This window comes from Euphorbia lathyris, chromosome 3, assembly GCF_963576675.1.
Source record: "Euphorbia lathyris chromosome 3, ddEupLath1.1, whole genome shotgun sequence".
Lineage (NCBI taxonomy): Eukaryota > Viridiplantae > Streptophyta > Magnoliopsida > Malpighiales > Euphorbiaceae > Euphorbia > Euphorbia lathyris.
In genome coordinates this window covers 80829361-80901449 of record NC_088912.1, presented here as the reverse complement: position 1 = coordinate 80901449, position 72089 = coordinate 80829361, and the positions used below count along the sequence as shown (strand labels likewise).

General features: G+C 37.1%; 2 protein-coding genes across 6 annotated transcripts; one reads left to right on the top strand and one right to left on the bottom strand.

Annotated features, from left to right (window-relative positions):
* Positions 1-43364: 43364 nt before the first annotated feature.
* On the top strand, positions 43365-63228 carry LOC136222691 (uncharacterized). 5 transcript variants are annotated; one of them, XR_010685690.1, is made up of 16 exons: positions 43365-43693; positions 44587-45180; positions 45372-45501; positions 45605-45806; positions 46137-46223; positions 46308-46367; positions 46461-46547; positions 46960-47031; positions 47539-47594; positions 51070-51155; positions 60152-60242; positions 60325-60482; positions 60617-60708; positions 61980-62070; positions 62581-62654; positions 62795-62831. XR_010685690.1 is itself a non-coding variant. In XM_066010423.1 (16 exons), the coding sequence occupies exons 2-16, from the start codon at positions 44619-44621 to the stop codon at positions 62868-62870; spliced, it is 1914 nt and encodes a 637-aa protein (XP_065866495.1). In that variant the 5' UTR covers positions 43367-43693; positions 44587-44618; the 3' UTR covers positions 62871-63228. The 5 variants fall into 5 exon arrangements, 1 of the variants encoding a protein (XP_065866495.1); XR_010685691.1 differs by lacking the exon at positions 62795-62831 and adding an exon at positions 61138-61168 and having other exon boundaries at positions 61980-62060; positions 62581-62659; XR_010685693.1 differs by lacking the exon at positions 62795-62831 and adding an exon at positions 61138-61168.
* Positions 63229-63741: 513 nt separating this feature from the next.
* On the bottom strand, positions 63742-70608 carry LOC136222692 (uncharacterized). Its single transcript, XM_066010425.1, has 11 exons — positions 70495-70608; positions 70042-70107; positions 69885-69952; positions 69534-69564; positions 69274-69343; positions 68374-68431; positions 67713-67841; positions 67459-67550; positions 64841-64919; positions 64221-64296; positions 63742-64103 (listed from the first exon to the last, which is right to left on the bottom strand). The coding sequence occupies exons 1-11, from the start codon at positions 70499-70501 to the stop codon at positions 64039-64041; spliced, it is 741 nt and encodes a 246-aa protein (XP_065866497.1). The 5' UTR covers positions 70502-70608; the 3' UTR covers positions 63742-64038.
* Positions 70609-72089: the final 1481 nt, after the last annotated feature.

The window sequence follows — 72089 nt, the reverse complement described above, 5'->3', positions numbered from 1 at the left end:
CTAGCACCACATTGGCTAACCACTCCGGATAGGTTACTTCTCGAATTGCATCTGACTTTAGCAAATCCGCCACTGCTTTTTCAATCGCCTTTTGCCGCTCAGGAGCATGTCCTCTCTTTTTCTGTCGCACTGGGGTTGCACCTTTGTCTACATTCAAACGATGGGTTGCTACGTCTGGACTTATTCCTTTCAGTATTTCATTTGGGGCGGCAAATGCCGACTCACATTGGAGCAGCACCTCGGCAATGGCTTTCTTCGTTTCTTCGGGGAGGCTCGTCGCTATTCGCACATTTTTGTCGCTTGAGATGGCGAATAGTTCCGTTTCTCCCAATGCTTCCGCTGGCAACTTCTCTTCGACTTTATCCTCTTCGCCTGGCTTTGGTTCGAGTGACAATGTATAGGCCTGTTGAGATACAAGTTGATCACCCTCAACTATGACTCGCCCTTGGTGTGTTGGCAAATGTAATGTTAAATGCTTCATTGAGATGAGCGACTCCGTTTCTGACAGGAATGGGCGTCCCAGAATTATGTTGTAGGCCAATGGGAGATCAACAATTGCGAATTCTAAATCACCTCGCCATTTTAGCTTTTTATCGCCCATTTCTGCCTCCAACGCCACCTGTCCACTTGTTTGAGAGGATTGACCCCCAAAACCTGTTACATCCATGAATGTATGTTCCACTCGCTCGTCATTAATTCCCAACTTGTTGAATGCAGTCCGAGTAATAACATTACAAGAACTGCCAGTATCAATAAGGACCCGCTTGACGTCCCATCCTTCTACAGCCATTGTAATCACCAAAGCATCCGCATGCGGCTCCGTGATTCGTGCGAATGAGTAATTGAGGGCATCCCCCCTATGAGTGTTGCTTTTTCGCTGTTCACGGCGAGCTCTTTTTGTTGGAGGCTCATAGATCCCGCCGGCAATCACGTTTATCACTCCTTTTTTCTGCTTCTTTTCGGGCCTTGTCTCTTCTTCACGTGGTAACGTTGCTTTCTCGTCACTAGTCTCCTTTCGTACAAACTGATTCAGCTTGCCCCTTTCGATCAACCTTTCAATCTCCTTCTTCAATTCATAGCAATCGTTCGTGTCGTGGCCGTTCAATCTGTGAAACCTGCAATATTTGTTAGGATGTCGCCCCAAACTGGTTCGACCTTTTACCTCGGGGAACCGCACATCCTTCTTCAGGAGGCTCTTTTCGATCCAAAGTAACACCTCCTGGCGAGTCGTGTTTAATGGTGTCTGATATCCGCCACTTTGAAAGGGGCGATCGCCTCTTCGAGCAAAATTACTTTTGGACTGGGTCTGGCGCCGATTGTCCGAAGTGGATCTAGCGGCATCTCTTTCTCGCCGGGTTTGAGCCCTATGTTCCCTGTTGACATCATCCACTTCTATGAATTCCTTTGCTATCTTCATGAGCTCGGCTACAGTGCGTGGTTTGTTACGGATGATTTCTTCCCGCATGCTCCAATCTGTGGTTCCATCCGCCATGATGTTGCGAATACTCACGATATCTGGGTTCTGCAATCGCACCAGGATATCGTTAAAGGCGACAACAAATTCCCTTAGGGAATTATAGTTTCTCTGTTTGATCTCCTTCAGCTGCCTATCTGTCACATCTGCCGCTTTACAGCCCACGAACTTCGCACAGAAATCCCGACTATATTGTTGCCAATTGTGAATAGATTCTGCCGGTAAAGATCGAAACCAATCAGATGCCGCACCGCCCAAAGTTGTCGAGAATAACCTGCAAATTATGCTTTCACTCGCTCCTGCAACATCCATTAGTTCTCTGTAGTTCTTGACATGAGCCTCAGGACCAGAATTTGGATCCCCATAGTATTTAGGTATCGCGGGCGCTTTGATTCTGTGATCTGGAATGAATTCCCGCAACGAAGGGGCAAAAGGTGAATCGCTCTGGACCTCTGCTCTCGGCCTAGGCGAGTACCCCATTCGCTCCATTATGCTTCGTAATTGATCTTCTAAGTCAATATCGGGTATTCGCCGGATTTCTTCCATCCGCTGCTGGTGAATTCTGGGTGGCATCCACCCGCCCATCGGTGTTGAGACGTGTGCCTGTTAGGGGACTAACCGCTGTCCCGTTATAGGATCAAAGTTCCATGTGTGCTCTCGCCCAGGAGTCATCGACTCCGAATGTCTGTGAGGAAAAGGTTCCACTTGCTGTAGTGGAAGAGTGCCTTGCACTCCTGACAACGGTTGGGATGGCTGCCAGGTCGGATGTATTGTCGTAATGAGATCTGGGTGCGAGTAGTTGCTCGGGTGGCTGTGTGGGTTTGTGCGACTACTCTGGCCCACTTGATTTGGCACCTGAGATGGCTGGGGGAGGGCCGATATGACAGGGATAGTCGGTGATTGTGTTGAGATAACCACAGGTTCTTGAGGAGCAGCCGCCACGGCAGTATTGTGTTCGGCTAGGGCAGTTAGTAAATTAATCATTCGATCTCCAGCCGCCTGGCTCATGTTCGAAGCCAAGACTTGTCCTGCCATCCGCACGAAATCACTATTGGACATTTCCATCTCAGTTTGCACTTGGACTTCCAATAAGGGACTCAATTGTCCCGAAGGACCCGATGAGCTAGGCACCACTGGCTGTGTACTTGCAGGTTGCGAATTCGCAATCCGTGGTCCCCTGGAGTTCATACTGGTTGATCTAGTGGTAACGCCGGTCGTTCATGATGGTTCTGACATGTTCTTCGTGTACCTTTAACCAAGTGTTGTGTAAAAAAGTCCACCTTCACCGCACCAATGATAACTTGCTGGATCTGATTTGATGATCTCCGCCGTAGTTACCTGCAAAACGGAGCCGGAGACAGGATCTCCGGGAAAACTCTCCGACGATCAAGTCAGTTTTTGTAGGAGGGTTGGTAAATTGACAATAGTATTGTGGGAAAAAATGTGAACGTACCTCCCCCCTTATTCTTAAGGCCTTTTATAAGTGTTTTTTGGGTAACCGCCGAGGGCGGTTACTCCTTAGTGGGCCACGTTCTGAGGGCGGTTACCCCTTTTTAGGCCATGTCCCTTTCGTGGCTTTCATGGCAACGAACGTGGTTCTGAGCGGGAGTCATGACGCTCCATTTAGGAATTCGGGGCGGTTTACTCGCTGCGCCCGCTTCCTTCATTCGGGTCCCGTCCAATCTCAGCCCATGGGGCTTTAATATGGGCTGGGCTTGCGAAATGAATATAACTCGGTTTAGCCTCGCGGGTTATCAAAAGTTGATGAGGCTATCTTTTTGGGCTACTCAACAAACAGCAAAGCATATAGAGTTTTTAATAAGCGAACTCAAGTGTTAGAAGAGTCAATACATGTAGAGTTCGATGAAACTGACCCTGCAGGTAGATACCAGCCGCTGACCGAAGATGATCCAAACTCAGTAACCATCGCTGACCCAGAACCAGCTACTGAGTCATTCACGAAAAGGCTGACCAAGAGTAAGAGTGAACCTAAGATTACTTTTACTGGCCCATCTACTTCTGCAGAGATTGTTGAAACATGAACAGCACAAGACATAAATCTACCCAAAGAAATAAGGATTCCAAGAGGGCACTCCGAAAGTGCAATCCTTGATTCTGCTGGGAATACCCTGATGACGAGGAATCAACTCAGGAAGTACCTCAGCAATGTTGCTTTCGTCTCAGTACAAGAACCGAAGAATTTCGCTGAAGCTGAGTACGATCAATTATGGATGAACGCAATACAAGAGGAGCTCGATCAATTTCGAAGAAATGATGTATGGGAGTTGGTGCCTCATCCAAAGAGTCAAAAGACCATCGGAACAAGATGGGTCTTTAGGAACAAGATGGACGAACAAGGAAACATAGTCAGGAACAAAGCAAGGCTTGTAGCTCAGGGCTACAGTCAGCAAGAAGGTATAGACTACGGTGAGACCTTTGCCCCAGTGGCAAGGCTAGAGGCAATTAGAATATTATGTGCATATGCATCTTACATGAATTTTAAATTATTCCAAATGGATGTCAAAAGTGCATTTCTTAATGGAGTTATAAACGAGGAGGTTTATGTAAATCAACCTCCAGGTTTTGAGGACCCTAAGTTCCCAAACCATGTTTATAAACTCAAAAAGGCTCTGTACGGCCTCAAGCAAGCACCACGTGCTTGGTATGAGAGGCTGACCAGTTTCCTGCTGACTAGAAATTACGTCAGGGGTAAAGCTGATACAACCTTATTCATTAAGAAAAAGGGTAAAGATACCCTGCTGGCCCAAATTTATGTTGATGATATAATATTTGGTGCAACTAACGAATCAATGTGCAAGGAGTTTAGCAAACAAATGCAGACTGAGTTTGAAATGTCTATGATGGGAGAACTCAACTTCTTCCTTGGTCTTCAAATTAAACAAGGAAAGAATGGCATCTTCATCAGTCAAGCCAAATATGCCAAGGAGATCTTAAAGAAATATGACTTGGAAAATTGCAAGCCAATATCCACTCCTATGGGCACTGACACTGTCCTCTGCGCTGATGAGAATGGTAAGTCAGTAGACAGCAAGTTATATCGAGGTATGATAGGCTCTCTACTTTACTTAACAGCCAGCAAACCGGACATTCAGTTTTCAGTATGCTACTGTGCTAGATATCAATCTAACCCTAAGGAATCTCATTACATTGCTGTAAAAAGAATCCTTAGATATTTGCAAAGCTCAGTGAACGCAGGTTTGTGGTATCCAAATACTCATGATTTTACACTCATCGGATACACTGACGCTGACTATGGACGAGATAAGCTGGAACGAAAAAGCACCTCTGGAGGATGCCACTTCTTAGGAAGCTGTCTTGTATCCTGGTTCAGCAAAAAGTAGGCGTCAGTAGCCTTGTCCACCACTGAAGCTGAGTACATCGCTGCTGGTCATTGTGTTGCTCAAGTCCTATGGATCAAGCAACAACTTGAAGATTATGGTGTTCAAACGAAGACAATTGAAGTCAAATGTGACAACAAAAGTGCAATTGATCTTTCCAAGAACCCAATTCAACACAGCAGAATGAAGCATGTCAGCATCAGACATCACTTCATTAGAGACCATGTACTCAAGGGTGAGATCAAGCTGACCTTTGTCCCAACGGACAAACAGCTTGCGGATATCTTCACGAAGCCACTGGCCCGTGAGCAGTTCAGCATACTGAGAGAAGCAATTGGTATGTTTAATCATCTTCAGTAAATTCCTGTGCTAAATGAATATGAATGCTGAGTGAATTACATGCTGAATGATTTATTGTTTGCTGAGTAACTCATCGCAACTGACTGAATATACAATACTGAGTAAACTTGCACGCTGAGAAACTTAGTTTAGAACTTGAACTTAAAATCATCCTTAAATACTGCACTGACCACTCAGAATATGAAACGCTTGACATTCTAAATACTGAGTGATTAATCCGTTAGCATAAATGCAAAGCACGCGTATGGCCTAGGATGACGTATTCGCCGTAATGTGTCATAAATGCCAGGATCGTTGTCGGTACATGATCCCAAGGCAAAACTGACACATGGATTCGATTAAGATCCACACCGTTCATTTCGTCTATAAATTATGGGTATTTCCCCATCTTTTACTCTTTACGCTTAATCAATTCTTAAGGCAAAGAAATCACTTAGAACTTCTTTTCTCTCAAATTCCTCTAATTCCTCCATCTTCGAAGAATGACTAAGTTATCTTTCAACGTCTCCGGTGCCGGCCACCAAAAGTCCAGCTCCGATGAACCTTCACAAAACCCCTCTACACCGAGCAAGGGTAAAACTGGCCAAACTTCTGGAAAAGGGAAAGCTGTTAAGATCAGGACCTACTCCAAGGTCTTTGAAAATGTCCGCGAATGGAAGGTTGAGCCCTCCAGATGGGTCTCTGAGCATTTCGTACAACATGAACAACCATTTGCCGAATGGATCTCCAAGAACGAATGGACTGGGCTGTTCTCGGTCAGAGATGAGACATATCCTGACCTAGTAAGGGAGTTTTACCACAACCTCAAGGTTGCCAGTGACTCCGCCGACTACCTAAGCACTGAAGTAAGAGGAAAAACCATCTTCATCAACCCTCTGTACATAGGAAATCTCCTCCAGCTCAAAACTGAGGGAGTAAGGCCGAGGAAGTGAGGAGATCAGGACAAAACCAACTACGTCCATACCTTCTGCAAACCTGGGGGTCACTCAGGAGAGATCTCAGCATCTTCAATGGGACAACACCAGAAGATGGCTCACTACCTGCTGAGCTATTTTATTTACCCAAAGATCAACTGCACTACATCAGCAACAAACTTTGAACAGTGCTTCATATGGCACATGCTGACGTACACCCCCATCAACATGCCGGTCTTCTTAGTTGCTGGGTTCCTACGCAGCACGGGTACACTGAGGCTTGGGTCACTCATAACTCGAATTCTTCTTGACCACAAGATTGATCTCGAAGGCGAGGAATCCTTCAAAGGTACTGAGATCACAGCTGCCTCGCTGAGGGCACTGAAATATGGGCAACCCTTGAAGAAAGGAAAAGCTGCTGCTGCTGCTGCTGGCCAAGCTGGCCAAACTGAGGAAACTGTTGCTGAGCCTAAGAAAGGGAGAAGAACTAAGGCTCCAGCTTCTCGCAAGAGAAAATCTACTGAGTCACCAAATGTTGAGTCTCCTGCAAAGAGGCAGAGGTCAGTTGGAAAGTCAGCTGAAAAGAGAACCAGGCAAGATGAGCCTGGAACTGAGGAAGCTGCTGAACTACCTCAGAAGAAGCAAAAGACTTCAACACTGGCACCTCTGGACGTTATACCGACCGACTTCATTGTACCGGGTGATTCTCATTTCACTCAATGCCAAGGTACTGATGCTACGGAAACTGAGGTCCAGTTAGATGACCACTTCATCTCCGAAGTTGAGGAAGAACTTGACGGAGATAGTTCTGAGGAGGAAGAGGAAGAACAAGAAACCAGCAGTCAGGATGACGCTGAGGATTCAGAAGAAACTGCCAGCGAAATTGAAGCTGAGGATGCTAACACTGGGTTAGCTGGTGGAAATGTGCAAACTAACACTGAGTTAGCTGCTGGAGTTGAGCAAGTTGAGCAAGTTGATCAAGCTGACCAGACCCATACTGAGGAAAAGGAACCTACTCCTACTCACTCAGAAGAACCTGCTCATCATACCACTCCACCACGTAGAAGGCGAAAGCTGGTTAAGGCCAGTGAAGTGATGGTTAGTGAACTTCCTGTGCAATCACCATCTATTCCTGAACTTGTCCTCTCTAAGATGACAAAGGACCCTTCTAATGTTCAACTAAAGTTTTTCAAACGGCCATCAACTTCCTCTACTACAACGCCATTGGAAAAACAAGCCTCTGTTTCTTCTCAACAGGAACATGTTGAAACACCTTTCCACAGGATTTTGATTTGGCAAAATTAATTAAGTGAAATTAAATATTCTACAACACACTAAGTTTAAATGCTTTGATTTATTGTTACTAATGTGTTTGTTCAATGTTGAGTTTATAATTTATTATAAGACATAAAGATCATAAGGCTCAAGCCCTATATGGAAGTCAAGGCCCAAGTCAAACAAGCCCAAGATCACTCAGCCCGCGTATTTCAAAACGCTGCCATTGAAGTGATGAAACGCATGCTGAGCAAAGAAGGATCCAGAAGATCCACGTAGACAACTTCGGCTAGAAGCTGCTGAGCTGTCTCGACAAAACGTACAAGACAGCCGTTGACCACAAGACAGCTTCCAGACAAAGTATTTCCTCTTTTAGTAAAGATCAGAAGACGCAGCAAGCTATCTGGTTGACGTTACCTAAAATGGAGGAACATACTGTCACACTGACCGAAGAATAGAAGATGCTGGAATCTGATTGGCCAAGAGAACTGCTGACAGACTGAGTGAAAACGACCTGTAGCCGTTTCCCTCCAACGGTTATTTCGAAATTTGAAATAACCAGAAGCTCTCACAGCTCTCTATAAATAGAGCATTCAGAATCCACATTCAATAGAGAACTTTGAGCTAAAGCCGTTACGCTGACCAAACGTGTATAAAAGTTCTCCATCAAAAGCAAAGCTTATTCATTTGTGTAAAAGTCTAGAGTGATTGATCCTCAATCATCTAAGGTGTTCTAGCAATTGTTGTTTAGGACAAATCTTAATCATTTCTAGGAATAGAAAGGAGAAGCTAAGTACTCGGTTTTAGTACTTAGTGAATTAGAATAGAAGTGAGTAGAGGTATAGAGGAAGGTACTCTTGTTATACTCAGCTTCTGACTTGTAAAGGGTTTTCGAGTCTCTACCTTTAAAGAGCTCAGTAGTGAATTGGAAATCTCGGAACGTGTTCCGGGGACAGGACGTAGGCTTAGAAGAAGCCGAACCTGGATAACTCCGCTGAGTGAAGTATTTCTAACCCTTAACTCCTTAATATATTGCTTGCTTAAAACAAACTAAAACTGACCAAGTAAAAGAGGTCAAGCTGAGTTGTGCGCTACCAACGAGTTAGTTCAGGAATAGACTCTAAGTGCTATTTCCTGACCTAAGCAACGAAGCTGACCTAGTCACTAGTTGACTAAGCCAGTGTCTTGCTGACTGCTAAGTGCCGCTGTTACATAATATTTTCTCAAAGGAAAGAAATCTGCCCTAATCATTTTAAAAAGGTAAAATAGTTCCTAACCCCCCCCCCCTTGGAACTATATTTGCAACCTTACAAGGGACCAACAAGTGGTATTAGAGCTTAAAAGCTCATTACTAAAGGTCTAACAACCTTGAGTTGATCCATACCATGGGTGAAAACAGCACTCGGTTTCTCCCTGGAAACCAGACAACTCAGATATTACCTGAGGGGCTGTCCATTACTAGGCCTCCCCTATTCTTCGGGTCAAACTATACCTTTTGGAAGAATAGGATGAAGAACTTCATTCAAGCTACAAATATGAGTGTCTGGCTATCTATAGTCCAAGGCCCGTTTGTACCTGTGAAAGTTGTTGCTGGCCAGTCAGTTGTCAAAGCTGAGATTGAATGGACAGAGGATGATCTCAAGAAGCTACAAAATCATGCTTCGGCTATAAATATGCTTCACTATGCACTGGATGCTGCAGAGTACAACAAAATATCAGGTTGTGAGTCAGCACAGGAGATCTGGAAGAAGCTGGAGGTGACCTACGAAGGAACCAACAAGGTGAAGGAGTCCAAGGTCAACCAGCAAATGAGATTGTATGAGCTGTTCGAAATGAACAATGATGAGGGGATTTCTGAGATGAATGCAAGATTCACCAACATCATAAATGAGCTCAAAAGACTTGGAAAAATCTTCGCTGAGGAAGAACAAGTCAAGAAGATACTCAGAAGTCTTCCTAAGGACTGGCAAGCCAAGAAGACAGCCGTTGAAGAAGCTCAGGATTTAACCACCTATAAATATGATGAACTCATAGGCTCATTGCTGACCCATGAGATATCCATGAAGAATTTCGAGGTGAAGGAAAAATCCGAAGACAAGAAGCAAAAATCACTTGTCATGAAAGCTGACTCAACTGATGATGGCTCAACTGACGATGAGGAGATGGCTATGTTCACGAGGAAAATGAAGAGGCTGTTCAAAAGAAATGACAAATACTCCAAAAAGCCTTATAGAAAATTTGACAAGTATAAGGCTGACTCAAGTGACAGCAAATTCAAGAAGGATAGCTCAAAGCCCATTACATGCTTTGAGTGCCATCAAACCGGACACATCAAGTCAAGCTGCCCAACTCTGAGGAATGACAAAAAGAATGGGAAGAAGGCAATGGTGGCAACATGGAGTGACAGTGATGATTCTTCATCAACTGAAGCTGAGGCCACAGAGTCAGCAAAGATATGTTTCATGGCTGACGAACTTACTGAACCATGTATTTCTGAGCATGCTGACCAATCTGATGAGTCAGACAATGAAAAGCAATCTAATGAGGTAAGCCTGAGATGTGCCGAGAAGTAAAAAATGTGGTATATTGACAGCGCATGCTCAAGGCATATGACGGGTGATGAAACTCAATTCATCACATTTGAACGTAAACGAGGAGGAAGCGTAAGTTTTGGAGACAATAGAAAGGGTAAGATAGTAGGATCAGGCACCGTTGGCGGTAATCCCACTATTAAATCTGTCTCCCTAGTCAGCGGACTCAAATATAACTTACTCAGCGTAGCTCAGCTATGTGATAATGGGAGAAAAGTTATATTTGATGATACTGGATGTAAAATATATGAGGGAAAAACAAATGAGTTAATCTTAACTGCCCCTCGGATAGACAATGTCTTCATGCTGAACCTAGAAAAGAAGTTTTCAAAAACTGTATGCTTAGTCACAAAGGAAGAAAATTCCTGGCTATGGCACAGGAGACTTGGTCATGTAAGCATGGACCTCCTGGCCAAATTAGCAAGAAAGAAATTGGTTGAGGGACTGCCTGAACTTAAATTTCAAAAAGATCAACTATGCCATGCTTGCCAAGCTGGAAAACAAACCAAACAATCTTTTCATAGTAAAAACATTGTCTCAACTAAACGTCCGTTAGAGTTACTACACTTGGATCTCTTTGGTCCAGTCCAGCCGCTGAGTCTGGGTGGAAGAAGATTTTCCTTGGTCATTGTAGATGACTTCTCTCGGTATACGTGGGTTATCTTGCTGACCAGCAAGGATGAGACCTTTGAGACATTTTCAAACTTGGTTAGAAAAATTGAAAATGAGAAAGACCTAAAATTAGCTCATATCCGTAGTGATAACGGTGGAGAATTCAAAAACCAAAAGTTTGTTGAATTCTGTGAAGCCAGCGGCATTGACCACAACTTCTCTGCTCCTAGAACGCCTCAGCAAAATGGGGTTGTTGAAAGGAAGAACAGAACTCTGGTTGAGATTGCCAGGACAATGCTGGATGAGCATAGGCTTCCAAAGTATTTTTGGGGAGAAGCTGTTAACACAGCATGCTATATTCTGAATAGGGCTCTAGTTAGACCTATACTTAAGAAAACCCCCTATGAACTTTGGAAAGGACGAAAGCCCAACATTGGATACTTTCGTGCCTTTGGCTGTAGATGTTTTATTTTAAATACCAAAGATAGCTTAGCCAAATTTGATTCAAAAGCTGATGAGGCTATCTTTCTAGGCTACTCAACAAACAGCAAAGCATACAGAGTTTTTAATAAGAGAACTCAAGTATTAGAAGAATCTATACATGTGCAATTCGATGAAACTGACCCTGCAGGAAGATACCAGCCGCTGATAGAAGATGAACCAAACTCAGCACCTGCTGATCAAGTACCAGCTACTGAGTCCTTCACAAAACGGCTGACCAAGAGTAAGAGTGAACCTAAAATTACTTTCACTAACCCATCTACTTCTGCAGAGAATGTTGAAACACAAATAGAACAAGACACGAATCTACCCAAGGAGATAAGAGTCCCAAGAGGGCATTCAGAAAATGCAATTCTTGACTCAGCTGGAAATACGCTGATGACAAGGAATCAACTAAGGAAGTATCTCGGCAATGTAGCTTTCGTCTCAGTTCAGGAGCCAAAGAACTTTGCCGAAGCTGAGCATGACGAATTCTGGATGAATGCCATGCAAGAGGAACTCAACCAATTCAGGAGGAATAATGTATGGGAGCTAGTGCCACATCCAAGGAGCCAAAAGACCATTAGAACGAGATGGGTCTTCAGGAACAAGCTGGATGAACAAGGAAACGTAGTCAGAAACAAGGCAAGACTTGTAGCTCAGGGCTACAGTCAGTAAGAAGGTATTGACTACGGTGAGACCTTTGCCCCAGTGGCAAGGCTAGAAGCAATTAGGATTTTATGTGCATATGCATCTTATATGAATTTTAAACTGTTTCAAATGGATGTTAAAAGTGCATTTCTTAATGGAGTAATAAACGAGGAGGTCTATGTCAATCAGCCTCCAGGGTTTGAGGATTTTAAGTTCCCAAACCACGTTTACAAACTCAAAAAGGCTCTGTATGGTCTCAAGCAAGCACCACGTGCTTGGTATAAGAGGCTGACCAACTTCTTACTGACTAGAAATTATGTCAGAGGTCAAGCTGATACAACCTTATTCATTAAGAGAAAGGGTAAAGATACCCTGCTGGCACAAATATATGTAGATGACATCATATTTGGTGCTACTAATGAATCTATGTGCAAGGAATTTAGCAAGCAAATGCAGACTGAATTCGAAATGTCAATGATGGGAGAACTCAACTTCTTCCTTAGACTTCAAATTAAACAAGGAAAGAATGGCATATTCATCAGTCAAGCTAAATATGCCAATGAGATATTGAAGAAATATGAACTAGAACATTGTAAGCCAATATCCACTCCTATGGGCACTGACACTGTCCTCTGTGCCGATGAGAATGGTAAGTCAGTAGACAGCAAGTTGTACCGAGGTATGATTGGCTCTTTACTTTACTTAACAGCAAGTAGGCCGGACATTCAGTTCTCAGTATGTTATTGTGCTAGATATCAGGCTAACCCTAAGGAATCTCATTACATAGCTGTAAAAAGGATCCTTAGATATTTCCAAAGCTCAGTAAATGCAGGTTTGTGGTATCCAAATACTCATGACTTTACACTCATTGGATACACTGACGCTGACTATGGACGGGACAAGCTCGAAAGAAAAAGCACCTCTGGAGGATGCCATTTCCTAGGAAGCTGTCTTGTATCTTGGTTCAGCAAGAAGCAGGCGTCAGTAGCCCTGTCCACAACTGAAGCTGAGTACATTGCTGCTGGAAGCTGTGTTGCTCAAGTCCTATGGATTAAACAACAGCTTGAAGATTATGGTGTTCAAACAAAGACAATTGAAGTCAAATGCGACAACAAAAGTGCAATTGACCTCTCAAAGAACCCAATTCAGCACAGCAGGATGAAGCATGTCAGCATAAGACATCACTTCATCAGAGATCATGTACTCAAGAAAGAAATTAAGCTGACTTATGTGCCAACAGATGAGCAGCTTGCTGATATCTTTACAAAGCCTCTAGCACGAGAGCAATTCAGCATACTGAGAGAAGCCATTGGTATGTTTAATCCACTGTCTTAAAATTCCTAAGTAAAAATGTGATATGATGCATGCTGAATGAGTGATGCCATGCTGAGTGCCTAAAGATTTTCATTCAAAATCACATGCCCAGAAATAAATGCACACTGAGTGAGTTATCTCATGCCGAGTAACTAATCTCTATAACTATCCGTTGAACAAAACTGACTACTCAGAAAATGAAACGTTTATAACAACACACGCTGAGTAAAAGTAATTATTAGCATTTAATGCCACCACACGCGTAATGACACCTGTACTGCGTATGCGCCGAATACGTCTTAAAGTGTCATAAATTTCAGGGTTTCTGCCGATTGGACAACCCAAGGGCAAAATCGACCTAAATTCAAACGGAAACCTAAATTTTAAAAAAAAATCTATAAATAGTGGGTATTTCCCCACTACTTTCTCTCTACGCGTACTGAACTATAGAAAGCTTCAAAATTTCCTTAAGCACTTACGAACTTCAGAACCTCCTAAGATGACAAAACCCTCTTTCAACGTCTCCGGTGCCGGTCGTTCCAAGAACACCACCGATGAACCATCTAACAGTAATCCATCAACTCAGCCTTCACCATCCAAAGCTGTTGGTAAAGAACAAGCCACTCAACCTCAGGGAAAACCAGCTAAACCTAGGCAGTACATTCGCGTATTCGAGAATGTACGAGAATGGAAAGTAGAACCTTCACGATGGGTTTCTCAGACTTTCATCGACGTAGAACAACCGTTCTGTGATTGGATAAAGAACAACGGATGGACCGAGCTGTTCTCCCTGCGTTTTCCCACCTACCCTGACTTGGTTATGGAATTCTACCATAACCTCAAAGCTGGCGTAAAAGACCATGACTACTTAGTCACCGAAGTCAGAGGAAAAACCATCTTCATCAACCCAACGTACTTGGGATCCCTACTCAGTCTCAAAACTGAAGGTGCTGAGTTAAGCAAAACTGGTGACCAGGAGGACATCTACTATGATGAAACCTTCTGTAAGCTTGCTGGGTACATTGGAGAAGTATCCAATTCATCCATGGGTCAGCATCAGAAGATGGCCCACTTCCTGCTGGTTCAACTGATCTACCAGAAGATCCACTGCACCAGCTCAGCGTCTCACTTCGAGATGTGCTTTATATGGCACATGCTGACCTACAAACCGATCAACATGCCAGTGTTTCTAATAGGTGGATTCCTGCGCAGCACAAACAATCTAAGGCTAGGCTCCCTAATTACCAAAATCCTAGTTGACCACCAGGTTGACCTACAAGGAGAAACCTGGATGAACGGATCTGAGATCACAGCAGCAGCACTGCGTGCCCTAAAATTCAACCAACCATTGAAAAAAGGGAAATTTATTGAGCAGCCAGAAGGGCAAGCTGAGGAAGTGCTACCTGCTGAGGTAATCATCCCAACAAAAAGAAAACGGACAAAAGCTCCAGCGACTCGAAAAAGGAAGCCTACTGGTACTCCATCTAAAGAAGCTGAGCCAAAGTCCAAAAAGACCAAATCAGCTGCTGAGTCACACCAAGACAAAACTCAGTCAGCTGAACAACACTGCCGGCAAGATGAGCCTGCACCTGAGGATACAACTGATCTTCCTCAGAAGAAGCAGAAAACTTCTACTCTTTCACCCATCAACGCCCTTCCACTTGACTTTGTAGTCACTTCGGATTCACACTATGCTCAGCATCATGCTGAAGAAATTGAGCAGCAAGAGGATGAGGTAGACCTGGACGAACACTTCGTCGCTCAGCTCGAGGAAGAGCTTGAAAACGATGATACTGAGGATGAAGGGAATGCATAAGAGCAAGCGGAGGAAGCTGACTCTGAAAGGACAGCCAGTGAAAATGCTCAAGCTGATCAAGCTACTACTGAGTCAGTCGATGGAGTTGAACAACATCAAGAACAAACTGACCAGCAACCTGCCGATCAGAACATACAAGGCTCTCCATCTCAAGCTGATGAGAATCAAGCTGATCTTCCCCATGTACAAAAGCCCAGAAGAAGAAGACTGGTAAAGGCCAGCATCTTAGACCAACCAGTCAGCGCACCGGTACATGATCCTTCCAAGGTAAAGATGACCTTCTTTAGGAAGCCAGTTCCTTCTGCACCAACTCCTCAGCCTTCCCAGGCCTTAGAAAAACAAGCCTCTGTTTCTACACAGGAACATGCCGAACAACCTAACCATGTAAATCCAACAATCCACACTGAGCAAACTCAAGAAGAAAACATAGCACCCGTCAGCTCTGAACCTATCCAACCTGACCATTCCACTGAAGCTGACCCTGCTCACCAAATATCTGGACAACAAACACTTGAGCAGAACCCAACACTAACTCCAGTCCCTGACCCATCAACCTCTTCTTTACCTGGTCAAACTGATATCTCTCTGGCCACAACAAATGTCACTGAGTCCAGTCAAAGAATCATTGACTCAGTGCAGGCCCTGATTCGAGACATTCAACACTCAACTCCTCCTGCTGCTGCCATTTCTCCAATTGAGTCTACTCAGCCTTCTCAAGTAACTCAACTTCTCAATGAAGTTAAGGAACTTAAAGATCTGCTAAGTCTTCTCCTATCTTCGCAAGCACAGCATGCTAGGCAGGATTCGATAGCTAAACTGGCTGAGATCCAGCTGACCACTGTTCAATGCCTCACTACTCTATCTACCCAGATCCAGAACCTGTCAGCTGTGAATCCCAATCTCGCCACGTCTTCTGAGTTAAAGATGTTGTTTGCTCAGCTTCACACTGAACAGAACAAGACAAATGCTCAGCTTGCAAACACATCTCAATGCTCAATGGAGCAACTAAGTGAAGCAGTTCGTCTACTCAACCTTCACAAAGAGGAAATGGACACCACTCAGCTCAAACAGGATGCACTACTGACCACTTCCCAGAAAATTTTTGACCATGTCAGACATACGAATCTTCAGCGCGAGCACTACGACACTTCACTTCTCAAAACTTTCCATAACTCTTTTGCTGCACTGACAGACACAATTACATGGCTGGGAAAAGGACAAGCCTATGTACTCAGTATGCTCAGTGCTGCTGACATCCGTATTAGTCCTGAGGTCCTAAGCAACGGTGCTCTTATTTTTGATGGGTTAGACGAAAGTGCTGATCGCTTGAAGACCTTCTCTGCTGAGCTATCTAGAGCTGTTCTTTTGGACTCCTTCAAGTTGCCTCCATCTGGTGCTGGCAAAACGGGGGAGAAGAAAGATCAGCGAAGAACTCAAGCTGAAGGCAGTCAGCAAAAGAAGAAGAAATAGATAGCTCATTTAAACACAGTCTATACTTAGTTATTTCCTTCTTCTTATGTATGCTGACTATTCTATGTTATCTAATATAATACTTGCATTATCAATCCAACTTGTGTTACTTATCCTACCATGCTAAGTATTATGAATGCATCTTCTAAGTACAAATTAAACTCAGTAAATGAGTAGAATACCTATTAAATGCATGCTGCGTAAAAATTAATGATTGAACCTGTCTAAACTAAACCATTGAACAAATAAATTACTCAGCGCTCTGTCACTATACATTATTTCCGCTGAATACTGAGTAAAATAGAATATGTCCCATAAGCTGACCTATATCTGAAAACTGATCTTAGACTTATTCAATTAAACCTTAGAATGTTTAGAATAAAACTAAGTCAGTAGCTCAGCCCTGACAGGGGAGTTCACTTAATCAAAAAGGTCAACTATCATGGGGGAGCTCAACGCTGAGTTCCTTGCTGATTAGTTTTGCCAACATCAAAATGGGGGAGTTTGTTGAAACACCTTTCCACAGGATTTTGATTTGACAAAATTAATTAAGTGAAATTAAATATTCTACAACACACTAAGTTTAAATGCTTTGATTTATTGTTACTAATGTGTTTGTTCAATGTTGAGTTTATAATTTATTATAAGACATAAAGATCATAAGGCTCAAGCCCTATATGGAAGTCAAGGCCCAAGTCAAACAAGCCCAAGATCACTCAGCCCGCGTATTTCAAAACGCTGCCGTTGAAGTGATGAAACGCATGCTGAGCAAAGAAGGATCCAGAAGATCCACGTAGACAACTTCGGCTAGAAGCTGCTGAGCTGTCTCGACAAAACGTACAAGACAGCCGCTGACCACAAGACAGCTTCCAGACAAAGTATTTCCTCTTTTAGTAAAGATCAGAAGACGCAGCAAGCTGTCTGGTTGACGTTACCTAAAATGGAGGAACATACTGTCACACTGACCGAAGAACAGAAGATGTTGGAATCTGATTGGCCAAGAGAACTGTTGACAGACTGAGTGAAAACGACCTGTAGCCGTTTCCCTCCAACGGTTATTTCGAAATTCGAAATAACCAGAAGCTCTCACAGCTCTCTATAAATAGAGCATTCAGAATCCACATTCAATAGAGAACTTTGAGCTAAAGCCGTTACGCTGACCAAACGTGTATAAAAGTTCTCCATCAAAAGCAAAGCAAATTCTTACACTACAAGCTTATTCATTTGTGTAAAAGTCTAGAGTGATTGATCCTCAATCATCTAAGGTGTTCTAGCAATTGTTGTTTAGGACAAATCTTAATCATTTCTAGGAATAGAAAGGAGAAGCTAAGTACTCGGTTTTAGTACTTAGTGAATTAGAATAGAAGTGAGTAGAGGTATAGAGGAAGGTACTCTTGTTATACTCAGCTTCTGACTTGTAAAGGGTTTTCGAGTCTCTACCTTTAAAGAGCTCAGTAGTGAATTGGAAATCTCGGAACGTGTTCCGGGGACAGGACGTAGGCTTAGAAGAAGCCGAACCTGGATAACTCCGCTGAGTGAAGTATTTCTAACCCTTAACTCCTTAATATATTGCTTGCTTAAAACAAACTAAAACTGACCAAGTAAAAGAGGTCAAGCTGAGTTGTGCGCTACCAACGAGTTAGTTCAGGAATAGACTCTAAGTGCTATTTCATGACCTAAGCAACGAAGCTGACCTAGTCACTAGTTGACTAAGCCAGTGTCTTGCTGACTGCTAAGTGCCGCTGTTACATAATCTTTTCTCAAAGGAAAGAAATCTGCCCTAATCATTTTAAAAAGGTAAAATAGTTCCTAACCCCCCCTTGGAACTATATTTGCAACCTTACAAGGGACCAACAGAACATGCCGACCATACCACTTCAACCACTTCAACAAGTCACGTTGAACCAACCACTGTCCATGCTGTCTCCTCAAGCATGGTGCTGACTCCCCATCTTTCTACTGTCAGCACAGACAGTGTTCGGGTTATGTCTTCCATCAACAACCTCTCTGCTGATCAATCAACAATTCCTTCAACTCAAGTGCAGATTGAGCCAACTCATCCAGTCACTGACCAGGGTACTCCTTTCACTCCACTTTCTTCTGGTCATACTGATGTACATCGGGATGCCACTGAGTCTGGCAAAAAGCTCATTGACTCAGTGCAAGCACTCATCCACGATCTTCAACATTCCGCTTCACCTGCTGCTGGATCTTCAATTCCTGAGACAACTCAGCTCTCCCAGGTCACTCTACTTCTCAACAAAGTCAAAGGACTCAAGGATCTGTTGAATGTCGTCTTGTCATTCCAAGCCCAGCAAGCTAAGCAGGATTCACTTGCCAAGTTGGCAAAGATACAGCTGTCAACAATTCAACATCTGAACTCTCTCCATCAGCAAGTTCAGAAGTTGTCTGCTGTGAACACTGACTATGCCACTTCCTCAGAACTCAAGATGCTTTTTGCTCAGCTTCATACTGAGCAACTTAAGACAAATGAGCAAATGGTGTCCGATAGTCAGTGCTCAGTCGAGCAAATCGGTGAGGCCATCGGGCTACTTAACCTCAACAAGCAAGAGATGGATACTGACGCTTTGAAGCAGAATGAGTTGCTGTCTCTCGCACAGCAATCCTTCAATCACATCCGTCATAATAATATCCAGCGTCATCATTATGACTCAGCCCTCTTGAAAACTTTCCACCAAGTTTTTGCTGGCCTCTCTGAAGCTCTCATCTAGCAAGCAAAAACTCAAGCTTTCAGTGTAAATATGCTCAGTGCTGCTGATCTTCGCGTACCTGTCGAAGTATCAGCTGATGGAGTTGCCATCTTTGATGGCGTAAATGAAAGTGCTGACAAACTAAAAGATCTTTCACAAGAACTTTCTCGTGCTGTCTTAACCGATGCGTTCAAGCTCCCTGGAGTTGACAAAACGGGGGAGAAAGCGCAAGCTGCCAGAGCTCAGCATGAGCGATGTCAGTACGAACGAAGTCAGTCACAGGGCAAGAAGAAGAAATAGATAGGCTAGCATAACTTAGGCCATATCAGTGTAATCTATTTGTCTAGTTTATTTCTTTTACTATGTACTTGCTGACTTCTTTCAATATATATCATACTTATTTTTCTTATTCCAATACTGAGTTATGATATATGCTATTAAGTACTGAGTTATTATGTATCTTCATTTATATAATATTTATTGACTAAATGATATGCTGATAACATGTTTGACATTAACCTATGTACTTATGAAACATTCTGATAAGAACTCATTGAACAACAAATTACTCAGCGCGCTCTATATGTCTAAAACTTCCGCTTAACACTGAGTAAATAGAATATGTGATATAGCTGACCTATACCTAAAAACTGACCTTAGACTTACTCGTTTAAATCCTTAAATGTTTTAAGTAAAACTAAGTCAGTAGCTCAACCCTTACGGGGGAGTTTGCTAAAGTATATTAGGTCAACTATCATGGGGGAGCTCATACTGAGTTCCTTGCTGAATAGTTTTGCCAACATCAAAATGGGGGAGTTTGTTGAAACACCTTTCCACATAATTTTGATTTGACAAAATTGGTTAAGTATAATATATATACATATTCTAAACACACTAAGTTTAAATGCTTTGATTTAATTCTACTAATATGTTTGTTCAATGTTGAGTTAAAATACTATAAGACATAAGAATCGAAAGGCCCAAGCCCAATATGGAAGCCAAGGCCCAAGTCAAACAACTCAGTACACTCGGCCCGCGTATGTCAAGACGTTGCCGTTTTTGAACAAAAACGCAACTCAGCAAACGGAAGGATCTAGAAGACCTTCGGGAACAACTTCACAATGAAGCTGTTGAGTCATCTCGACAAAGCGTACAAGACAGCAGCTGGCAAAGGAAAACTTCCAGACAAAGTGTTTCCTCTTTTGGCAAAGTTCAGACGACACAGTATACTGTCCAGTTGACTTTACCATAAAAGGAGAGACCATCTGCTGAGCTGACCGAGGACAGAAGATACACGATTGTGATTGGCCGATAGCTCCGAGTAAGTCAGGATGACAACGACACATAGCCGTTTCCCTCCAACGGTTATTTCGAAATTCGAAATGACCGATGCCCAGAAATCTCTATAAATAGTGCCATCACAAGCTTCACAACATACAGAACTTGATCAAGCCATTACGCTGACCAAATCTCTACAAGTTCTGCAAGCAAGAAGCAAAGCAAAAATTCTTACACTACATTTCTCATATCTGTGTAAAAGTCTAGAGTGATTGTAAATCGTCTAAAGTGTCTTAGCACATCTTTGTATTAGGACAAAACACTTATCATTTCTAGAGATAGAAAGGAGAGGCTGAGTACTCGGTTTTAAGTACTCAGCGGAGAGATTAGGATTGAGTAGAAGTATAGAGGAAGGTACTCTTATCATACTCAATTGCTGATATTGTAAAAGATTTGAGGCTCTACCTTTAAAGAGCTCAGTAGAGTATTTGAAATCTCGGAACGTGTTCCGGGAACAGGACGTAGGCTTAGAAGAAGCCAAACCTGGATAAATCTGCTGAGTGAAGTATTTCTTACCTTAACTCCTTATTTATATTGCTTGCTTTAAATAATCAAAACTGACCAAGTAAAGAGGTCAAGTTGAGTTGTGCGCGTTGAACATCTGAGCTCAGGAATAGACTCTAAGTGCTATCTCCTGACTCAAGCTAAGAAACTGACCTAGTCACCTGTTGACTAAGCCAGTACCTTACTGTTTACTCAGCGTCGCTGTTCAAACCTTTTTTTTAGAAAAAGAAGTCTGCCTAAATTGCAAAAAAGTTTAAATAGTTCCTAACCCCCCCTTGGAACTATACTTGCAACTAAACAATGGACCAACATGAAGAACTTTATTCAAGCCACAAACATGAGTGCATGGCTTGCAATAGTTCAAGGGCCATATGTGCCATATAAAACTGTTGACAATGAGAAAGTTGTTAAGAGTGAAACTGAGTGGTTAGAAGATGACCTTAAAAAACTATAAAACAATGCTTCGGTTATCAATATGCTTCACTGTGCATTAGATGCTGCAGAATATAATAAGATTTCAGGTTGCGAGTCAGCACAGGAGATTTGGAAAAAGCTTGAAGTAACCTACGAAGGTACAAGCAAGGTCAAGGAGTCAAAGGTGAACCAACATATGAGATTATACGAGCTGTTCGAGATGAACGCTGATGAGGACATCTCCGGAATGAACACTAGATTCACCAATATCATAAATGAGCTAAAGAGGCTCGGCAAGAACTTCACTGAAGAAGAGCAGGTGAAGAAAATCCTGAGAAGCTTACTAAAGAGTTGGCAAGCTAAGAAAACTGCCGTGGAGGAAGCTCAAGACTTGACCACTTATAAATATGACGAGCTGATCGGATCTCTGTTGACTCATGAGATCTCTATGAAAAATTTTGAAGCAAAAGAAAAGTCAGAAGACAAGAAACAAAAATCACTTGTCATGAAAGCTGACTCAACCGAAGCTGACTCATCGGACGATGAGGAAATGGCCATGTTCACAAGGAAGATGAAGAAGCTGTTCAGAAAGAATGAAAAGAACAGCAAGAGGCCATTCAAAAGAGGCGACAGGTACAAAGCTGAGTCCAGTGACAAATACAAAAAGGACAGCTCCAAGCCTATCACGTGCTTTGAGTGCCATCAAACTGGGCACATTAAGTCAAGCTGCCCTAATCTAAAGAAAGACAAGAAGGGAAGCAAAAAGGCTATGGTGGCCACATGGAGTGACAGCGACGACTCAACATCATCTGAAGTTGATGCCACCGAGTCAGCAAACATATGCTTCATGGCCGATGACGCTGCTGACCACACTCGATCTGAGCAAGCTGACCTCTCTGAAGAATCTAAACAGGAGGAATACTCAAATGAGGTAACATCTATACACTTGCTTAGAAATGAAATGATTAACGCCCTGAGTGACTTATATACACTGACTAAAAAGTGTAATAAGAAAATAAAAGCACTCAGCAGGCGATATGACGAGATTGAAGAGGTCAAACTTAGTGACCTTCGATATCTTCTCCAAGACAACTCAGCTTTGCATAGTAACATGGAAATTATGCATAAGTTCGTCTCGGAGGTCCAATCAGATTCAAAGAAACTGAAAAAGGATGTCACATACCTACAGAGCCAATCTAAAGGCTCAAACAAAAATAAATCCCATGCTGAGTACTCAGGTACTAGTCAGCATAGATAGTTCACTCAATGTGATCGTTGTGGAAAAAGGGGGCACACAAGAGATGTGTGTTGGTATAACAAGCGGATTGTCCAATGTGACTTCTGCGGAAAGAAAGGGCATACCACTAAGGTATGTTGGCATGCTCAGCACAATGGTGCTGACCAAAAACTGAGTCACCCAAAAAGGGTAACTCATTGTGACTTCTGTAGTAAGCAAGGCCACACCATAAATATATGTCGTCACAAGTTGAAACATGACATAGCACCTGCTTATGCTAACAAACAAGGACCCAAAAAGAATTGGGTACCTAAATTTGAATGATTTGAAATACAGGTGAGCCTGAGATGCGTGGAGAAGTCAAAGCTTTGGTATATTGACAGCGAATGCTCGAGGCATATGACTGGTGATGAAACTCAGTTCATCACACTTGAGCTTAAACGAGGTGGAAACGTAAGCTTTGGAGACAATAAGAAGGGTAAGATAATAGGGTCAGGTACTATCGGAGGTAACCCCACTATTGAGTCAGTCTCCTTAGTTAAGGGTCTCAAATATAACCTATTGAGCGTAGCTCAGCTTTGTGATAGCGGTAGACAGGTTATATTTGATGCTACTTAGTGTCGGATACTCGAGGGAAACAAACTGATTTTAACTGCCCCTCGTGTTGACAATGTATATATGTTGAGTTTAGAAAAACAGTTTTCAAAAATTATATGCTTAGTGTCTAAAGAGGATAACTCCTGGCTATGGCATAGGAGACTTGGTCATGTAAGCATGGACCTCTTAGCCAAATTAGCTAGAAAGCAACTAGTTGAGGGATTACCCAAATTGAAATTTGAAAAAGATCAATTATGTAATGCTTGTCAGCAATGTAAACAAACGAAAAAGTCTTTTCAAAGTAAAAACATTGTCTCAACCAAGAGACCATTGGAATTACTACATTTGGACCTTTTCGGACCTGTCCAGCCACTCAGCTTGGGCGGTAAGAAATTCTCCTTAGTCATTGTAGATAATTTGTCTCGGTATACTTGGATCATCTTGCTGAGTAGCAAGGATGAAACGTTTGAATGAGTGAATAAAATGATAACATAAAAGATATCGATCCCACAGAGAACGTTTTTTTTATTAAAAATTATTGTTTTGATTAAGTTCGTTTTCTCGAGGTTTAAAAAAAAATCGTTAATGATTAAATGGTTTTTAATTCTAATTGTGACTACAATTATACTTACAATTTACAGAGATTAAATTTAGATTATGACTTATTCCAAGGTTAATTTATACTAAGAAAAAACACAACTTTAAACTTTGGTTTGTTTAAAATAGATGTAATAAATTACCAATTGATTCCATTTAAAGGAATTGAATTGTTTCCAATCTTTACTTTCGGTCTAACATTGAAAACTTTAATCAAATTCGGAATCTAAACCCGATTATTCGAAATCTCGCAATGACTAAATATAAATCCGAATTTGCTTAAGTTTTCAATAAAATTTGCATGAGAAAATACCAAATTGCTTTCTAAATATTTTTACATGAAAACACCGATTAATATTACTTAAAGAAAATTGTTAAATCAAACTTTAAATAAAACAATATTGAAAATGGAATTGAATTAAAAGATATTTTATTAGTGTGAGTTATAAACATCACAAGTTTAACAGAGAAGAAGAAGTTTGAAGAACAATTTGACCGAAGCATGAATTCTGGGTTGTCAATCCTTTATTCAACTTCGTAGGTTCGTCACACCGCGTTTCGCCTTCAATTTTGGATCTTCTCGTTGAGTCTTCGAAATAGCAATCTCTCGATCAACTTCGAAGCATAAACTCGACTTGGATAAGCCATAATGTAAATAAATAAAATCTATAACTTGTATCTTTTTGTTATTGAACAACAACTAAACAATAATTAAGTAACATATTTCTACATAATTCTTCCTCTATTTATAATCTTTCAAAAGGTACGTTGGAGAGACGTGTCCGTTGGTGAAGAGTTGCCTCGATCTGGATGAAAGGATGCGTCATTTGGAGAAATAAACAAGGAAAAATACATAAACAGCTTCATTGTCCCTGCCGAGATTCAAGAATCTTGATCGAGATAAGAGGGATAAGGGAAGGAGGCGCGCATTCTTGCTGCTCAGCGCGTGTCCCTGTGGAGATTCAAGAATCTCGGTAGTGACAGAAACTCTTCCTTCCTTCTTTGCAATGTGTTTCAATTCGCAGACGTGACTTTCAATTCTCGTACGTGATTTATGTTGAAAGCTTGATTTCTCACTCATTTCTATTCCATTTTTGATCCTATTTAGCTTTTTCCAAATAATTAACACCTTGCACACAAACAACAATTACCCACGTGAAATCTTTCCAAAATAAAGTAATTAACATATATTTTACATGATATTTAACATATTTATGCATGCTAATTTAGGTATTGTCACATCTGTGTCCCTAATTTTAGTTATTATACCCAAATATTAGGTTACATTATAGTTATTTATTGATTAGTGAGTTAATTGAGTATTATGGATATAGTTTGGAGGTCAGTTTCATACTTTTAAGTGTAAAATTAAAAGTTTAGAGGGATTCAAAATGAAATTTTCCCTTATTGGGAACATAAATCACCAATTCCAAACCTGCATATTCGTATTATTTAAAAGAGGTATCTTCCATCTTTGCATTTCTTCCCCATCTTCTTCATCATCTTCTTCATATGTCACAAAATACCTAGCTTCAATGATCTTGTGATATCCGGAGTTTCCGTGGTCCGATTGAGCCGATTTTTTTACAGTATCTTCTAGACATCTTAATACACTTTCTGGTTGGTGTGATTTTGATTTGGAATTTTCTAGCATTGGTTCGACCTAGTCTGATTAGAGGGGCAGATTTGAGGCTTAATGTGTTTATTTTCTCAATTATGGCTAAAGTAAGTAACTATCAACTACCCTTTTAAGTTTATATATATATATATATATATATATATATATATATATATATATATATATAACTCTATATTTTTCAGAAAATTAAATTTTTGTGGTGATTTTTGCCATGGATTTGATTAATTGGAGTTTTTATAATTTAATTTTTAACATGAGCTTAAAGTTAAGTTCAAGTAATTATATATGTATTTACATGCCAATTTCAACCTATAATATATATTTATGTATACATGATTTGAGTTTTGTTTTGATGAACTTAATATATTTGATTAATATTTGTGTAAAATTTGATATTTTGAAGAGTAGAATTTAAAGAAAAGAAGTGTATTGAGAAACTTTATTGATAATTGATTTATGAATAAAGGTATATGTATATATTAAGTGATTTTCTATAAATTTACTTTCCAAATTAAATTTTAGTTTTACTTTAAGATTGTTAAAATAGTAATTTTGATGAAATTATGATTTATTGAAATAAAGTATATATTTGATGATTTATGTCTCTAGTTTTAAGAAATTGAAGTAGTATTAATAAGTATATTTTTTCCTACAAAAAAAAAATAAGTATATTTTTAAATTATTTATTGGCGATTTTAGTACAATAATGATTTATGATTGAATATTTTGAAAATTGATTGAGAAAGGTACTTGAGAAATTTTATGATGTTGATTAAGACCTATCAGGTGTTGAGTAAGACCATGCGGGTTAGGCAAAATTATGAGATATCTCGATTCTACTATATTGTGGGGATTGATATATACAAGGTTGAAGTATCAAGTCATCGTTTTGTCTTTAGTTAGGATATTTGCCTTTTATTTGGAGATTTAATTGTATTGGATAATATTTTGAGACTTTTTTTTAAAAAAAAAAGTTGTGCGCAATGCACTTACATAAACAAAGGAAAATTACATCAAAGATGAAGAAAAACCCTTAATTCACCCCACCCGAATGTGATTCAAACCCATGACCTCTAGAGTCATACGTAAGCTCTCAACCAACAGGCTAATTTGGATAATTTGGAGACTCATAGGTGTTGATTGTGATCTTTCTATTTCACGCTCGATGCCGATTGAGGTCGTTTAGGGTCGGGTGTGACATGTATATTTTGGGCTTATCAGATTCGGGTCAGCTAACATAACCCGTCATACGAAACCGTGAAATCAAGTCGTGTCAGAGACATAAATTCTCTCCCTCCACTCCGTCCTATCCACTACCATATTTTCCCCGATCCCCCAATAAACTCAGATCACTCTCAATCACCATCTTCCAAGTTTGATTATTACTTTTTTTTTTATGACATTTCTAAAATAAAAATGAACTTATCTAATATAATACAAATAAAAATTATCAATTTAATTAAAGCCAAAATATTATTATCATTTGTGATGTGTATATAAAATATTTTTTTTTTTTTCAGAACCTTAAACAAATGCTTAAAGAATATGCACTCTCATATGAACACAGAGTTTCCAGATTTAGACATGAAGAGGCCGATTTATTATAGCAAAAATGTAGTTTAGTGAATAGTATGTTCTTGTGATTATTTGTATATATACATACTTTTCCATTTTTTACTCGCTTATAATTAAGTCTGATGTATATATTAAGAAGTAACATCTTCATAGCAATAAAATACTTGTTGTTGTCAAAATATGTTCACTTTATTCGCAATTTCCAATGTAGATCAAGAATTAACACATTCTTATAAATAACAAAGTAAGAATTAACACATTCTTATTTATCGTAGATACTACAATTTGATAAAATTTCCAATGTAATATAATAACATTGAATGAGAGGATAAAATGATAACATAATTTCAATTGCAAACGGTGAAATTAGAGACTCTATTTTATGTATTTTATTATATTACATTTAATATTTTTACTATAGGAGTGGCCCGAAGAGAAAGAGAAAGAATACGAGTTTTTTTATTTATTACTAAAATTATTGCGAGTTGTATCAATTAACATGTCTCAAAGTGTTGAAGATGACATGTTCTTCTCTCAATCTTTTGAACTCATAAAATAAGGAGAAAATTTTAGAAATTCAAAAAATTAAGAGAAGAATATGTCACTTGCTTTGAGAGAAGCATACTTCATATTTAGTGTTTCAACTTTATAATATACTATTTTTTTTTTTTTTTTTGGAAAGAGCTTTATAATATATTATTAGATACATGCCTCTGCATTTTTCAGGAGTTTGTTAAGTTATTTGTTATCACACCCGACCCAAAACAGCATCGGGTATGAAAGGAAAACCAGATAACAAACTTCTAACAATCTAAAAGCCAAATTTATTTGGACTACCTAAAGATTTATTTATTATTTGGTTTGAACTCGATAATTCTATCAAGCTTCCTACGTATCCCGAATCATATTTTAATCTTTAAATCGGGAATCAAAGCCACGTAGTTCTACCTATTTTAGGTAGTTTTCTTAATTTAGGTGGTTCTCTTTAATTAGGTACGTCTTGTTTGTTTGACTCAATAATGATATATTTCACTTTATTACTGTACATGTTTATTTTTCATAATACAGTTATTGAGCATAAACTAAAAATATTTAGTATCTCTAATATATTCTATATACGAGTATTTTATCGAATCTGACAATATAAATTTTTAAGCTTGAAAATCATATTGTCAAATGAAATCAAATCACAATAAAATCAATTCACAATTCACAAATAAATATCGATATCTTCGAACTAACATTTTTATCAAAATAACCCGTAATCAAATAAATTGTTTATAAAATCTGACTCATAATCAAATAACTATTTATTAAACGAGTTCATAACCAAATAAACGGGTTATCAAACCAATTTGTAACCAAATAAACCTTTTACCAAACCAAATTCATAATCAAACAAAAGGTTTATCAAACCAAATTCGAAATCAACAAACTTCACATTATATCCATCCTAGAGTTTCTCCCCTTACGTATCAATCCCCACAATAGAATCGAGATATCTCATAATTTTGCCTAACCCGCATGGTCTTACTCAACACTTCTTTGCCATACCCGATAGGTCTTTTAACTGTGTACACAGGCCATGTCCCTCACTGAACATGGACTTCAAATATAGAACCACCGATCCGGATAACTCTAGATGGATATAAAATCATAAAATCATAATGTGTTCAAATCTCTTTTCACAATCGATTTCCAAATTAATCCATAACCATAAATCTTAATCTTTCAAGTAATCATTTTACTGGTATAATCAAAATTATTCAAATAATTTAGTTGATATAGTATATCTGTAAAAGTTCATATAAAATCACAAATCCACATTTAGCCGAACTCAAAAAATTATAATGTTCAAACATAATATAAATAAAATTTAAAATAATTAAAATCAAAATATTCTTACTGAACTAAAATCGTAACTTTTAACCGATACAATACGGCGATACTATTAAACTCTTGATCAATTTGATAATCAAATATAATTTCTTTTCTCTAATTGAAGAAAAGTAATAAATAAATAAAAAATCATTTTTTTTTTCAATGTTTCCGTAAAAACAACTTAAACCATTTTACAAAACCATTTTTTTTCCCAAAAGAACCCCCCAAAATGTAAAGAAATTGTCTTATTTATAATAATCAATTATAAGGAAAATACTTTATTTTCAATGTGTCACAAGTTGGAAATAATTTGTGACAAGTGTTTTTACTCTTTTTATAAATTTAACAAGTGTTTTACCCCTTTATAAAATACATGCCACGTTTTCTTTCCTTGCTCCACTTGTAAGACATGTCATTCTTCATGCATTAGCTGACATAATTTAATAATTATTTTTCTTTTTTTTACCTTTTCTTTTAACCCTTATTTTAAAAATAATGTAATTATTAAACTAATGACCTAAACTTGTTTAACTTGAAAATTTTAAATTTGTCAATAATAATAAAATATAAGCACCTATTAAGGTATTGGTATGAACATTTTTCTTTTAATATTAAACTTTAATTATTAAAATGGATTAAAAACTTGATTTCCAATTAATATAATAATACTATTTTTTTTCAGTACAATTGATTAACTCTAATAATATATTTATAAAATTTAAATATTTAACTAATAAATCAATCGATGTATATTTTGATCACGGATGTGACATTTGTATTAACTAGTTTTTGACCCGTGCGATGCACGGATTCATCTTAATATATAAATATTAACAAAAAAATATAATTTAATAATTACAATTAATGATATAAAGGTGTTATATAAATTAAATATTATTATTTTATTTTCACATTTAATTTAAATAATCTTTTTATAGATAAATATAATAATATAATTAAAATTAATATATTATATATTATATTATATTTTTTATCAACAAAAAATAATGAAGTGACACCTCAGCTCCATCGTTAATATTTTATATTATATATTTTTATATATATATATATAGATATGCAAAGAATTAGAGAGATTTTAGGGGTTAATTTAAATTATGTAGAACTTTTAGATATAGATATGCAGAGAATTAGAGAGATTTTAGGGATTAATTTAAATTCTGTAGGACTCTTAGATATAGTACGGATAAAATAATCTTTTTATAAATAAATATAATAATATAACTAAAGTTAATATATTATATTTTATATTATATTTTTTATCAGTAAAAAAGGAGGAAGTGACACCTCAGCTCCATCGTTACTGTTTTATATTATATATAGATATGCAGAGAATTAGAGAGATTTTAGGGATTAATTTAAACTATGTAGAATTTTTAGATATAGATATGCAGAGAATTAGAGAGATTTTAGAGATTAATTTAAATTCTGTAGGACTCTTAGATATAGTACGGATAAAATAATCTTTAAATAAATAAATATAATAATATAACTAAAGTTAATATATTATATTTTATATTATATTTTTTATCAGTAAAAAATGAGGAAGTGACACCTCAGCTCCATCGTTACTGTTTTATATTATATATAGATATGCAGAGAATTAGAGAGATTTTAGGGATTAATTTAAACTATGTAGAATTTTTAGATATAGATATGCAGAGAATTAGAGAGATTTTAGGGATTAATTTAAATTCTGTAGAAATCTTAGATATAGTACGGATAAAATAATCTTTTTATAAATAAATATAATAATATAACTAAAGTTAATATATTATATTATATTTTTTATCCGTAAAAAAGGAGGAAGTGACACTTCAGCTCCATCGTTACTGTTTTATATTATATATAGATATGCAGAGAATTAGAGAGATTTTAGGGATTAATTTAAACTATGTAGAACTTTTAGATATAGATATGCAGAGAATTAGAGAGATTTTAGGGATTAATTTAAATTCTGTAGAACTCTTAGATATAGTACGGATAAAATAATCTTTTTATAAATAAATATAATAATATAACTGAAGTTAATATATTATATTTTTTATTATATTTTTTATCAGTTAAAAATGATGAAGTGACACATCAGCTCCATCGTTACTGTTTTATATTATATTTATATATATATATATATACAGAGAATTATAGAGATTTTAGGGATTAATTTAAATTCTGTAGAAATCTTAGATATAGTACGGATAAAATAATCTTTTTATAAATAAATATAATAATATAACTAAAGTTAATATATTATATTTTTTATTATATTTTTTATCAGTAAAAAAAGGAGGAAGTGACACCTCAGCTCCATTGTTACTGTTTTATATTATATATATATAGATATGCAGAGAATTAGAGAGATTTTAGGGATTAATTTAAACTATGTAAAACTTTTAGATATAGATATGCAGAGAATTAGAGAGATTTTAGGGATTAATTTAAATTCTGTAGAAATCTTAGATATAGTACGGATAAAATAATCTTTTTATAAATAAATATAATAATATAACTAAAGTTAATATATTATATATTATATTATATTTTTTATCAGTAAAAAAGGAGGAAGTGACACCTCAGCTCCATCGTTACTATTTTATATTATATATAGATATGCAGAGAATTAGAGAGATTTTAGGGATTAATTTAAACTATGTAGAACTTTTAGATATAGATATGCAGAGAATTAGAGAGATTTTAGGGATTAATTTAAATTCTGTAGAGCTCTTAGATATAGTACGGATAAAATAATCTTTTTATAAATAAATATAATAATATAACTGAAGTTAATATATTATATTTTTTATTATATTTTTTATCAGTTAAAAAGGATGAAGTGACACCTCAGCTCCATCGTTACTGTTTTATATTATATATATATATATATATATATATATATATATATATATATATATATGCAGAGAATTATAGAGATTTTAGAGATTAATTTAAATTATGTAGAACTTTTAGATATAGATATGCAGAGAATTAGAGAGATTTTAGGAATTAATTTAAATTCTGTAGAAATCTTAGATATAGTACGGATAAAATAATCTTTTTATAAATAAATATAATAATATAACTAAAGTTAATATATTATATTTTTAACAGTAAAAAAGGAGGAAGTGACACCTCAGCTCCATCGTTACTGTTTTATATTATATATAGATATTATATTTTTTATCAATTAAAAAGGATGAAGTGACACATCAGCTCCATCGTTACTGTTTTATATTATATATATATATATATATATATATATATATATATATATATATATATATATATATATACAGAGAATTATAGAGATTTTAGGGATTAATTTAAACTCTGTAGAAATCTTAGATATAGTACGGATAAAATAATCTTTTTATAAATAAATATAATAATATAACTAAAGTTAATATATTATATTTTATATTATATTTTTTATCAGTAAAAAAGGAGGAAGTGACACCTCAGCTCCATCGTTACTGTTTTATATTATATATATATAGATATGCAGAGAATTAGAGAGATTTTAGGGATTAATTTAAACTATGTAAAACTTTTAGATATAGATATGCAGAGAATTAGAGAGATTTTAGGGATTAATTTAAACTATGTAAAACTTTTAGATATAGATATGCAGAGAATTAGAGAGATTTTAGGGATTAATTTAAATTCTGTAGAAATCTTAGATATAGTACGGATAAAATAATCTTTTTATAAATAAATATAATAATATAACTAAAGTTAATATATTATATATTATATTATATTTTTTATCATTTAAGTGACACCTCAGTTCCATCGTTACTATTTTATATTATATATAGATATGCAGAGAATTAGAGAGATTTTAGGGATTAATTTAAACTATGTAGAACTTTTAGATATAGATATGCAGAGAATTAGAGAGATTTTAGGGATTAATTTAAATTCTGTAGAGCTCTTATATATAGTACGGATAAAATAATCTTTTTATAAATAAATATAATAATATAACTGAAGTTAATATATTATATTTTTTATTATATTTTTTATCAGTTAAAAAGGATGAAGTGACACCTCAGCTCCATCGTTACTGTTTTATATTATATTATATATATATATATATATATATATATATATATATGCAGAGAATTATAGAAATTTTAGGGATTAATTTAAATTATGTAGAACTTTTAGATATAGATATGCAGAGAATTAGAGAGATTTTAGGAATTAATTTAAATTCTGTAGAAATCTTAGATATAGTACGGATAAAATAATCTTTTTATAAATAAATATAATAATATAACTAAAGTTAATATATTATATTTTATATTATATTTTTTATCAGTAAAAAAGGAGGAAGTGACACCTCAGCTCCATAGTTACTGTTTTATATTATATATAGATATGCAGAGAATTAGAGAGATTTTAGGAATTAATTTAAACTATCTAGAACTTTTAGATATAGATATGCAGAGAATTAGAGAGATTTTAGAGATTAATTTAAATTCTGTAGAACTCTTAGATATAGTACGGATAAAATAATCTTTTTATAAATAAATATAATAATATAACTGAAGTTAATATATTATATTTTTTATTATATTTTTTATCAGTTAAAAAGGATGAAGTGACACCTCAGCTCCATCGTTACTGTTTTATATTATATATAGATATGCAGAGAAATATAGAGATTTTAGGGATTAATTTAAATTATGTAGAACTTTTAGATATAGATATGCAGAGAATTAGAGAGATTTTAGGGATTAATTTAAATTCTGTAGAAATCTTAGATATAGTACGGATAAAATAATCTTTTTATAAATAAATATAATAATATAACTAAAGTTAATATATTATATTTTATATTATATTTTTTATCAGTAAAAAAAGAGGAAGTGACACCTCAACTCCATTGTTACTGTTTTATATTATATATAGATTTTGTATATATGAACACTATATTCGTATTACATTATTTTGAATATATAAATTAAAAACAATAATCAAATACAAGCAATTTAAAATAAAGTAATGAAATCAATTGTACTTTTTTTTTAGGCCTAATAGACAAATAACCCCTTGAACTTGTTTAAATGTTGCAACTGCCCCCTCGAACTTTCAATTGTAACAACTTACCCCTCGAACTTGTCTAATTGTAACAATTTACCCCTTAAACTTGTCCAATTGTAAAATATAACCCCAAATTGCTGACATGGACTACAATTGAAGAGACACGTGAAATGCAAAATCTGCAACGCTCGTGGAGTGTGATAATCAGATCTTTGGCGTGATACGAATCCGGGGAAACGCTTTTACTGTTGCTTCAAGTACGGGATAAAAAAATTCTCAATTTGGGGTTATGTTTTATAATTGAACAAGTTTAAGGGGTAAGTTGTTACAATTGAAAGTTGAATGGGACAGTTGCAACATTTAGACAAGTTTAGGGGGTTATTTGTGTATTAGGCCTTTTTTTTTAATGATAGAAATCAATTGTACTAAATTATTCACTGTGTATTATTAAAAACATTTTTTGAAAATTTTATAATGATATATTTTCTTCTTCTCATTACAAGGTACAACTATTGTAATATTGTTACGATTTGTGTTGTGAAGATTTATTGTGTTTATATCAAGTAAAATTATTTATTTAGATTTTGAGAAAAAACCTTGTAGTTTTATTGATTTACACTTAGAAAAATGTGGTATCATTTTTTTTTTGAAAAAAAAACATATTTTATGTAATTAGTAAAATAAGGAATTTACTAACACTATTTGCATTACCATCAAGTCCACATTTATGTCATCAAAATTTAATATTTCATTATATTATATGAGTAATATCAACAAGTCAATGTGCCATGTAATTGAAGAGTAACACCTATAATCAAATTTCTTGTTTTAAATTTTTTTTTAGATAATATTGTTAGTCATTTTTAAAATTTACCGTTACTTACAATTATATTTTCAAAAGCAATTTATATCAATTGATAATGAACATGTTTTAGATTTAAAAAACAAACTCTAATGGCTTCCCTAAATATATCTTGACACATGGAAAAAATTCTTTAGTTTGTAGGCTCCATTTGTATTGAAATTGTGATATCAATTTTGATGAATTGTGGAAAATTTCCGATTAACTTCCATCTCTGTGGGGGCGTCGTTGGGTTTGACGGGGGAAGCTCCGATGCCAAAGTCAGTAAAGAAGAACAAGAGAGCAAACTGAATTGACAAAGGGTAAGTGAATGTGTACCTTGATAGCCTGAGACATAGGCTATATATAGTCATGAAGTTGTAACTTTCAGTAACTAGAAAGTCTCCATTAATGTCCCATTAATGGCGGTTACAGGTTACCTTTAAGTTGGCGGTTAGCTAATTGATAGCTCATTAATGGTCTTTATTGCCGGATCAGCCCAACCGTTCTAATGGCGGATTGAGTGTTTATGGAGATTCGCCTTATAGGTTCGCCCGCGGGTCTCTTTTGGTGAGTCCTTGGTGATCCGCCTGCCGGATCTCTTTGTTTCAATACGCCGTGGTATTCCCGTATCAGGTGACCAACACGTGGCGTTCTTAGGCGAATATCTCTTTTGATCCTTGGGATAATATCACAATGTTATCAAATTTAAAAAAGAAAATATCTTTTCATAGGTACATATGTAGTATAATAATATAATTTTCAAATTCATTCTGGAGAGTGAATCTATTCTCCCTCTCTTTACTTATTTGTTTCATTTTTCATTAATCTTTTTTTTTTTTCTGTTGATTAGAAGGACATAAGGTTCTAAACTTGTTCACATCTGATAATGAAACCGCTTTCAGCAAATATTCTTCTACTCCTTTTAAGCATTTGATCAATATATTAAAATATACCTAAAATTCATAAATATTCAAATTAATTAGAATATAAAATTCATCAAATTAAAAAAATAAATACAAATAACACTATTTTCCTATTCTACTAACTTTTTATGGAAATTTTTATGAAGACATTGTTTTTTTTAAAGATTATGAAGACGTTATTAGAGATGTAGATTAGTATACATATATGGTAAATAATATGCTAAAAATATAATTAAACCCTTAAGTTTTATGGGTTTTAAGAATTGAGTCATCGATTATTTATTTTTCCATATTAGGCATCTAAACTTTGATTTTCACACGTATTGAGTCTCTCGCTAACATTTTCATTATCTAAGCCATTAATGAAAAACTCAATACGTGAAAATTAAAAATCAGAGCTTTAATCCTTAAAATCTTTCAGGAACTTAATAATGTGTTTTGACATTTTTTTATGGGTTAATTGCAAATAACTACCCTGTGGTTTGGCCGATTTGTGGTGTGGTACCTGTGGTATTTTTTTTGCAAACACAATCTCGAGGTTGTCACTGTTAGCAAAATCAAGGAAACGGTAAAAATTCTGTTAAATCAAAGGGGCATTTTCGGGAAAAAAAAATTGACTTGTTTTTTTGACTTTTTTGGTTGACCTTCTTCTTCTTCCTTCTCTCTCTTCCTCTCTCCTTTTTTCATTCTTCTCCATTATTGTTCTTCCTCCTCTTCATGCTCTTCCTCATTTCTTCTTCCTCCTCTCTTCTCCTTTCTTCTTCTTCTTCTTTTTTTCTTTTTTAATTCTGAAATTCTGAAATCAATTGAAACAAACCTATTTTATTTATACAAATTGATATTGTTCTTCGAGGGTTTAATTTCTTTCTCATTTGTAACTTTTAATTTTATCAGCGATGCTTCTATTTAGATTATAAAAACCCATCTTGTGAAGCACGCGATATTCCCAAGTCATTTCGGTTATTGTTGGATCATCTGGGTGCATCTATTGTGGATATATTTTTCGCCAGTGAGGAAGGAGGGATCAGCTGGATTGAATTTTTGAGAGGGTATCTGAATTTTTAAATTCTGAATTTTTAAAAGGGATCAGTTGGGTTGGAGAACGGCTGGAATTTCCAGACGTAATGAATGTCTTCCAGATGTTCATCACGTCTGGAAATTCCAGACGTTAGGAAATTTGAAGAAGAAATTTCCAGAATTTTGGAAATTCAGAATTTAAAAAAAGAATAGAAAAAGAAGAAAAAAGGAAGAAGAGAATAAAGGAGAAAGAAGAAGAATAAAAGAGAGGAGGAGGAAGAGGAAGAGGAAGAAGAAGATGATGATGATGAAGAACAATGGAAGAAGAAGATGGAAGAAGAATGAGAGAGGAGAGGGAGAAAGAAAAATCATAAAAAAAAAAAAAAAATTCCCAAATTACCCCTCTGCCATGTCATCATTTTAATAGTTTCCATCAATTTGCCTTGATTTTACTAACGGTGATAACCACAGGGTTGTGTTTGCAAAAAAAAAAAAAAAATACCACAAGTACCACATCGTAAATCGGCCAAACCACATGGTAGTTATTTGTAATTAACCCGTAATTTAATTAATTAATTTATAATTATAATCTAATTATAATTACACTATAAATCAATTAAACAATTTATCGTAAATCAATTGTGTAACTTGGCCCATCTGTAATTTTCTTTCTCAAAATTGGAACAATTCCAAATTACCATCTTGTCATTCGGTCTTGATTCGTAGTGTGTGACCCATTATGTTCTTACCACAACTAGCCATGTAGGTTTATTGTAATTAACTTAAACAAATCAATTCAATCAAAATGTATAACAAAATGAGTGTGCAGACTGTATTCCCAGAATCGTCTCATTCTCCTAGAGCCATAAGAAGTGAGGTTGGTTCCGACCTTACCTTTTAGTATTAGATGTAGTATAATATGATCCTTCATTGACTATATCCTTAAATGAATCGTAACTATGGAAACTGTTAAGTTACATATACAGAGACGTTTATTTTACTTGTCCATGTAGAATTAACTCTGAATGGAAAAATTAAGTGAAATCTCCATTTCATCTCTTAACCTTACCTTGTAAAAATTTCAAGTTAATTCTCCAAAAGAAGTCATAGATATATCTCTCATCTATCGAGAGTAATGAATCAATCTATCATTAACTACTCTGCAATTGCTTCATGTGATATCTAATCTCTGCCCAAGGCACACTCGGTGTGTTGGGTCGTACTAGATAATAGAGTCAAAACATCACACCACATAATCCAGAATTGTATTAATGATTGTTTGAGTCTGGTGATTAGTTATACCTACTAATACCATTGAGATAAGACATGTGACACTAGTTTGATCCATCCATCTTATTATCTCATGTTGGATCTCAATCCTAATATGAGTTCATTAAATCCACGTAACCGTCTAGATATCCGTACGAGCACTCAAATCAACCAAGTGGTAATGATTCCTCTATACACTAGTAAGGAGGTGATCAGAAGCCCCCAACCAAACGAAGCTTCGAAATTGATACAAAATTTATAAGGACCATATTTTATTCCAAATTTTATCCATAAAACACCATTTAGACAAAAAAAATGCAAGTTAGGCAGAATCGTAGGTGTTGATGTCGTTATTAGTAAAATCGCATCACTGATAATTAGAGTCTTCATAAGCAATGTTGATTTTAACAATAAGCAATGTTGATTTTAACACAATGCATGCAAAATAGTCACTTTGTATCTAGATACTGCTCAAAGGTTGGCCATGAAGGAGCTTGTCCAAGGTCAGAGGATATGTTGAAGTTGTTAGGATTATATGTTAAGTTATTCTAGCTAGATCTAGTCAACTGAATTTTGAATAAACGTATCTCTTATCTAATCTGTGGATATATCTGTTAGCTAAAAAGTAGGAGTTATTATTTGCGTTTGTTATCTAATCTGTGGATATATCTAATTAGTGATAATGGTTAGGAAAGTGCATCTTTTCATTAATAATACAACAAATGCTCTAGTTTCTTAAAGAATTAGAAACATATCACACTTATATTCTCTACAAACTGGTATCAGAACCAGGTTCTAATTAAGCAATAACTTAGTTAGAACATGATACACACAAGAGATGCCAAAACACTGAATTTGTGCATTAAATGTCCTTGAGAAGTTAAATGGAAGAGAGGTATGGGCTTGCATAGAGAAGAGGAGCCGCCCGGTGCAAGTGGCTGGAGACAGCAAGTCTCGTCAAGACCTAGATAGGTCTCGCCGAGACCTGCCCCTAGAATTGGCCTTTTTGGGCCAATTTCAGGAGGTCTCGCCGAGACCTACCCCCGGTTCAGATTCAGCACTTTCCAGCCTATTGCAACGCTTCTGTGTGAATCTGTTGCAATTGGCCCAAACTGTCCAAAAATCACCGTTTTGTCGTCTTTTCACGTAATGTTCCCCCGTTCTTCCCCTGTAACTCACTTGGGTAAATTGTCAATCTCGTGAGGATGTGTGAGGGTGTAAAAATTAACTAAAAACTCGTGAATTAAATTAAAATTACGTGACGGTGTGTGAAATTGTGAATTGAAGTGAATTTTAACACAAATTAACACTAAAGTAATAAAAAGACACTCAAAATAGATGAAATTATGACTCGATTTTACTATGAAACCGGTCGGCAACAGTTGTATACTGGCATTGGTGTTGCGGTTAGCTTGGTTATTTCTAATCTGTTGGTTAAGTGCGATAATATGGAGGTGATTAATTGTATCCCTAGTTCCAGTAATGTTAAAGCTGGCTCCCTCACGCTTGTTGCTTGTATTAGTTTCATCATGTGCATTTTTCTCATATTTTTTGGGAGCAAAATAGAATGGCGGATGGTTTGACATAGGTTGCTTATGACTTCCCTCTTGGTGTTTCTAAGTTAGATTCCCCTCGAGTCCATTTACCGTTTGATGTGTGAAGATAATGTTGGTGTTGTGTTCTTGAGATTCATTTTGAGTTTATTAGTTTTGTGTTTATTTTCTTGTTCTTTTGTTTGTTTTTTGCTTTTATTTTGTTACGAGAAAAATATCTCACTTTAGTTTTTAAATAAATAAAAAAAGATGAATATATTAATAGGATAAGGTGCAAATTTGCTCTTGGCGATTTTGGGAAGTGCAGATTTACTCATTTCAATCTTAATCTATGAAATGGTGCAATTTTACCCATAATATTATCAAGCAAGATCAATTTTACCTTTACCTAAAAGAAAATTTAAACAAATTGTTTTACTGATATTTAACTCGTTATTTAATTATCACCTCAGACCTTGTATACATTAATTATATATAAAATATTTATTTTATTACTAACACAATTACAAATAACCTGCCGAAATGATAATATTTAAGTCTGTCCGATACAAGTTAATCTCAAAAAACTTTATAAAATGCTTAGGGTCCGTTTGGTATGCCGTAATGCAATGTAATGTAATCAAAGCTGTAATGTAATGGAATGGAATAGTGATTCTATTACCATGTTTGGTTGACAATTATAATGGAATGTAATAACCGTTACAATACTTATATTTTCCTAATTAAATGCAATCATAAAATTTTATTTACATAATTAAAATCAACGGAAAAACGTGAAAAGTACGAAAAATGTGAAAAATCGAATTGAAATCAAATACAAAATTAGATTAACCGAAATCAATAAATAGTTTTTCGTTTTTTCATATTTTTTTACATTTTTCTCGTTTTTTTTAATTTCCATTTTCAACATTTTCACCGTTTTTTTTATTTCCATTTTGCAACATTTTTCACCGTTTTTTCTATTTTCTATTTTCTCCTTTTTCCGGTTTTTCATTTTTCGCATTTTTTCGGTTTTTCATTTTTTTTTTTATTTTTCTCGTTTTCAGTTTTCATGTTTTTCTACTTTTTGCTTTTTTTAACAAGATTGAAAGGTGAGGTTGAGAGGTGAGATGTGGGAAATGAGAGGTTAGATGACAATGTAATGAGAATTCAAGTCATTTTTCTATGTAATAGGGATTACAAGATTTCTTCAATAAAATTTAATTCAATGTTTTCTCATTCCATTACAATGAAATTGCAACATGCAACCAAACATGGTAACGAACCTCCAATGCAATGATCATTCCATTATGAAGGTCATTACATCTTACCAAACGGCACCTTACTGTGTTATTAAAACAAGTATAAATCACCCGTTAAAATACACATACATGCTTTATTTTATCGACAAACTTATTTTGGAAGATCCGATGTGATAGTCGAGTAACTGTTAAATCAGTGAGTTCAAATTTTCTGTTGTGTAGGGGTAAAATTGAACTTGCTTGACAGCGTTAGGGGTAAAATTGCATAATTTCATACGTTAGGGGTAAATTTGCATTTCCCTAAAAATGTTAAGGACAATTTTGGATTTTATCCCTATATAAATTAATGGGATAAGGTACCAAAATAACCTCAAGATTTTTTGGAGAAGTGTCAATTTAATATCAATGTATAAAATAACACCATTTTAGTCTCAATGTCTGTGAAATGCTGCAATTATAGCACTGGATAACGGAATTTGAGGCTAAATTGGTACTATTTCACAAACGTTGAGGTGTTAAGTTCCGTTACTCAGATTATAATTGCAAAATTTCACAAACGTTGAAAATGATGTTATTTTATGTCACACCCGACCCTAGACGACCTCAATCGGCATCGAGCGTGAAATTGAAAGACCATAATCAATACTTAGGAGTCTCCAATTTATCCAAATATCATAATATCATATTTCTTTATTTATTTTGGCCTTTAAATTCTAAATGAAATATTCTGACTTAAAATAATAAGTGGATTTTAAAGTGTTGTTTGCTAAAAATGAAAATTAAGTACTAATAAAATGATTACTGAATTTTAAATTTTGAATAGTATAAATGCTGAAAATATTAAATAATGTAACTATTTGATAAATATTTAAAAATAAATATTGAATATAAAAATAATAATAGGTAATGTTGAATTTTAAAATTTTAAACTAAATATTTTGAATTATAAAAGAAATCATTTTCTTTATAGAAACGTTTAAATCTTAACTTAATTGAACAATTAAGTAATTAAAGAATTGAAGTTATTATTATTATTTTTTTGGTAGAAAAGGAAAGCAAAGCAAAGCAAAGCAAAACAAGCAACTACACCGGGATTAGCCTAGGAAAGCTAACCCCAAACTTATCCTCTAAAAGAAGAGGAGAAAGAGCGATAGGGGAACGGTAAGGGTAGAAACACCTAACACCCCCTCATGGCCTGCCGCCGCCAAGTGATCTGCAACACGGTTCTGCTCCCAGAAAATGTGGCTGAACTCAAGGATATCAAATGAGGGGTTAAGCCTCTTAATAGCTTTAATAAGGTTGCGGCTATGAAGACCCATGACATGACTACCCAAAATCATATTGATGGCCTCCAAGTTATCTGACTCCACAGAAAGTCTCTTAACACCCAGCCTAATCGCCAGCTGGATCCCAGAGAGAATGCCCCAGAGCTCCGCAGAGAAGGAAGAACCCAAACCCAAATTCTGGGTAAACCCAGAAAGCCAGGCGCCTCCCGCATCCCTAAGAACACCTCCGGCAGCAATCTTACCATTACTGAGGCAGGAACCATCAGTATTCAGCTTCACAACCCCCTCTCTCGGCCTACTCCAGCTCACGAGGTGGACATCACTACTCGGGGAAGATCTGGCAAGGGACTCACCTTTGAAACTTTCAATAATAGAGGAGAGTTTCTTCAAGAAGAACTTAGCTAAGTTAGGCAAAAGCACAGCTTTAAAGAATTGAAGTTATAAGTTATCTAATTTTTTTTTTTTTGGGTAGGAAAGGAAAGAAAAAAAACAAACAAACAAAACAACTCAACCCGGGATCAGCCTAGGAAAACTGACCCCACCACATCCTCCAAGATCAAAGAAGAAATGAAGCCCGGAGGAGAAGAAAAGGTAGAAAGACCCAACAAACCAGAGTGTCCTTCCATTGCAAGACGGTCCGCGACGCGGTACTGCTCCCTATAAATATGAACAAACTTAATAGACTCAAAGGAGGACCCAATCCTTTTAATGCCTTTAATAATATTCAAGCTATTCCGGCAAACAGAAGTTATAAGTTATCTAATAGCGGAGCGTTTGATATTCTATTGGGAGGTAAAAACAAAGTAATGCTTACTTTGTCAAAAACAAAGTAAGCATATCTTAACCCTCTATTGAGATAGGGATAAGGATAAAAATATGATAGTCGAGAAATATTATTCAATATTTGATATGTGGGATAGGGATAGAGATAAAATAATACATTTTACTATTTTAACCTTATTTAAACTACATAACGTTAATTTGAGGGATAAGACGGATTTTGTCATCCTATTAAAATCGCAGGAGCTTATCCCACCTCCTTATACCACCCCCCTCTTGGACATAGGATTTGAGGGATAAAAGGTTTATTCTTCGTTTGTCTCACTTTTCTATCTCGTATTTTTTATCCCTATCTCACCTCCTATATCAAGTGCTTTTGATGGTTATCAAAATAAAGCCTTAGTACATTAATTTCTTTTGAAAAACTAATACATTAATTAATTTAAGTAATTCTTTTATTGTCTTTTTTTTTTAATCAAACGGTGCTTAGTAAATATTTATTTTTTTCCTTTTATGCATGAAAATATGCAACTTTTAGAAAGAAACAACAAAATCATGGTTGGGTGGAATTAAACAAAAACGAAAACACATTTTAGAGTATTTTCTTTTTCTTCTTTTGCCACCAAACGAAAAAAAACAAAAGAGGAACTCTTTTATTTTTTAATCTAAACCATGGTCTACAATATCTTGGTTTGTTGCCGGAAAAAGGAGAAAAGATCAGTGATCAGAGAAGCAGCCCACTTCCTTCCCTTATGAATTCGATCTTACTGCCACAACACTCTCAACATCTCTGCTGTTAGCTTACACCCGGAACAGTTGTTTAAGGGAGACGCGAGTCCTTTGCAACTTCACATAAATAATTCAACTTTTCAAGGCGCAACTTTGGTTGCTCCCGTTTATCTTTAAGGTTTGATGTTTTCTAATTCGGAATCTTGGTGCTGTTTATAATTTAATATCAACGTCTGGGTAGGCTTCAACAAGTGAAATTTATAATTTTATGGGTTCCGGGTATTTGAATTTAGTGCTAAGAATTCGTATTTTTTTAGTAATTCTGAGGAATTTTCGTGTTCTAGTGGGTTTTCTGCACTTTTAATTGAGGAAGTTGGTTGTTGAATTTTGGCTTTTATGTTATCATGAACCGTTTTTTAACTGTGTTTTCCCAAGGAGAGTGATTAATGGATGAGTCAATGGATTTTGGCTCTTTGAAACCGTGATTTTTTTTTTGTCCTTGGAAATGGATTAAAAGATTCCTGAAGTTGTTTAGTTGTATTACTAAGCTTGGATCAATTTCTCACCTTATGGGTGATGATATAAGTACTTTTACTTTTCTTCTAAATTGTCAAATAAAAGGATCGTTTTTGTGGTGAATTATGAATCAGAAGCTAAATTCTTCTGGGTGTTTAGGACCTTGCATTAATTTAGCATATGCATCTAGGTAAACTTTTTATGGAGCAAATTTATGTCATGACATTGATTTGGTCTCTAGTATTTGCTTCTATGTTCGACATCGAACCAGTATGAACTAATTGAATAGTAGTGTCAGAAATTTCCTGAATTGGTTTAGTGATTCCATAAAGGGTTGAATTGGCAACTTGAAGATTGCCTTTTCTTAAGATAACAATTATGGATAGTATTAATTGGGTTGAGGTCTGCAGCTTCTTGGGTCATAGTTAACGGAATAGGCATGATTTTTTCTTTTCCTTTTTGGCATATTTTCTCGACCATTATAAAAGTTATTTAAATCTTTGATGGCAATTAGTTGATTAGAAAGTGCACTGTCTATGTGATAATGGACTGCAGGATTCTACAGCGTGATTGGTCTGTCATGCTGAATGTTGCTGCCGAACAGTGCAGTAGGGATGAATTCTGCAATGGATGATATGAACTTGATTCAGCAAACACAGAGGCATCATTTGATGGTCAGAGAACTCGGGGAGGAGATTGATCTGGAAATTGGTCATGGGGATGATGACACTTCATTTGCTAATACCCCTCTCATCAGTGGCCCACCCGGTGAACCTTCTGCTGAAGACCATGATGAGGCCAAAAATATGGTAATTAGTTCTCAGTTGTCCAATGGAGATCAAGATATTTCAAAGTCACAACCAGCGAAAAGGAAGAAGAAGGTGGTCAAGCGATGGAGAGAGGAATGGGCTGATACTTACAAGTGGGCATATGTTGATGTAAAGGACGGAACTGCAAGAATATTCTGCTCTGTTTGTAGAGAATATGGAAGGAAGCACAGAAGGAATCCATACGGCAATGAAGGCAGTAGGAATATGCAGATGAGTGCACTGGAAGAACATAACAATAGTTTGCTTCACAAAGAGGCTCTTCGTCTTCAGATAGCCTCCAAGGATAAGATTATTGTTGATAAACCCATTTATGTAAAAGGTTGTACGCTCATTCTATAATTCTGTTAGTTTAAAATTAATATCTAATACTTTTTGAAGCTTTTTTTTCTTTTTACTGGTTGCATACCTTATCCAGTTTTTAAAAAATGCATTGCAAGAGTTCTTTCCCTAACTTTATGTTGCTGATTTTTTTTCCTAATGGCTGTCACATGCCAATGCCTTAAAATGAAGCTCTCATGTCAAAAACGGCGGGAACAATTGTTGAAGCGGCACTCAGAAGGGATCCACATGAGGTTGAATTCATACAATCAGTGCAAGAAGTTGTTCATGGTTTGGAAAGAGTCATTGCAAAAAATACACAGTGAGTTTACTGTAGAATGAAATTCTCTTTTAAATTTTAGATGGACGTCTTGGCTCTCTCTCTTTTATTCTTATATTGATGGAGTGGCTCTGCTATTTTTTAGTTATGTCAACATCATGGAACGCTTGTTAGAACCTGAGCGTATGCTTCTTTTCCGGGTACCTTGGGTGGACGACAGGGGCGAGACACATGTAAACCGGGGGTTTCGAGTACATTTTAATCAGTCATTGGGTCCATGTAGGGGTGGAATGCGTTTTCATCCTTCAATGAACTTGAGTATTGCTAAATTTCTCGCTTTTGAACAGGTATTCTTTATCAGCTCTCAATGGGCAGTCTTAGTGACTTTTTTTCTTTCAAATTCATGTTGAAGCTCAACCTATGCTTGTCCTGTTTCTTCCTTCTGCTTCTGAATTATAAAGTTGGTATGTATTTAGGACTGAGTTGTTTTTTGAGGTAATGTTAAAAACAATAGCATTGGAAGAAAGAATCTATTCTGAATACAATAGGGGAAATTTTTTGTTGGAAATGGTAGAAAAACTCGTATAGATTATGCAATGTGACTTTTGAAAATTTCATATATGAGAGATGTTTAACTCTGAGATTGATATGTTATTTTGCGCTTTCGACCTTATCAGACGTTAAAGAATGCTTTATCTCCTTATAAGCTGGGAGGGGCTGCAGGTGGAAGTGATTTTGATCCGAAAGGAAAAAGTGATAATGAGGTTACTACCATTCTAATTATGAAGTTTATTTATCTCAGCAGTTTCTTGAAATCTCTTTAATTGTAGTGAAACTCTCATTTGCAGGTTATGCGCTTTTGTCAAAGTTTTATGAATGAGATGTATAGATATCTGGGTCCTGACAAGGTAATATAAAAAAATATTCTGTTGCCCTATCTGTCTAATCTCTGATTGATTACTTTCCTGTACTGATCTTATTTTATGTTATATACATTTTAGGATCTACCTTCTGAGGAGATGGGTGTTGGTACTCGAGAAATGGGATATCTGTTTGGGCAGTATAGACGTCTTGCTGGGCACTTTCAGGTTCTTCTTCTTCAAATCCTGATATTAACTTGGAATTTTATAACCTTGACTTCATGACAAATGAACACTTCAATTTGTGTGCTTTTTTTGTTGCTCATTCTAGCGTCTATCTATTTTTAAGGATTATGAAATTATACTGTTTAGCTGAAGTCTATCAACTTACTGTGTGAAAAGTTTATTACTTTTCTAGAGTCTCTAATTGCATGAGTAATATTTTGATGTTTGCCTTAGGTTTATACTGTTGGAGTAGAAGTCAGGCTTTCATCTATTTTAAAGAACTCTTATCATATCTATATGATATACATTGCATTGTGTCTTTGTTCTTCTTAACTGTGCTTTTAATTAATTGCGTAGTTAGTGGAAGAAGTTTTAGTTACTTATCTATATGCCTTCATATGTATCCCTTATGCAGGGAAGTTTTACAGGGCCAAGGATATTTTGGTCAGGCTCTAGCCTTCGAACTGAAGCTACTGGCTATGGACTGGTAATGATGTCACCATCTTAACTCTTATCTTGCCTATTTGAAGTGTTTGTATGTCAGAACTAGGGTTCTGATGAGAATTTTCAAGAGTTAGAATAAGAATTAATTTGATATTTCTTCATTGATAGCTTGCCATACACAATGGCATGACCTTATATCTGCAAGGACAGCTGAGGTACAAAACAGCTTTAGAATGACAGCTGGACTAACAAACTTAGCTACAGTCCAAAAGACAATGATAACAAAGGAAATAACCATAAGGAATGACAGTAAAAGTAAAATAGAAAAGTAAAATAGAATAACTGCAATAGCTATTAATAGAATAAGAACTGGTAATTATCATTTCTGGTCCCTCTTCTTTCTTGTGTATGTGACATATGTTAACAGTGATAAAGCATGTGCGTGTAAGGTTTAATTCTTGTTCTTGCAATATATTTGACTAGGGTGTACACAGGTAACCTTAATATATATTAAGTGACTATAAATTTAATGATATCTCGTGTTATGCAGGTTTTCTTTGCTCAGCTTATGCTTGCAGATATGAATAAAGAGCTCAAAGGATTAAGGTCCTTCACTTAACTCTGTTTGACTGTTATCATCCTACAAGCTAATAACATGAAAATCAAAATATCTACGTTCAACATAGGATGCCTGCTTGTTCTCAATGTTAGCCTGAAAATTTAGTGCCATCTGAGTGGGAATTGACATCTTTTTATACAACAACAACAACAAAGCCTTAGTCCCGAAATGATTCGGGGTCGGCTAACATGAACCATCATATAAAACCGTGAAATCAAGTCGTGTCAGCGACACAAATTCGTTCCCTCCACTCCGTCCTATCCACTACCATATTTTCCTCAATTCCCAGTACACTCATATCACTCTCGATCACCCTCCTCCAAGTTTGCTTAGGTCTTCCCCTACCCCTCACCACTACATCCCTTTGCCACTCTTCGGTTCTCCTAACCGGCGCATCAAGCGCTCTACGTCTCACATGGCCAAACCACCTTAGTCGGTTTTCTCTCATTTTATTCTCAATAGATGTGACCCCTACTTTTGTCCTAATTATTTCATTACTCACCCGATCCTTTCTCGTATGACCACACATCCATCTCAACATACGCATCTCCGCCACCGACATCTTATGGATGTGGCAGTGTTTCACTGCCCAACACTCCGTACCATATAACAATGCTGGTCTAATTGCCGTCCGGTAGAATTTTCCCTACAATCTATTAGGCATGCTGGGGTCACAGAGGAAACCCGTAGCACTCTTCCACTTCGACCAACCAGCTTTAATCCTATGAGCAACATCTCCATCTACTTCTCCATCCGTTTGGATAATAGATCCTAAATATCGGAAGCAATCCGAGGCCTGAACAACTTTCCCATCTAGGGTGATTGTCCCTGCCTCCCTACTCCTATGGCCGCTAAACTTACACTCCAAATATTCTGTCTTACTTCGGCTCAACTTAAAGCCTCTAGATTCTAGAGTTTGTCTCCATAGTTCCAACTTCCTCTCCACTCCTTTCGTCTCATCAACCAACACAATATCATCTGCAAACAGCATGCACCATGGTATACCATCTTGAAGTGAACTTGTTAGTTCATCCACAATGATGGCAAAAAGAAATGGGCTTAGTGCGGAACCTTGATGCACTCCAATCGTAATAGGAAACTCTTCAGTCTTCCCAACACTAGTACGTACACTCGTGCATGCTCCCTCATACATGTCCTTTATGATGTCAGTATATTTCCGCGAAATGCCTTTCCTTATCAAGGCCCACCAAAGTACTTCCCTTGGTACCTTATCATATGCTTTCTAAGTCAATGAAAACCATATGCAAGTCTTTCTTCTTATTTCGATAGTGCTTCATTAATTGTCTCATTAGATGGATGGCTTCCATAGTTGATCTTCCCGGCATAAAGCCAAACTGGTTTTCCAAGATCTTCACCGTCCTCCTTAGCCTTTGTTCGATCACTCGCTCCCAAAGTTTCATAGTGTGACTCATTAATTTGATTCCCCGATAGTTGGCACAATCTTGGACATCGCCTTTGTTCTTATACAAAGGGATTAAGATACTTTTCCTCCATTCTGATGGCATCTTATTGTTCTCCAAATTTTGTTGAAGAACGTCGTCAACCATTCGATCCCTCTTTCTCCCAAACATCTCCAAATCTCAATAGGGATGTCATCAGGTCCTACTGCTTTCTTCAACTTCATCTTACTTAATGCCATTTTGACTTCATCCTTTTGAATTCTCCGCAGGCATTCATGATTTATCATATCGTGGTGGATACTTATATCTCCAACATCTTGTCTGCGATCTCCATTAAATAAGTCATCAAAATAGGACCTCCATCGTTCCTTGATATCCGTATCTCCAACTAGGACTTTCTGGTCCACATCCTTCACACATTTAACTTTTCCGAGATCTCGCGTCTTCCTATCTCTCATCCGAGCAATTCTATATATGTCTCTTTCCCTTTCTTTCGTATCCAATCTTGTATACAGATCCCGATTCACCTTTGCTCTAGCATCTCGTATGACCTTCTTTACTTCCCTTTTAGCCTCTTTGTATTTTTCGTAGTTCTCGTCACTCCTACATTTCCCCAATATTTTATAAGATTCTCGCTTACTCTTTACTGCTTGTCGTACTTCTTCTGTCCACCAAGATGTGTCCTTACCCGGTGGCATGCTACCTTTAGATTCCCCTAGAACTTCCTTTGCTACTTCCCTTATACTATGCTCCATCTTAATCCATACCGAATCTATATCTAAATCCATATTACAAGTCCAAATATCTTTTTTGGTCATCTCATCCACAAATTTTTGTTGATTCTCCCCTTGCAATTTCCACCACTTAATCTTAGTCTCTACTTGTGGTGTTTGTTTTCTTATACATTTCCTACTTTGAAAATCAAGCACCACTACTCTATGTTGGGTTGTCGTACTCTCACCAGGGATCACCTTACAATCAATATAACTCTTTCTCCAAGCACTCCTTACTAAGAAGAAGTCAATTTGGCTCGCATTACCGCCACTCCGATAAGTCACTAAGTGGGATGTTCTCTTCATAAACCATGTGTTCATGATACTCAAGTCATAGGCTGATGCGAATTCCAAAATATCATTTCCTGCTTCATTCTTATCTCCAAAACCATACCCTCCATGAACACTCTCAAACCCATCTCGCCTAGAACCCACGTGTCCATTGAGATCACCCCAGTACCATTTTTTCATCCCTAGGAACCTGTTGCACCACTTCCTCTAAGTCCTCCCAAAAAGCTTGTCTTATAGAGACATCTAATCCTATTTGTGGCGCATATGCACTAATGACATTCACAACCTCATCCCCTATCACTAGCTTAACACTCATAATTCTATCGCCCTTCCTAGACACCGCTACTACATCATCAATATACTCCCTATCAATAAGAATACCTACTCCATTTCTACCCTTATCCTTTCCTGAGTACCAAAGCTTATAACCCCAAGGAGCTATCTCTCTAGCCTTGGCTCCAACCCACTTGGTTTCCTGTAGGCACATTATATTTATTCTCCTCCTCTTCATAACATCTACAATTTCAGCTAATCTTCTTGTCAAAGAACCTATGTTCCATGTCCCAAAGCGTAACCTACTACCCTTACCCCTACCCCTACCCCTACCATTACCGTGGACTAGCTTATTTACCCGCAACCCTTGCATATTTGACACCACCCCCGGGTCCTGGGGTGGCGCACCGCTTCGGGGCGACGACCTAGCAACCCTTGCACATTTATCACTACACCCGGGTCTAGGAAGTGCAGCGCGTCGCTGAGTAGGGAACGTCCCAACGATATTTATATTATGGTTCATGTCATAAGATGTGGCTAAGTTTTACGCTGGCCGCCACAAACCTACCGCAACCCTCCTCCTTTGTTCGGGCTTGGGACCGGCTGTAAAGGCCACCAAGTGACCCTCACATGCGGAGTTAATTGACATCTTTTTATACCTTGAAAATATTAGAGTTTATTTCTTTTCTTAATTTCCTCTGCAGATGTGTTGTAAGTGGTTCTGGAAAGATTGCAATGCATGTTCTGGAAAAGCTTATTGCTTATGGTGCTCTTCCCATCTCTGTATCAGGTACTCTTTGGCTGTTAGAACATGTTGATTATACTTTTTTTTCTCATTTTTTTTATTATCTAGTTTTCTTGGTTGCATTTTGTCTTTTGATAATTTGATCGGTATGCTTCCGTTGTTAGCGGTAATATTGTCTCCTCATTCTAATCGGACTATATTTCGCAGTGTCTCCTAGTTCTACTACGATTATGAGTTCTGTTTTTATCTTCATCTGTAATTATTGTTTCCTAGGTCTACTATGTTTAGGATAACACTCTCTATCCTAAATTCTTCTTTTTGTAGGACTTTACCTTATACTTCTATGTATACGTACTTCTTTGTATATGTGTAAAGTCTGTAATCTGTCTTTAAGTGGGATTAATCAATTTATTCTTTTATTCTCTCAATTAAACTCAATATGGTATCAGAGCAAGTCACTCCTGTTGTCTCTGCCGCCACCGGCGTACCTCTGGCCACTGCTCAGGCCGCTGTTCAGGAGGTTGAATCCTCTCTATCTCACAATCCAAATTCCTCCTCTCAATTCAATGAATCAGGATTCACTCTAATTTCTGATCCTGCTTCCTCTCTGCCATGACACTCAAATCCTCCCCTATTCCCACCGCTTGGACAATTCTGGCAACCACAATCTGTAATTGATTCATATCAGCTTACCTCCTGGAACAGCTCCTTGGTTCAAACACCCTTCATACCGTCTTCTCATCCTCAACAGCAACCTCAGTCCACTGTTACCTTTAATCCGCTGTTGTCCTTCAGCTCCAATTTCCCTTTTACCGATCAGCTGTGGCCAACTATCATTCCTCCGGCGTTGCAGCCTCGCCCAACACAGACATACCTGTTTCCACCCTTTTTCCAACCCTGTATCCGCCCATATTGCTACAGCCCAGCAGAACACATCCATTCCTCGCAATTTGTCTCACAGGGGCAATACTGCTAGAGATTATAATAAAACTATTCTTGGACCTTAACTATCAGATTAAGCTTTTAGTTCAATTGGTTTCTTGACATGGTATCAGAGCCTCGTAAAAATTTGAAAAGGCTAGTTTTTTTACTGTTATATAACTGTCATCGGACCTTCCAAACAAGTTTCGTACATTTTTTGCCTTTTAAGAAACAATGAATGACACTAAACATTGAGTCAACTGATTCGATGTATCTTTTTGGCAAAAAGCATCTCGAGGCCTTTGATCTTTCAATTTTTGGTGTGTTAAGTCCCCAATCTTTTTATTTGGATACATTATGCCTCTGATAATTTATTTTTGGTTATTTTAGACCTCCACTAACTGAAGTGACAGTTGTGTAATACACTCTCTGTCAATGGAGGGGGAGTCTCAGGCAGTCAATTTGTTGACTTATACAACCAATAATAAAGAGACATGTGGCAATGAGTGAAGAACAAAAAAAGTTATCATTCCCTTCCAAAGCAAGTGCATGATTATCTCCCTTCCCAAACAAAATCATCTCTCCTCTGCCAAAAAAAACCCTTCCGAGAGAGAGAATCTTTGTCAGATTTTGAATTCAGTTGATTATATATTACTGGTTGATGTGGGATTTTACCTAAAAGCACTATCCTACAGCAAAGTGATTCCTCGTGTTTAAAAGTCTTTGAAAATGGCCCACTTATTGTGAGTTGGCAATTGCAATATAGGAAATCAAGATTCTGGCTACCCACACAAGTCCTTTTCTTTTCTTGCAAGCTAGAATTTTTTTCTGATTGGTTTCCATTCCATCATTTCTGATTTTTTTTTCAAAATTTTAACATGGGAATATGATGCCAGCAGTTCTTTTTAGCAATTCCAGTTTCTTTCAATTTGAGTTTTTTGGCCCAAAATTCCTTGCACTTTTATATCTTCTCCTTTTCCGACTTTTAAGCAGTCTCTTGCTCTCTCCTACCAACCCTGATTTTAGGAACAATCTCTGCATCCTTCTTCCTCCTCCATTGTTTCTTTCCATTCTCTGTTTCTGCTTGCTTTTTTGGGTCTTTCATAGTTTCTTCTCGTATTAAGTTTCTAGCGGATAAAACGTCTGTGATTTTACCTTTTGTCGGAATGGTAAACCAAATAGGATGATGACGACTTCAATGAGCCATATCAGCAATTCAATCCACATATAAAATAATCAACTGAATTCGGAATCTGACAAAGAGGGAAGTTTTTTGGCAGAGGAGAGATGAGTTTGTTTGAGAAGACAGATGAAGTAAATCACATGCTTGCTTTGGAAGGTAATGGGAAAAAACTTATTCCTCTCATTGCCATGTGTAGTCTAATTATTGGTCTTATATATTAAAAAATTGACAGCCGGCGACTCACTCTCCATTTACTATTAGTGTATTACACAACCCTCACTTCTGTTAGTAGAGGGTCTGAAACAACCAAAAATAAATGATCAGGGGCTGAATGTGATAAAGAATTCAGATAAACAATTAGGAAAGCTAGACAAGATGAATGGATTGAAATCAAGTTTATTGATGAAATGAGCAATACAATAGAGAACCAAAAGAGTGTAATGCCCACCCAGGGAATGTGTCCCCTCACAGACCTCTGTACATAACAGAAAGGTCCTCAAAACAACAAAACTACCGCCTCCTTTCTACAGTACCCTCACTCTTATTTAATAGCCTCATTACACACACTCTCATACTGACCTAGCCAATACTACCCAGCCACGTGGTCATCCTGTTGGCCCTTTTTCCTTCTTTCATAAACCCTCCAAACTATGGGCCTAGCCCTATTAGAACTGTCTGCTGCCTCATTGCTAACAATGCCGCCCCTGATGAAATTCAGTCTTGTCCTCAAGACTGAGGCTCGGGAATTGGGTTTTGATATTGATTTCGTCTTCCCAAGTAGCTTCCTCAATACTACGATGCTCCCACTTAATAAGCCATTGACTGATGTCCTCCCCCTCCCGACGGATCTTCCTTGTAGCTAACACTTTTTCTGGTACGATAGCTTCGTCAATTGAGACTTCGAAACCTTCCGGTAAGACGGGCTCTACAACTTGGGGTTTGTTGGCCGGTTTCAACATTGATACATGGAACACCGGGTGAATCTTGGAATTCTCAGGAAGCTGCAGCTCGTAAGCAACTGGTCCGATGCGACGCTTAACCTAGAAGGGCCCAAAAAGCCGAGCTGCCAATTTCTGATTCACTCTACGGACCACAGACTGCTGTTTATGGGGCCTCAACTTCAAAAATACCCAATCTCCTTCCTCGAACGTTATGTCTCGCCTGTGTTTATCGGCCTGCAGTTTCATGGATTGCTGCGCTTTGGTCAAATTGTACTTTAACTGTTCCAGGGCCTCCTTCCGATCAAATAGTTCTCTAGCTACCCATTCTACTTTGATTTCCCCGGGAATAAACTGAAATGGTGTTGGGGGCTTTCTTCCGTAGACCGCTTCGAAAGGGGACATGCCGGTGGAGATGTGAAAGGAAGTGTTGAACCAATACTCGGCCCAAGGAAGCCAAATTGCCCAAGTTCGGGGCTGCTCCACCGCAAAGCACCTCAAATATGCTTCTAGACAACGATTGGTGACCTCCGTTTGCCCGTCTGTCTCGGGGTGATAGGCCGATGACATTTTCAGGACTGTTCCTTGTAACCTAAACAGCTCTGTCCAGAAGTTGCTCATGAATATGGGGTCCCTATCACTGACTATTGCCTCCGGAATTCCATGAAGACGTACCACCTCCTTGATAAATATATCAGCAATGGACTTAGCTGAATATGGGTGTTTAAGGAGGATGAAGTGAGCATATTTGCTCAACCTATCCACCACTACAAGGATCGCATCGAAGCCTTTAGACCTAGGGAGACCGGTGATGAAGTCCATGGACAATTCTTGCCAAACCACGTCTGGAATGTTAAGGGGTTGTAACAAACCTGCTGGAGCCAACGTAGATGCCTTGAAACGTTGGCAAACGTCACAGTTTTTAACAAATTCCTGGACAGCTCTGCTCATACCCACCCAGTATATATTGGCTGCCAACCTACGGTAAGTTCTGTAGAAGCCGGAGTGCCCTCCCGTCGGAGACGAATGGAACTCATTCAATAAATCCGGAATCAGGGACGACTGTGCTGATATCACCAATCTGTTCCTGTATAAAAGCACCCCATCCTTAAGCTGAAATCCCGGACGAGACTCCGGTTCATTTTGTAAGTCAGTTCTGATCTTGCACAAGTGTGTGTCTGTCTCTGCTTCGCTGATCAGTTTCGCCCCATCCTCCCATCGCGGGTAAGAAGCCATAAATTGGGAGAGATCCCCTTCCTCCCCTCTCCTTGAAAGCGAGTCAGCTGCCATATTTAGTTTTCCCGGCTTATAGAAGATTTCGAATTGATTTCCAAGTAGTTTCGCGACCCAATTTTGTTGATCGCACGTGGTGATGCGCTGACTAAGTAAGTGCTTCAAGCTTTTCTGATCAGTAAAAACTCTGAACTTCCTACCTTGGATGTACGTCCGCCAGTGTTGAATTGCTAGGGCCAATCCCATTATCTCCTTGTCGTAAGCGGATTTAGCCAAGTTTCTATCAGCCAAGGCCTTACTGAAGAATGCAATTGGCCTGGAATTCTGCATTAGGACAGCCCCAACTCCCCGCCCCGAGGCGTCGCACTCGATGTCAAAAGTCTCCTCAAAATTAGGCAAAGCTAAAACAGGAGCGGTTGTGAGCGCCACCTTCAGTGCTTCGAACGCTTGCTGGGACGTTTCAGTCAACCAACTCCCCTTTCTACCAAAATCTCATTCTTCTTTGTCCCCAATCATGGCAGACTTCACCCAAGGTTCGCAGCCATTCTATTCCCAAGATCATGTCTAACTTCCCCAATTCAAAAACTAAGGCTTTAACTTGGCATTGGAAGGAACCCATAGACAAATTAACCAAAGGGCAGTGCTCCCTGATTTTGACGGTGTAACCATCCCCTAAACGGATCGTAATTTCCTTTCCCATCTCCGATGGCAGCCCTAGAGATCGTACCAGCGTTTTGGAAAGGAAGTTGTGGGTGGCTCCACTATCAATCAAGATGGAAATAGGAATTCCCTGAATTTCTCCATTAACCTTGAAGGTTTTGAGTTCGGTATCATTGGGCTCCACAATTCCGTTGCGTTCCAGAACGTGACATTCTCCAAGAACACCCTCATTTTCTTCTCCGTCGTTCGAAGGAATCGCTTCAGCCAACACAATCTCTCCTTTTGCATCGACATCCTCATCGTCGGCCAGTAGGAGGATCCGGAGTTTCCCCTCGGTGCAGCGATGTTGAGGCGTGTAGGGTTGAGCGCAGCGGAAACAAAGCCCCCTCCGTTTTCGATCATCCCATTCTCTTTGGGTTATGTGTTTGGTGCCTCTGTTTCTAAAATTACTGCCTTGTGAAGATGAGTAAGTGTTGTGCGCAGTAGAGGAATAAGAGTTCCTGGAAGATGTTTCAGCCTTTGGGCCATTAAAATTTTTTCCTTCAGAACCAGCCCATTTAGATTGATTTGGGCCTGCTGTGCCTCCAGGCCTGTTGAAGCCACTTCCTGAACCCTGAGCCCCATGAGAAAGAGAACGCCTGTCTCTAATGTTACCACCCAGGCCCCTGAAATTTCCAGCGCCTCTCTCTCTCTATGGATCGTCACCTCCGCCGTCTTCGACAGCCTCATCGCCTCTAGCCGGGAAAGTGGGTTGTGCATAAGCACTTTATCCCGTATTTCCTCCCTTAACCCATTCACAAAGTATCCTACGTACTGAAGTTCCGGTTGACGGGGAACCAAGGAAGCCACCATCTCAAAGTCCTCAATGAACTCGGTCATCGTTCCCGTTTGCTTCATGGCCGCTAGCTCTTGATAAGGGTTCTAGATGTCGAGATTACTGAACCGATGAAGTATTTCTTCCTTGAACACCTCCCAAGTCAGCTGAGGAGTGGATTCCTGTAAAACGGTGAACCAGTTGATGGCCGATCCCTCCATACATATCTCGGCATTAGGAATACGAAGTTCTTCCGGTGTTTGATTAATGCGGAAGTAAGTTTCGGCTCTGGTGAGCCATCCCCTAGGATCCACGCCTTCAAACAGGGGTAGTTTCACTTTTCTCCCTCCCAAATAGTTGTCTATCGGTGGTCTGCCGCCACTGAAACTAGAAGTGACCGGAATCAACTCTAACTGTCGCCGTGTTCCGGGTGTGGGATTCTGGCCTACCATCTCCGCCTCTACTGTACTGCTTGGGGTTCGAACCACTCTTGGGTTTCTTCCCTGGGATGCTGCGTCTTCTTCCTCAACTGGTCGTTTCTCAAGTTTCTTCACCAAGCTAGCCAACTGGACCTTGATTTCCTCCATGGATACCTCCATGGTTGTCATGTGCTGTGAAAGTCTAGCAACCTGGTTTCCCATTCCAGAAAGCTGTTTCTCCACTCCAACGATCTTCGCGTCGGTGGCGTCGAACTTGCTTTGGACCCTTTGATCCATGTCCCCGGCAGGTCGGACCAACAACAACAACAACAACAAAGCCTTAGTCCCGAAATGATTCGGGGTCGGCTAACATGAACCATCATATAAAACCGTGAAAATCAAGTCGTGTCAGCGACACAGATTCGCTCCCTCCACTCCGTCCTATCCACTACCATATTTTCCTCAATTCCCAATAAACTCATATCACTCTCGATCACCCTCCTCCAAGTTTGCTTAGGTCTTCCCCTACCCCTCACCACTACATCCCTTTGCCACTCTTCGGTTCTCCTAACCGGCGCATCAAGCGCTCTACGTCTCACATGGCCAAACCACCTTAGTCGGTTTTCTCTCATTTTATTCTCAATAGATGTGACCCCTACTTTTGTCCTAATTATTTCATTACGCACCCGGTCCTTTCTCGTGTGACCACACATCCATCTCAACATACGCATCTCCGCCACCGACATCTTATGGATGTGGCAGTGTTTCACTGCCCAACACTCCGTACCATATAACAATGCTGGTCTAATTGCCGTCCGATAGAATTTTCCCTTCAATCTATTAGGCATGCCGGGATCACAAAGGAAACCCGTAGCACTCTTCCACTTCGACCAACCAGCTTTAATCCTATGAGCAACATCTCCATCTACTTCTCCATCCGTTTGGATAATAGATCCTAAATACCGGAAGCAATCCGAGGCCTGAACAACTCTCCCATCTAGGGTGATTGTCCCTGCCTCCCTACTCCTACGGCCGCTAAACTTACACTCCAAATATTCTGTCTTACTTCGACTCAACTTAAAGCCTCTAGATTCAGATAAACAATTAGGAAAGCTAGACAAGATGAATGGATTGAAATCAAGTTTATTGATGAAATGAGCAATACAATAGAGAACCAAAAGAGTGTAATGCCCACCCAGGGAATGTGTCCCCTCACAGACCTCTGTACATAACAGAAAGGTCCTCAAAACAACAAAACTACCGCCTCCTTTCTACAGTACCCTCACTCTTATTTAATAGCCTCATTACACACACTCTCATACTGACCTAGCCAATACTACCCAGCCACGTGGTCATCCTGTTGGCCCTTTTTCCTTCTTTCATAAACCCTCCAAACTATGGGCCTAGCCCTATTAGAACTGTCTGCTGCCTCATTGCTAACTGAATGTGTCTAAATAAAAGATCAGAGCCTTAATACACCAAAAAAGGGCCTCAGGATGCTTTTTGCCTAATTCTTTTTGTCAGAATTTCGTAATTGTGGTGGTCATGAAAGTCCACAGTTTTTCTTCAATTTTACTTTTTCTTGAAAAAGAGCAAATACTATTTTAGAATTTAGAGATTTAGGAGGATCTGAATTTGAGGAAAAATTTAACTGCCAAGGAACATAGGTGCCAGAACGACTTAGTTGATGACTATGAAGCACCGATACGGGTACGGATACGGCAAACTGCAATTTTTAAAAATATGAGATACGGGACAGGGATACGCCAAAATATATATATATAACCACAAATCGCATTCATAAGTCATTACATTCATAACAACAGTAGTTCAGTTCCTTCCCGGAGAAGTTTGGGTGGAATCAGTCCAGAGGGAATTACAGGATCGAAACGAAGTTCTGCGTCAACTTAAAGTTCACTTACAGCATGCCCAAGAGCAAATGAAATCTCAGGCGGATAAACATCGTAGAGAAGTTAGTTTTTCAGTCGGCGAATGGGTTTATCTCAAGCTCCGTCCTTATAGCCAACTATCCGATGCTCATCGTTCCAATCAGAAGTTGTCCGCAAAATACTTTGGTCCCTTTCAGATTGTAGTTAAATTGGGTTCAGTGGCTTATCGTTTTCAGTTACCGGCAACTTCAAAGATTCACCCTGTTTTTTCATGTTTCCCAACTAAAGAAAGCTGTTAATTCTCAGCTCATTGAAGCCACCCTTCCCTCTGAATTGGAACTGGATTCTTCTGACTTCTACATTCCAGAATCCATTCTTGCTCATGGTCCGCTGGTCCAACATGGTGAACACCAGTAACTCAATGGGTTGTTTGTTGGAAGGGAAAACCAGAAGAAGAAGCAACTTGGGAGGAGACTGTTGCTATGCAAAGTCAGTTTCCTGCAGTTAGTCTTGAGGATAAGACTAGTCTAAATGGAGGGGGTATTGATAGAGAATTGCTATCAGCAAATAAACCTAAGATATTACGTGTTTATTCTAGAAGGAAAAGGACAGCTGAGAATGGTGAGATGGCACAAGTTATGCAAAGTTTAATTATTATGCTTTGTCTCTTAGTGAGAAAGAGGGATTTCACTGGGAGGTGCTTGTTTGCATCTTGTTATCTACCTTGTTCTTATTTCTATCTTTCAATCTATACAAGCAACCTGAGTTTGCTCTTCTTATTTTCATTCTCAGTGCTTATACATTCTGTTTCTTAATCCTATATTTGTTTGAGGATTTCCATCATCTACACTGTTGATCCTTTAGACTTAAGTAATTTTGAAATATTGGGTTATATAATTGTAATGTGGATGAGCTTCAAAGTGATGTACTGTTACTTCTGCAATCTTTGAAATGCATGCTTTTTACCTGATATATATTGCACAGATTCTAAGGGATACTTGGTGGATGATGAGGGATTTGATTACATGAAAATATCTTTTCTCCGAGATATCAAAGCTCAGCAGAGAAGCTTGAGGTTTGTTTTCAACTCCGCATCCGTCTTATATTAGTTGCTCTGGGGTGCCAACTGCCAACCTCCTTAAATTTGGCATGTGCAGAGATTACTCAAAGACGTATGCTCGATCTAAGTACTACGACGAAGCAAAACCTTGGAGTGAGAGGTGTGATGTTGCGTTTCCCTGTGCTTCCCAAAATGAAATCGACCAATCTGATGCCATTAATTTGGTTAATTCAGGGTGTCGCATACTAGTAGAAGGTAAGAGCAGTTCTGTGCATTATCCTTTTTTATTTTTTTGGCAAGGAAGCATTATCCCTTGTTGCTTTGGCCTTCTGTGTCTTGTTCAAATTTCATGTTAGCTGATAGGGGTTGCATTATTGTGTGTTTCTTAGGTGCAAACATGCCATGCACACCTGAAGCTGTTGATGTCTTGAAAAAGGCAAATGTTCTTATTGCTCCTGCTGTGGCAGCTGGTGCTGGAGGGGTACGATATTTACTACATTGACGTATGCATGAAGCTTTTTCTGCTTATCAAGAAATATTTATGCAAAATTATCTTCATATAAAAAAAAAAAAGGTGTTTGAAACAGTATGGTTCCTTATTTACCTCTTGAAAAGAGAAAAGCTGTTTACCAGTTACTTTAATTTGGTATAGCTTGTTTTCTAAAGCTTATGGAATTTTAAGAAGTTTAATGTCAAAATCATTGAATTTGTTTATAGGCTCTAAGTTGTTTCGTATTAGAGTTCACTTTAAATTCTTTCTCCTGTAAACTATATGTTTCTTGAACTTGGTGCCTTTTGTAAATGTAACTAGATAGATATCATCCTGAAGTTTTTTTTTTTTTTTGAACGGACATGCATCTTCTCTTAATACTTGTTTTCTTTCTCATCATGATCCTTTGTTTTGGTGAAGAGTATCTTGGACAATGAAGATAAATGGAAATGTAAGAACTACAACCTCTAAAAGACCCAAATTGTTTTTGTGCACAAACAAATTCTTTCTCTTGGACACAATATTCAGGATGTAGTGCTACTTGCTGAAGGTGAAGTTAAGCTGAATTTAGCAAGACTGCTGCATTCTTTTCGAAGCCGTTTTTACAAATTTGACTGATGCAACTCAAAACAATTTGGTTTTATCAAATTTGTTAATGATTTAATTCATTTAGGAAGCAAGACCTTCACCTTTAGCTTGCCTACCGATATATGACTTGCTCCCCATAGTTAAATATTCGAAAACGATCACTCGTTTGAACAATCTGCATGGTGGTTTGAGTTTTGATTTGTTTACCAACAGTTCTATAGATTGTTAGCTATGTGATCACAAATGGATGTGAAATTTGGTGTTCGGTTGTTCAGGTATTGTCTCTGGTTGAAGCCATCCAACTACATGGTCTAATGGTTTAGTTTTATGTTAGAACTCTAATTTGAATACTTGAACTTCTAGATCCATGTTTTAAATTTGGGCATATAGGCAGAAAATTGTTCCTTTTGCTTGAATGGTGGTCAGAAATTGTAAGGAATCAATTGTCAAAGCAGTCCATAGCAGATCCAGTGCTCAAAGGGCATTTCATTGAAAACATAATTCACTATTTAAAACAATCGAAAACAGGCACACTCTGGTTTAGCAGAGGATAAACGCTACATGAATTAGCTCCATTGAGTTATAATCTTTGTCAAATTTATCATCAAAACATGCTATTGAGATTCATACTGCAAGTGATTTGAGCTCTAAATTTTGAATCTACTTGGTCGCAGGTTGTTGCTGGGGAGCTTGAATTAAACCATGAATGCAATTTGATGCATTGGTCACCTGAGGACTTCGAATCTAAGTTGCAGGCAAGACAATGTTAGCTTTTATTTCTTTTCCTTCATATTATTTTTAAATGGGATGCTCAATCTCTACAGCATATAACCTTTTGGCTCAAATTGATGAACCTATCAGTCATTTGTTTGCTTGAACCAGTTCAACATAATTCCTGCACCGAAAATCAAAAATTAAAATAAATGTTTGTTGTTGAATTATCTGATTTGTGTCGAAGATATTCACCCGATCTTACTGTATCATGTGACTTAGATTTAGAAAGTAATTACATAACTCTCCCCCATCAACCTAATTTTCTGTTGTTTTATACATTAAGTTTACTTGCATACTTATGGCGGGCAAAATATATCCATGGCCCCTAAACTATAGCACTACTAATATTATGAACTTTGTTTTGTGACGTAAAAGTCCTTTGACTTTGCATTTTAGGGACATAATGTTAGTAGTAGCATTATAGTTCAGGTGTATTTTGCTCTATTTATGGTGAGCCATATTCTACTGTGATTTGCTCAAAATTGTACTCTTAACTGGCAGGAAGCAATGAAACAGACGTACCAAAGAGCCCTCAAGGCAGCAAGTGATTTTGGTTACCAAAAAGAGAGTCCCGAGTAAGTACCTTTCCTTTAGCATGATCTTCAAGTGACTGATATTTTGTTCAAATGCTCGTGCAAAAAGCCATTTACCATTTAATTAGCTAGAAATAAGGCAGTATAGTGAAGTTTTCATATCTATCTACTTACTTTGACAGAGCCTTGTTACATGGAGCTGCCATATCGGCTTTTCTAACTATTGCTCAAGCTATGGCTGATCAAGGCTGTGTATAGAAGTGAAGGATGATGATACATGATTGTTTTACTTGTCTGCTTTCTTGATCAGTAATGATCGAAAGGAAAGTTGTGGATGGGATATATACGAAGATGATTGGTGGTGCTGTGATTTGGAATATTGATCTCATGATATCTTCTGTGCCGATACAAGAAAACATTGAGAAATCTACAGAGTGTAACATAAAATGTAATATTTAAAATTGGTTATTGGTGTGGAAATTATTGAAGCATAATTCATGTAAAAAGAATTAGTTGTAGAATTAGAAAGAGCCTCCAGAAGGGAGTGCTTAATTATTCTTCAAATCTGTCTAGATGCTTTATGCAAGTATAAATAAAATTTGCTTACCTTTTATTATATGTGGATGGCATTTTCTCAGAAGTAGAAAGTCATTTCTTATACATCATTTCATTTATGGGTTATGCAATGGTGTAGAAAGCTGCATAAGTGGTAACTTTTGACACGATAACCGAGTTTACAGAGATATTCGACTGATTGGATACCAAAGAATTGGTAGTTCCACTATACAAGATAAGAGGTGAATTCTAGCCATGTCCAGAGAAAGAAAAGGTAACGATTATGCTGAAATTGCTAAACTTATCTTTTATATATGCTGTGGACCTCAGTAAGTAATTTCACATCTTACATTCTTTATTAGATGCAAATTTTGAAATATAACCCCTATTTCAATTTAAGATAAATTTTACTCTTATTTAACAAACAGAAAATTTGAATTTAGATTTTTTCAAACATTATTTTTTATTTTTATTAAAGGATTAAGAGCCAACAAAACAGAAAAGGAGCACTTCACACTCATAATGCCAAGGCTAAATTGGTACCATTTCACAAATATTGACACTAAAATGGTGATTGACACTAAAATGGTGCTACTTTATAGGTTTGGGTTAAAAGAACACTTCCTCAAATACCTTAAGACTATTTTGGTATCTTACTCCTTAGAGATATATCCACACTTTCCTATAACAATGTTAGAAAACAAAAATTTCAGATACACTTGTAATCAATGATATCATAATATCACTAATCTACATATTCCTCTTCTCTTCTCTTCTCCTCTCTTCTCCCTCAACAAGGCAAAACAGACAACATATGAAGGCTCATATATGAATCTCAGCAGCACATTTCCACTAGTTCCCTCCCTCTCCTTCAAGAGTGCGTCGGTGAATCAGATTTCTCAGCCAGATAATGCTCAAGCATATCATCTTCATCATCTGCCATAATAACGAAGAGAATATCATTCTTGCATCAGACACGAGCATCATAAATTTTTGGAAGTTGTCTTTGCACAATCAAAGTTAAAACTATGACTTGAAATATTACAAAATTACCTTCAAAATCGTCGTCAAAGTCGATTTCCTCATCATCCTCCACATCAGATTCTTCATTAACTGCGGCCACACCTTTCTGCAGAAGAGATGCATCCATATTTATTCATAATTCATGCAAAAACTAAGACCTCGATACACTAACATGTACCATATCAGTTCCAAATTTATAATATCCAGATCTCCGACCTTCTCTATGGACAGGAATTTCTATCTACGTTTCAAAATATTCATAATTGAGTAATAAACAATGTAATTTGATCCTTATTGTGATTGGAGCAGGCAATAGGTGCTGCCAGATCAAATCATCCTCTTTATATCAGTTTAGATACATGAAAGCTATCAAAATAGACATATTGATCAACAACTGATGACATTGCTAACTCAGCAGAGATTTAACAGATTGATGATGCCTAAAGATTTCATCCAGATAGGAAATATATCTGCAAGCTCTATATGTCGTTTAAAGTTGTTCACTAAAACCAATGAAGTATTAATTAGCCTATTAAAATGTCAAAAGTGCATAAGGTAATATAAATGTCATGTAAAAATTGAACAAATTAATAAGATGAAAAAGAATATCCATCTAGTTCATAACACAAAGTGATAGGAGAAAGACATACCGCTCTTCCACTTTCAAACCACTGTCTACCCGTTAGCTTCTTTTCCTTAGTGACCGCAAGTGCAGATTCAGGCATCAGCCTGAAAAATTGTGAGTCATTAGCATAAACTATTTGCTTGTATGAATAAGACATTAGCATTTATCACCTTTATTTTGGCACGGGAGAAATAATTTATATCCTGAATTGCAAGCAAGATCTAAATATAATGACAACCTTAAATGCAACACAAAGAACTCTTTATACTGAGTAAGGTCATGCTTTACTAAATTTCAATTTAAAAACTCATGTTCCTTCTTTCTTTGGCTCTTTCATCTAGTTATCTTTGAGTGTCACATTCAGAAAATGCGATCCTTTCAAAGGTCAAGCCAATCGCAAACCAACAACAACAACAAAGCCTTAATCCCGAAATGATTCGGGGTCGGCTAACATGAACCATCATATAAAACCGTGAAATCAAGTCGTGTCAGCAACACAAATTCTCTCGCTCCACTCTGCCCTATCCACTACCATATTTTTCACAATCCCCAATAAACTAATATCACTCTCGATCACCCTCCTCCAAGTTTGCTTAGGTCTTGCCCTACCCCTCACCACTACATCCCTTTGCCACTCTTCAGTCCTCCTAACCGGCGCATCAAGCGCTCTTCGTCTTACATGGCTAAACCACCTTAGTCGGTTTTTCCTCATTTTATTCTCAATAGATGTAACCACTACTTTTGTCCTAATTATTTCATTACTCACCCGATCCCTTCTCGTATGACCACACATCCATCTCAACGTACGCATCTCCGCCATCAACATCTTATGAGTGTGACAGTGTTTCACCGCCCAACACTCCGTACCATATAACAGTGCTGGTCTGATTGCCGTGCGGTAGAATTTTCCCTTCAATCTATTAGGCATGCCGGGTCACAAAGGAAACCTGTAGCACTCTTCCACTTTGCCCAACCAGATTTAATCCTATGAGCAACATCTCCATCTACTTCTCCATCCGTTTGGATAATAGATCCTAAATACCGAAAGCAATCCGATGCCTGAACAACTCTCCCATCTAGGGTGATTGTCCTTGCCTCCCTACTCCTATCGCCGCTAAACTTACACTCCAAATATTCTGCCTTACTTCGGCTCAACTTAAAGCCTCTAGATTCTAAAGTTTGTCTCCATAGTTCCAACTTCCTCTCCACGCCTTCTTTTGTCTCATCAAACAACACAATATCATCTGCAAACAACATGCACCATGGTATACCATCTTGAAGTGAACTCGTTAGTTCATCCATAACGATGGCAAAAAGAAATGGGCTTAGTGCAGAACCTTGATGCACTCCAATCATAATAGGGAACTCTTCAGTCTTCCCAACATTGGTGCGTACACTCGTGCATGCTCCCTCATACATGTCCTTTATGATGTCAATATATTTCCGCGAAATGGCTTTCCTTATTAAGGCCCACCAAAGTACTTCATTTGGTACCTTATCATATGCCTTCTCCAAGTCAATGAAAACCAAGTCTTTCTTCTTATTTCGATAATGCTCCATTAATTGTTTCATTAGATGGATGGCTTCCATAGTTGATCTTCCCGGCATAAAGCCAAACTGGTTTTCCGAGATCTTCACCGTCCTCCTTAGCCTTTGTTCGATCACTCGCTCCCACAGTTTCATAGTATGACTCATTAATTTGATTCCTCGATAGTTGGCACAATCTTGGACATCGCATTTGTTCTTATACAAAGGGATTAGGATACTTTTCCTCCATTCTGATGGCATCTTATTGTTTCTCCAAATTTTGTTGAAGAACGTCGTCAACCATTCGATTCCTCTCTCTCCCAATCGCAAACCATGCAGCTAATATTTATTTTGCTTAGTACCATTGTGTTACACTGGCTCATAAAAGCAGATGCTCTAAAAAGTTCTCCTTCCTAAAAACCTAAGCGAAAAAAATGTCTTCAAGATTTGGTCTCACAATTGGATGATTTAGACTTGATTTAACTACATTGTACTGCTTTATAAATGGTCCATCAGGGTCCGCAATCATTTAGTTACTACCAGTTTGCAGTGTCAAATTGAAATCTAGACTTTCTTAGCTTCTACGGTGCTGGATCCACCGCTAAGCACCACTGTTAGCCAAATAGGCAAGTGCTGAATTCTTTGTACAATCATGATCGTATGTGCAGAAGAAACACTGGTTACTGACTTCACACTCTATGCAAAGGTTCTAGTTCTAGACAGCAGTGACATGAAATATTTATCTTATTCAGCTAAGGATTGGTGACATAAAAAACAACAGCAACAATATATTACCAAGTTCCATGAGCCCCATACCCAAAAAAAGAGCACATAAAGGCATTTGCATTTGCAAGCCACCATACAGTCATGTGAACTGGTGATACTGAACTCTTTCGGTTAACTTCCACATGTTCTATAATCCCCAAGCTCCCAGCTTCGTTCACAGAACTTTGGGTCCTTTTTTAATTTCTAATAACTTAATAATTCTCACAACAAATTTTTAGGGTAAAAAACACTCCCACAAAATGATCCATCAATTTCAGATTTGTAGGTTTCCGAAGATAGTGATGCAAAAACTTGAAACTAAAATAATAGAATTGTACTGATCAAACTTACTTGGCTCGCTCAAGAGCCAGTTCTGCTTCAAATCTTTCTCTCCATGCCAGAAATGTATCAACAGTAACAGGCTCTCCATGTGGTATAATTACCTGCGAGGGAAAAAGTAAGAAGCAGCATCTTGAAAATCTATTCACAGCACGTAAAACAGCATGTGAAACTTGCACTCAGGAATTATGGGAAACACAAAGGAAATTTCACCTAGCATACAACCTGCATACTAATATAAAACAAAATGCAAAGAACATCCATACTTCATCTTTTACTGCCTGTTCATCTTTAAATTCGTCGTCGTCAGCATCTTGACCATACTTTTCTGATAGCCAGTCTTTAGCTGATGAAACCAATGTGTAGATCATAGCCATACCCAGATTTTCAGATGCCTGTGAAACATTACTACTTAATCAAACAATCTGCATGATGACAGACAATTATTCACTATTTCTAAGATGTATATCCACTTCCAGCGCAAGCACAATTTTACCAACTAAAATGAACTCATCTTAATATCAGTAAGCCGTTGTGACAATGCACTTATGTCCCAGAATACCAAGGATATCGAATTTACTACCTGCAGAATACTTGCTTAGGGATACATAATTAACTACTCTGCAGAACTTGCTAAATTGACAACATGCACAGTAAATTACAATAATGCATACTCTCATTTGCCAACTAAAAAAAGAGAGAGAGGAAGGGAGAGAGACAGGAACCCTTTTAGGGCTTTTATGGGAAATTACATCAAGTATTGTAAAAAACAAGTACTTAACTTTCCTGAGCACTGTTTCAAAAAAAAAAAAACTTACCTGAGCATTTCAAAATACAGTAACCATCCAGAAATTACATTGTAAGTATAGTAGCTTTGGATATTTTGAAAAAAAAAATGTAATGAAACATAGCAGTGAAATAAGTTACCTCCTGCTCAAGCTTTTCTTTCAAAATTTTCAGATCAGATACTTGTATGCCTCGTATGCTGCAAAGATGAAGTAGGGTTTAAAGTTTCAGACGTCGCAATAATGGTTCAAAAGTAAGTTTTTGAATAATGCATCAGACACAGATAGCAGATATTGCACCACGTAGTCCATGATCAATTGATTAGATTGCACGCCTTAAGTGATCCCTCATTCTATTTTCTCAACAATCGCAATCATACACAGCTAATCCTATGCGCTTTACATGAATAACATTGTGGATAATAGCTCAACAGGAATCCAAGCAGAATTTGGAGCATAATTTCCTGTACAGAACATATTATATGATAAAAGCAAAAATACTTTCTTAAGGCACAATTAAATATTGGCCAACTTCTTACGAGCTCATACCTTTTAGATACACATGTTTAATAAATTCATCACCAAAATTTATACCTTGGAAAAATGATATGAACTAAGAAAACATGAAAGTATCATTTGGGAAATAAGAAGTTCTATCTTATGAAAATTAATAGTTACGGAGATTGCACTTCGATAAAGAAAAAGTGAAATGCAAAATTAAGTGAAACTGCCAGCATTTTGATTTATGCCATCGACATGTCATACAAGTAGATGGGAGATGCTTTGCAGGGGAATAAATAAGGGACAGAGAGAATATATAAGATTTATAATCCATTGACTGTATGTTATCTGGTTACATAGAGCACTGGGACAAAAGGAAAGACTTTAACTTGTGATTATTACGCATTGAGGATTGTAACTATTTTCACGGAGTTGTCAACGAACTGCCATGACAAGGGAGAACAGTGAAGCATAAATGTCTAAGTTGATGCAACCATAGAAAGGCATGATGCTAATGTTCAAAAACCCTTTCAATACTGACCTTTGCACATTTAATAGTGGGGGTTCATCGGGATATTTCTCTGTGTGCGAGAAAATGAGAGCAAGCTGAACTGAAATAGTAAATTCAAAACAAAATCCGAGAAGACAATGATTAAAAAAATAATGATCTTGGAACTGAAGTAGCTAAGAAGAAAACCAAACAATTAAAATTTTAAGAACTAAAAGATGAACAGGAAATAGATGAGATGTTATTTATGGAGAAGGAGAACTCCAAAATTATAGAACAATAAAGATACCAACCTGGAATATCTGTTGACTCGTCTTCATCATCCTGATGAAAAAGTAGAAAGAGGGCAAGATAAATACAAGGAGAAAGAAAGTTTAACTTGCTGCGCGGAGCATAACAAAAAAGAAAACAACATAGGAGGGATTCAGAATTATTGAAGTTTTAATCCAATTAATGAAAAAATGCATAACGCACAATAAGAAGTAAACACAGAAAACCATGTACAACGAATGAACACTGGTTCAATCCCCATTTGATTTCATTATATCCTTCTGCCTTGGTGAAATACATTATCAAAACATAGTACTAAAAACAGAGCAATTTCAAGACTCAGCAGTTAAATGGAAATTACAAAAAAGACATACTTGTGGGATTATTGTTATTTGGAAGCATCGATTTGAAGTATTTAACCCACTCTCACTTGAATGAATTTCTGAAATATATAAAAGTGTAAGATTGTATACCATGAGAACGGAATCACGAAAATGGAAATAAATATTCATCAACAGAATTGCGCCGTACCTTTGAACTCATCCATGAGTATTGCTTCCAACGCTTCGATTTCCATCTCCTGCTCCTGGCCATAGTCTGCCCGCATAATTTCAACAAAGATAAACATGCAATACAGTAAGTTGCTACTATCGATTACAAAAGTTTAATAGAAGCGTCATTAAGCTTTCTTGACAATTAAATGCATTCAGATAACGCTGCCAGAAGCTCAATGTGATTAAGTTACTTAGGCAAATCAGCTCAATCCCATTAAAATAGCATATTACTTGAGCAATCAGCTCAATCCCAATAGTTCCATCGATTATCAAATTAGAGAAATCCCATTCAATTTGCCAAGAAAAAGATCCATTTGCAGCTTCTGGGAAAATAGGACACCAAACTGGACCTGCTCGCGTGGTACTTAACTAAACAAATTGATTCTAAAACCATGAAAATAAAATACCAAAGAAGAAGAAGAAAGATTACCAGTCATGGCTGTGATTGATCACTCTCTTTCGTTTGGTTTGGGAAGCTCAACAAAACCTAGTCTTTCTTCAAACGTTCCGTTTTTACTTTATTTATTTATTTATTTTAGTTATGTTATTACTGTGTAAAATTTTAGTGTAAATTATGACTCAATTGATAGACTCGTTTATATATATTTAGAGGGTGTTTGGTTACTTATTTTCCACTTTCTGTTTACCTTTTCACTTTAAAAAGAGTTTGGGGTGTTTGGGTAGACAACTTTACCTTTTACAGCTGAAAAGTAGCTTTTACAAAAGCAATAAATTCCTGCTTTTTGGAAAAGCAATCTTTTCCAAAGGCAAACAGCAAACAGAAAAAGGAACTAGCAAACAGAAACAGCAAACAGCAAGTAGCCAAACATACCTTTAGATTTATTACATCATCCCTTACCAAACTAGACACTTTCACATTAGACTTTCCTAAAATACCCTTAGTATATATATTATGATTTAACAAATTCTTTCACTTCGTTTCTCATCATTTGTAATCCAATTTCAATTATCCAAAATCCATAGATTCATTTGTATATGTTTGTTTTGGATATTTTAAGTTAGTTTACACTTTTATAAAATGATATTTGGAGATTTTATCCAACCCGATAAGTTCACAGTTTACAATTTTGCTTCACAGTAGAAACAACTGCTAAAATCGTAAACTGCTAAGACAATTGTTTAGCGGTTACTTCCACTGCTAAGTAAAATCGTAAACTACCTTGACAATTGTTTAGCGGTTGTTTCAATTTTTTTTCTCATAGAACGCTCTATATTTACTCATCATCATCGATACAACAACTAAAATAATCTATTCAAATAAGCTTTTACTTCTAATAAATTCTAAGATAAAAAAAAAAGTTCATAAAATTAACCAGAAAATCACAAAAAAAAACATAGAAAAGAGAGATAATAAAAGAAAGAGGAGATATATGTTAGTAATATATATATATATTAATGGTATTACGGAAAAATTAACTTTGAAAATGTCTAGTTTAATAAAGATGTTGTAATAAATCTAAATATGTAAATGATTCTCTTAATTGGGTCCGTTTTATAGTTTATCGAAAACTTTAAAGCAAGGAAAGTTAAATTTACCCGTTAGAAGTTTAACTTTAATTTTATTGAATGAAATATTTTATTTTATTTTATTCCTATAGTAAGAATCTCAGTTTAATTTTATTCTGATGAAAAAAAATAGTTCAATTTTACTTTATTTAAAAAAAATACAGACAAAAAATAGCGGCTGACTTCATTGAAAAAAAGGTAAAATTAAATTAAACTTTTTTATTATATAAGTAAAATTGAATTATTGTTCATTGTAAAGGTAAAATCAAACTTCTCAATAATTTTAGTGGCAAAATTCACTGGTATCCTAATTTTAAATGATTATTATTTAATTTTTAACTAAAAGAGTAAAGTTGTTTGATAAAATAGAAAATAAAGTACTGAAAAAATAATACTTAATTTTAAATACTGAAAATATTAAATGATGTAACTGTTATAAAAATATTAGTTGATAATGTTTAACTTAATTTAAGTTAAATATTTTAACTTATCAAAATA

Excerpts from the sequence above, each read along its gene's own strand:
- LOC136222691 (XM_066010423.1), top strand. The coding sequence starts at position 44,619 with ATGTTGCTGCCGAACAGTGCAGTAGGGATGAATTCTGCAATGGATGAT. Across the intron at positions 45,502-45,604 it reads GTCATTGCAAAAAATACACA|TTATGTCAACATCATGGAAC; the intron begins GTGAGTTTACTG and ends GCTATTTTTTAG. Across the intron at positions 45,807-46,136 it reads AATTTCTCGCTTTTGAACAG|ACGTTAAAGAATGCTTTATC; the intron begins GTATTCTTTATC and ends CGACCTTATCAG.
- LOC136222692 (XM_066010425.1), bottom strand. Across the intron at positions 69,565-69,884 it reads AAATAACAATAATCCCACAA|GATGATGAAGACGAGTCAAC; the intron begins GTATGTCTTTTT and ends CTTTTTCATCAG. Across the intron at positions 64,920-67,458 it reads CTGGCTCTTGAGCGAGCCAA|GCTGATGCCTGAATCTGCAC; the intron begins GTAAGTTTGATC and ends ACAATTTTTCAG.